Source organism: Zingiber officinale, chromosome 7B, assembly GCF_018446385.1.
Source record: "Zingiber officinale cultivar Zhangliang chromosome 7B, Zo_v1.1, whole genome shotgun sequence".
Classification (NCBI taxonomy): Eukaryota; Viridiplantae; Streptophyta; class Magnoliopsida; order Zingiberales; family Zingiberaceae; genus Zingiber; species Zingiber officinale.
In genome coordinates, this window is record NC_055999.1 from 77173996 (window position 1) to 77234943 (window position 60948).

A 60948-nucleotide genomic window follows, 5' to 3' on the forward strand; every position below is an offset into this window, starting at 1 on the left:
TACACACTTGGACTTACACCACCAAAATAAAAATGCAAACATGCATTGGAACCTATCACAAGGCTCCCCCTACACCTAAGCTCCTCATTGAGCTAGGAATTTTAACACAGGGCTATTTAAGAACCTATCACAAGGCTCCCCCTACGCAAAGGTATTTTCAGGTTTTCCCAACTAAACCTTATTTCTCCCTCTTTGACTAACATCCAAAAAGCTTTCCAACAATATCTCAATTGTTGAAAACTTATTATCCAACTGACCATAAACTCGTGTATTTATCCCCCATGGATCTTATACACCTACACGAGCTGACCCGGTCCCAAACCAATGCTGAAAACAAATTCAGACTGGCACCAGTTGACTGCACCAGTCGACTGCTCTTATCGAAACAACACACAGAACCATTCTGTGTTCGATATTCACTGTTACCAGTCGACTGGCACCCTATTTTAGTCCTTTTCAATATTTTTGACCCAATTTCAAAAATACGCCAATAATTCCACAGACATCCAAAAATCTTCAAATTTTGTAGAGAGGTCTATTTTGCACATGTCTACTTGGGAAAAATATATTACAAAATGTATCTATCACCAATCCCAAGATTTACACAAAATCCAAAACTAGCTAAATGGTTCAATTGAACCTTGACCTAAAGTCCTAACTTTGACTTCCTCTTGATGTATTTGCCCATACTAACTCACAATGTATCCCTAGCATTGGTTTATATGACATCTATACATCCAAAATCAATTATTATGTTGTATGACCCCAATGTCATATTTTTAAACATGAAACACAACCCAATTGTGTAAATTCCCTAGGTTTGAGACTCAAGTCCGTCTCCAAACTACTTGGCACATTCCATGACCCAATCTAGACTCCCAAGTAGAATCCACTTGAGATCCATTTGTCATGGGCCCTAACTTAACTCTTAGAGCTCCCCCTAGAGCTCTTAACCTTAGCCACCTCCCTAGGTGACTCATCTGTAATTGCTAGGTCACATCGGTGCACCTTTGGTGACACTTGGCGTACAAACCTAACCTTCTTAACCTTGGGCACCTTGTCCTTGGTTAATTTAGCTTTACCATTAAATGACTTTCCCTTGTCATTTATTAGTGTCTCCTTACTATAGTCATATGCAACCCTAGCATAAGACTTTCCCTTAGCATTAGAAACACTAGATTGGTATCCTAAACCCGATCTATCATTGATGGGTCTTTGGCTACCCAACACCATAACTAAACCCTTAGATCCAACATTGAATTTTTCTAGGGTTTTCTCCAACTTATCAAACTTTACCTTCAAAGCTTTATTTTCCCTTTCTAGGTTCCTAAACCTAGAATCAACATGTTCGCCATGGATATTCCTAGACCTACCCATTTTTCTAGGCATGTGTCTCCCCTTCTTGGGATTAATGCCTTGGTTCTCTATTACCTTCTTCTCCTTAGGTAATGAGAATCTAACTCTTCTAGGTCTATCATGCATAGGTACCTTAGGATTATGATCTAAATTTACCCTATTCCTATCATGATATCTAAATCTAAAGTTTTGCATGGGTAAATAATAACAATTATTCCTAGCATGCATGGAGGAATTTAAATTTGACTTCAAATTTAAACTAGGGTTTACCTTACCCTTTACCTTTGGAGCTCCCACTTGACATGAGCCTCCATTCTTCCTCCACTTCTTATCCTCCTTCTTCAAATGCGCCAACTTCTTGATCTCTTTCTTCTTTGGGCATTTGGTGTGGTAATGACCCATTTCTCCACACGTGAAGCATCTAATATGCTTCTTCTCCTTCTTCTTCCTACAACTCAAGTTAGATTCTAAAGAAATTGAATTGAGTTTAGGAGATACCTTCTTCTTACCCATTGGACACCTACTCTTGTAGTATCCCTTCTCATTGCACCCGAAGCAAGTGATTTGGTCCTTTGACTTTACTTCGATGGAGGTGCTTGCTAGGTTGACCACTTCCAAGACCTCTTCTTCATCCTCTTCACTTGTCTTGGATTCTTCTTCAATCCTTGAGGATGTGGATGATGCCTCATCTTCATTATCCATACTTGTGGATGACCTTTCTTCATCCTTTTCCTCCTCAGAATTTGAGCACTCGTCACCTTCCAGTTGCTCCTCCTCTACTTGAGCTTCTTCATCCGTTTCTTCGGATTTTCTTTCTTCTTGTGTAGGGATGAGTTCTTCCCATTGAACCTTCTTTATCTTGCTCCACAAATCGTGAGCATTCTCATACTCACCTACACACCTCATCACATTAGAAGGTAACATATCAATTAAAATTGATATTACTTTATTGTTTGCCTCCGATCTTGAGGTTTGCTGCTCCGTCCAATACCATAGTCGGAGCTTCTTCCCTTCTTGTCTTTCAGGGCTTCGAATAGTTCCTTGATCATCATCATGGTATCCCAACCCGTGTCGAAGAAGACCTCCATCTTCATCATCCAATAGGTGATGTCCCATAAGCCTCTACCTTCAAACTTCGACAGTTCAATCAAGCCGGTCATCTTCTTGTATTTGCTCTTCTCGGCGATTAGTCCAGTGAAGTGCGACCTTGGCTCTGATACCACTTGTAGGGGATCGATGGCCAGCTAGAAGGGGGGTTGGATAGACGGCGCCCCCAAATAATCGCTTTTTACATATTTGTTAGTTGCGCAAGCGGAAATACAATAATGCAAACACAAATACGAAAGCTAAATACTAAAAGAAAGAATGCAAACAAACCGACACACCGATTTACATGGTTCGGAGATAAGGCTCCTACTCCACGGTTGTCCATAAGGTGGACGATCCCTATCCGTCGGTGGATTACTCCTTGGAAGACCTCCGGCAGGCTCTCGTAGCTCCTTGTGGGTGGAGAAACCTCACCACAACTCTCACCAAGGACTCTTGAGAAGCTAGGGCACTAGTAGACTACTAATAGAGGTTAACCACCTATATTTTGTCAACCTTAACCAAGCTCCCAAGGCTTGGTTATATAGGCCATGGGTTGAAAACCCCGCCTACCAGTCGACTGCCAAAACCATCAGTCGATTGTCTTCTTATGAAAATTCGACCGTTACGTCCCAACGGCTAAATACCAGTCCACTGGTAAAAGTACCAGTCGACTGCTCCACACTGGTCGAGCGAACAAAAGTATTCTGTTTGCTCCCAGTCGACTACACCAGTTGACTGATGGAACCACCAGTCGGCTGGTACCCGAGTACACTCTCTCAACACTCGAACCCTCACCCTTACGACTCATTTGACGCTTCTTTGCAGCCTTGACCTCTTGCCTTCAAGTTTACTTCCTTTGGCTCTCGTCCCTCGGATGCATTCAAGCCCGCGGCTCGTCGGCAATGTCATCCTTCATGTATGCCTCGAAGTCGCTTCCCTCGGCCCTTGTCCTCGCTGCCTTGTCCATGGTCCCTCGGCGCTCCATCCTTCACCGGACCCGAAGCCATCAACCTAAGTCAAATGTGTATCCTGCAAACCTGCACAACTCAAATACACATATCAAATACAAGGGTGAATCTAACTTAGACCCTTTGCCCAAACACCAAAACACATGGTCGCACAGACCATTGGGATTGCTCTAACAATTACATCATTTTAGCATGCCAAATTACAACGTAGAACATACACCTATTGTGAAAGATACTATTTTGAGCAAGAGTATGTATCCCAAAACTCCAGAGGGGATAACTTAAATGAATAAAAAATCATATGTCGGTGCTATTGGTAGTTTGATGTATATTATGTTGTGTACACATCTCAATATCAACTATACTGTTGGCTTAGTCAATCGCTTCCAGTCAAATCCAGGACTAAAATACTAGAAGGTGGTAGAAAGGTATTCAGATATCTAAAGACGACAGTAGATTATTGTCTCTATTTTCAAGGATCATATATGAGTCTGAAAGGTTATTCATATGTAGATTGGGTTGGGGACCTAGATGATAGAAAATCCACATCAAGTTATGCGTTCTTATTGAATGGTGTCGCCATCTCATAGAACAGCAAGAAACAAGCTTATGTAGCTTTATCAACTATAGAAGCTGAATATGTGGCATGTTCTGTGGCTATGCAAGAAACAGTATTGTTGAGAAGATTGCTGAAGCATATGAAGATTGCTAAGGATAGTGGGAGTCAGTAACTCTCTACTGTGACAGTCAAGTTTCAATAGCTTTTTCCAATGATCACAAATATCGCAGCAAAGACAAGCGTATAGCTATAAAATATAACTTTGTGAGAGATATTGTGGCTAAAAGAAAAATAATTCTTGAGTATGTCCCTACACATGCTATGCTTGCAGATTCTTTTACTAAGTCAATGAATAGAGAGTCGTTTAAAGAATATATAAAGTCTTTGAGACTTCGTAGAATGTGTTGGTGTGGTTAGCACTAACGGTCTAACTCAAGTTTTGATGAATGACAAATCAGGTTAAGTTAGGTTTTTCGTGATCTAACACTCTGACCGAGTGTGCAGGATAAGTCCAGACAGGTCGACGGGCTTACCGGATGTCTGGCATGAAGTTCAAGCGGGTCAACGGGCTGACCGGACGCTTGGAGAGAAGTCCAGCTAGGTCGACAGGCTGACCAGATAGCTGGCGAGAAGTCCAGCTAGGTCGACGGGCTGACCGGATAGCTGGCGAGAAGTCCAGACGGGTCGAAGGGCTGACCGAACATCTGACAGGTGAGTAAAGGTAAGTCACTGGAAGGGAGTGACAGTGAGGACGCATTCCCGGGAAGGGAACATTAGGCGTCAATCCGGCTTAGATCCATTTCGGATATCTAAGTCGAGATCGTGACTAGATTCCGGTCTCGGAAAGACGGAATCTAAGTCATACTATTTTTGTCAAACTATAAACTGAACTAACACTTTGTTTTACAGGTTATAAATTATATATTTGCCTCGGACTAACCTTGTCTTGCAGGAGAATAAGCCTTCTGGAGAAAGGAGGTCTAGGCGCCCGAAGGGGATCCGAGCGCCCAGAGGTCCGGGCGCTCGAAAGGGATCCGGGCGCCCGGGAGGCAACTTTCATCCAAACGCGTCGTTGCCACGTGGAGCTCACTGGTTGGACCTGCCACGTCCCACCAGGGCGCCCGGAAGGGATCCGGGGCACCCCGAGCTTCATATAAAAGAAGGGGCAGGGGTGGAGCTTCAAAACAACTCAGAACTCTCTGCTCTACTGTGCTCCTGCGACGCCTTGAGGCTACTCTGACAAAGCGCTGTCTTCAGTTTACTTCTTTTCAGTTTATCGGTATTAATTTTTTTTATTAGCATTCCTGTAATTCTTAATTGTAACATTCTTCAAATTGCTAGTGAATTTCCCAACAAAAGCACCCTTGTGTGCTGGCCTTGGAGTAGAAGTCACCAAAGGCTCCGAACCAAGTAAAATTGGTTCTTGTGTTAGCATTGCATTGTCTTAATTTTTCCGCTGCGTTTAACTCTCTTATCGACGAACATTTTTTGATATTCACCCCCTCTATCGAACGTCTACGATCCAACAAGTGGTATCAGAGCAGGTACCGCTATGATTTGGTGCAACCACCAATCAGACAAGGGGGTGATTTGCTTTTTTTTTTTTTTTTGGATTTCAATTTTTCGTAAAGATCCAAACTGGCATTATTACCTTTTTGGAAGTTTCTTTCCGTCGTAATTAAATCTAAATTGGTGCAACACCAATTTGGTTATTCTTATTTAATTCTTCCCGCACTACTAATCCAAGACCAAGTATTGGAACCTCTCTATATTTTTTTTGTGTGCAGATTAAAAATGTCGCAGATCGAGGGCTTCAGCACAGTGCGACCTCCCCTCTTCAACAGGGATGATTTCCCGTACTTGAAGAAGAGGATGGAAGTATATCTAAAGACAGACTTCGACCAGTGGCTGAGCATCACAAGACCCTACAAAATACTAGTAGACAGTTTCGGGAATCTACTGGATCCAGAAGATTGGACAACAGACTTAAAGAAGAAGGCATCAATAGAGAACAAGGCAATCAACACATTACAGTGTGGATTAACTAGAGAAGAACTGAACCGGGTCGGACCACATAAAAACGCTAAAGAGCTGTGGGACAAACTGATCGAGCTGCATGAAAGAACGAGCGACGCTAAGGTAACAAAACGAGACTTGCTCTTAAATAGAATTTTTAACATAAAAATGCAGGAAGGAGAAACGCCCAGCCAACTCCACGCAAGAATCAAAGACATTCTCAACGGACTCCATGCAATAGGGCACCAAATGGAGAACCGGGACTTAATAAGGTATGCCCTAAATGCTTTTCCACACAACAACTTGTGGCATCTATCGTAGATGCCTACAAGATCTCTAAAAATTTATCTAAATTAAAATTAGATGAGCTTTTCTATGAATTAGAACTGCATGAGCAAACTAACGCCGGGGTCGAGAAAGGTGTAGCTTTATTTGTAGGTTCCTCAAAAGAAAAGAAGAACAAGTCTGAACCGGAAGAAGATTCTGACTAGTACTCTGAAGATGAAGAACACCTGGTGAACCTGGTGAACCTGGTAAGGAAGATGTTCACCAGGAGGAAAAGAAGCTTCAGCAAGAAGGACCTTCAAAAGATCAATTCTCCAACCGAATCGAGGAGTGTGACGTGCTTCGGATGCAACAAGAAGGGCCACTACAAGAAAGAGTGCCCTAGATTGAAGATCGACAAACCGAAGCCAACCAAAAAGAAGGCTCTCAAAGCGACGTGGGACGACTCCTCCTCCTCAGACGATTCAGAAGCAGAAGATCAGAAGCACCAGAGCCACCTCGCGCTAATGGCCCGCAAAGCAGAGTTGGAAGATGAATCGGAAGACGGGTCCGAACTCGAATCGAGCCACAAGTCCGTACTCATTTCCGAAGGTTCCGAAGAGGTATTCCTAAACTTAAACCGGAAATTTTTTAAAATTATTTCGTGCTTAAATAATAAATTAGTTAAATTAGAAAATGAAAACAAACTGCTCCTCGAGGAAAATCAAATCCTCAAGAAACAAGTTGTAAATAATAAACCAACTCAAGATCTAACACTCGAGGAGGAGAATTCATCATTAAAATTAGAAATTAATAATTTAAAAATTATGTTAGAAAAATTTACTACTAGATCAAAAAATTTAGATTTAATACTAAATAATCAAAAAGCATGCTATAATAAAACCGGACTCGGATATAAGTCGAACTCAAATAAAACATTTTCATTAATAACCCAATACAAACCAACGAATAAGGCCTGGGTTCCAAAAGCGTGTTTAACCACGCAAATAGGACCCAACCAATATTATATCCCTAAAGATAAAATATATTATATAAAATCAAATAAACCAAATCAAAAACCAGAATACAAACTTGAACAAAAAAATTTAAAATCTAAACATATTAAAACTCAACAAAATGTAAACTATCACCAAGTAAAATATAATTATAAAAGAAATAGACATAAACCGAAAACTAAAAAATTAAATTAATGGTCATTATTTCAGGGGGAGGCTCCAGAATAGCTGGCACCTCCAAAACTAACCTACTCGGCAGGGTAACTCTAACCAACCTACCCGACAGGGTAATTAGGATTAGTTAAAAAGGGTTCAAATTTAACTTGAAAAATGGTACTGGTAAAATTTTGGATGATAGTACGTTAGGGAAGCTTAGTCTATGCATGTCTAGGAAGATATGGCTTTGACCTGGTGGATTTGGCTAAGTGAAACTGACCGAAACTACCCTTTATGGATCCTAACCAGTTAGACCAAGGTTTTGTACTAAGTCCAGTGGATAGGACTATTTGAAAACCTTGAAAGCATGGTTACTTTAATGATGTCCAAGTGACTCACCATAGCCCAGAAGTTTATCCAGAGAACGCCTATTTGTTGAACCCAAAGCTAAACCTGAATCTAACACAAGTTAAAAACAAACTCTAAAATTGAATCTAATTCATCTCACAAAATTATAGGATTCCCTGATTGAAAAAAAAGATCAGGTGAGATAACTAAAGACATTAAATTAAATTAAAATTAAAATTAAAATTAAATTAAAATTAAATTAAAATTAATCGTAATTTTTTTAAATTTTATTTTAAAACTTAATTTTAACTTAAAAATTCATTTTTAAAAATTTTATTAAAACTTAATTTTTTTAAAAAAAAACTTATTTTAAAACTTTTTTTACCTAAAAATTATTTTAAAAATTAAACTTAATTTTAACTTAAAAATTCATTTTAAAAATTTTATTAAAACTTAAATTTTTTAAACTTAAAAAGTTATTTTAAAACTTATTTTTTTTACTTAAAAATTATTTTAAAAATTAAACTTAATTTTTTATCTTAAAAATTTATTTTAAAATTTAATTTTTTTTTAAACTTAAAAATTTATTTTAAAAAATTAAAACTTAATTTTTACTTAAAAATTATTTTAAAATTTTTTTCTAACTTAAATTTTTTTAAAAAAAATTAAACTTAACTTTAAAAAAAAATTATTTTAAAAATAAAATTTAAATTTTTTCTTACTTAAAAATTATTTTAAAACTTTTTTTAACTTAAAATTTTATTTTAAATTACACTTAAAATTCTTTTTACTTAAAATTTATTTTAAAAAATTAAACTCAAATTTTTTTACTTAAAAATTATTTTGAAACTTAAACTTACATATCTTTTAACTTAAAAATTATTTAAAAAATTAAACTAATTTTTTTTTACTTAAAAATCATCTTTAAAAAAAAAATCAAAATCGGAGTCAAAAACCGGGGGCGGGCGCCCCTGGTATACGAACCCGGGGCGCCCGGAAGGGATCCGGGCGCCCCGCCCCACTTGACCCCGGGCGCCCAGAACAGGTCCGGGCGCCCGGAGTCCCCTATATATAGGGGGCAGGGGCGCCCCCTACACTTGTACCTCCTCTTCCAAGCTTTCGTTCAAGTTTTTTCCAAGCTTTACTACGAAAGCATTCAAAATTAAATTTTTCCTCGTTCTACGGTTAATACGCGGTCGTGAATCAACCGAGGTCGTCAGTTCTAAAAAGATTTTAGCAATGGCTCCTCGGTAAAATTATTGCCTTCTGTTTAAAATTTTAAGAATATTATTGCATGTCTGTTTTCTTTAAATTAGTATAATTTTGTTTTATAATTTAGGAAACGTTCTAAATCTGGTGTTGGGCTCTCTACTCCTAGTGTTGACCCTAGGTTTCCCACTGATGAGCTTAGGATTAAGTTTGAGTCAACTATCTACATGGCCATTAGGACCAAATGTATAGATAGAGCATTCTTTTTACACTCTTGCGTTCCAGCTATAGAGGCTATAAACCACTATAACCTTCATAACCTTGTTGAATGTACTAGCCCAGTAAACATAAGTTTGTGTGCAGAATTTTATAACAACCTAACGAAAGTAGACGACTTTACCTATACTACTAGGGCAGCTGGGACTGATATCACGCTGTCCCCTACTGCCATCAGTGACTTTTTGGAGTTACGGTAGTCTACCTGTCCCTTTCAATGTTATCCTCCCAGGGAGCTACCATTTGGAGATCCCTACTCGCATATTTCTCTTGATACGATCTATTCGTATTTTTTTTGGGGCGAGCCAGTACCCACTGTGACCCAGTTTAGGTCAGTTATCCTTCGAGTCCAGGACTAGGCCCTTTATAGGGGGTCTTAGTCTTTTGCATTCTACCACTGAGCGCTCGTGACATCGCGATGATGCGCCCATTCCATTCTTTTCTCCTCTATGCCCTGTGTCATAGGCTAGATATTGACATTAGCCTACATATCTTTCCACCATTATTTACTCGGCCGGATACGTGACGAGTGGGCGAGTTCATATGCCCTACTGTCACATTCTGATAGCATATATGTCCTCTTTGGACATATATGTCACCAGAGGTGACCATCGCTATATGACCGAGTTTGACGTTATAGGAGCTAGGAACTTTTCCCTAGCTAGTATTCATATAGATAATGAGGGTATCATGACTTGGCAGAGGGGGGCACAGCACCAGCCTGACCCAGATGTACAGCAGGAGGAGGCAGATGAGTTTTTTCTCGCACTGTTTCCTGACGAGGCCGCTCCTGCCCCAACTCCAGCTCGAGCCCCACGTCCCGCTCCTCGCACTCTAGCCGATCGAGTATCCGGACTAGAGAGAGCTATGTCGAGCCTCCAGTAGGAGTCCTCCGAGTTTCACCGAGACATACGGCGAGAGGTCTCCGATCTCCGACGAGAGGTGCGGCAGGAGGTCTCCGATCTCCGACGAGATGTGCGGCAGGAGATCTCCGACCTGCGACGAGACCTACGAGAGGACGACCAGACTCGTCACACTGAACTATTGGCACTGCTTCGATCATTGGGTTCCGGACCACCTCCTTCATCGTCTCAATAGTCATGATTGTTACATAGCACTGTTATGACACTATTACAGCTTTTATAGTACATATTGTTCTATTGATTTTCATTTCAGATCTAATTGGTTATACTCTAATTTAATAGACTAGGACTTTTCAAAATTCAAAAACTATTTTTCAAAAATAATTGTTTTAAATTCTAGGTTAAAATTATTTTATTTTTTAAAACCTTCCTACTTTTAGAATTTCAAAACAATTTCAGCCTTAGACTAGAAAAATCCCTTTAGAAATCATGTTCCCCCAGGACTAGTATTTGAGCATCTCACCAACACCCTAGGTTTACTTTGCTTGTGATTGACATATATAGAAAGGGGTGAGATGTATAGGCAAATTGCCTGGACTTAAGATGCTTATGTCAGTGCATCAATATAAGTCTGGGCGTTAAATATCAAACATATATTAATCAAGTTAAGTTATTTAGTTTAGTCAACCGCTAACTGATTACAATAAACTTAACTTGACTAACCAAGTGAAAGCTGCTATCTTCTAATAGTCAGTAAGTACCTAATTGGTTAGACAGCTATTTTAGATGTCAGGTTTAGGGGGAGGATTAAATTAACACTTAACACCAAAAATTACTTTCTCCACCTTCAACATAATACCTTTTCTAAAATTTTTAGATTGAATTTCAGTTTTCGAATTTAAAGTTTTAACAAACGTAGTCAGTGTTGAAAAGTAGATTTTTCAAACTTAGTTTTGAAATCTTTAATTTTGAAAACTTATATTTCAAATTTTTTTATAAACCTATTTTTGAAAACTAGCTTCTATAAAACCAAATTCTTCAATTAAATCTTATAAACTAAGAGTTTGAATCTGGTGCAAACTTAGTTTTAGTCAGTTTTGAAAAGCAAATATCTTTTAAAAACTCAGCTTTGAATTTTTTTTTTTTATTTTTCATATTTGAAAAGTGTTTCAAAATTAAAACTTATGTTTGAAAATTTTCTTGATAATTCTAGTTTTGAAAACTTAACCTTAAAATTTTGATTTTGAAAACTTATGTTTGAAAAATACTTCAAATTTGAAACGTATTTTGGAAAATTTAAAACTTGATCCTAAAATTTGAAACGTATACACTTATACTGGAAACTTAACTTTTTTTCAAATTTCTGATTAGAAAAGTCTCTTTGAGTTGCAAAGTCATTTTTGGAAATTTGATTAATTTTAAAATGATCTTTAAAAATTAGATACTTTTTTTTAAAAAAAAAACTTAGCTATTTTCTAAAAACTAAAGCCAATCAAATCTTCGAAAGTTTAAACTCCCCCTAGTTAACTTGACATCATTCCTTACATTTTTTTTATGTATTCTGTATTTTTGAATGTTTAACTTATGTCCTTATTTGATAAATGCCAAAGGGGGAGGGATAGGTGGTTAAGTTAAAGAAACAAAATGTCAAAGTTAAAAGTTGACTTAAACCTCATGCTAGAACAAAATGTCTAACTTGAACATGGATAGGCGGTTAAGTTAGAGAAACAAAATGTCAAAATTAAAAACTAACTTAAACCTCATACTAGAACAAAATGTCTAACTTGAACCTCATACTGGTTTTTACTCGCATATTTTTCACTAACTTAACCAGGTTGTCATTCCATCAAAAAGGGGGAGATTGTTGGTACGGTTAGCACTAACGGTCTAACTCAAGTTTTGATGAATGATAAATCAGGTTAAGTTAGGTTTGTCGTGATCTAACACTCTGATCGAGTGTGCAGGATAAGTCCAGACAGGTCGACGGGCTGACCGGATGTCTGGCATGAAGTCCAAGCGGGTCGACGGGCTGACCGAACGCTTGGCGAGAAGTCCAGCTAGGTCGACGGGCTGATCGGATAGCTGGCGAGAAGTCCAGCTAGGTCGACGGGCTGATCGGATAGCTGGCGAGAAGTCTAGACGAGTCGAAGGGCTAACCGGACGTATGGCACGTGAGTAAAGGTAAGTCACTGGAAGGGAGTGACAGTGAGGACGCGTTCCCGGGAAGGGAACATTAGGCGTCGATCTGGCTTAGATCCATTTCGGATATCTAAGTCAAGATCATGACTAGATTCCGGTCTCGGAAAGACGGAATCTAAGTCATACTATTTTTGTCAAACTATAAACTGAACTAACACTCTGTTTTACAGGTAAAAAATTATATATTTACCTCGGACTAACCTTGTCTTGCAGGAGAAGAAGTCTTCTGGAGAAAGGAGGTCCGGGCGCCCGGAAGGGATCCGGGCGCCCGGGAGGCAACTTTCATCCAAACGCGTCATCGCCACGTGGAACTCACTGGTTGGACCTGCCACGTCCCACCAGGGCGCCCGGAAGGAATCCGAGGCACCCCGAGCTTCATATAAAAGAAGGGGCAGGGGTGGAGCTTCAAAACAACTCAGAACTCTCTGCTCTACTGTGCTCCTGTGACGCCTTGAGGCTACTCTGACAAAGCGCTGTCTTCAGTTTACTTCTTTTCAGTTTGTCGGTATTAATTTTTTTTATTAGCATTCCTGTAATTCTTAATTGTAACATTCTTCGAATTGCTGGTGAATTGCCCAACGAAAGCACCCTTGTGTGCGGGCCTTGGAGTAGGAGTCGCCAAAAGCTCCGAACCAAGTAAAATTGGTTCTTGTGTTAGCATTGCATTGTCTTAATTTTTTCGCTGCGTTTAACTCTCTTATCGACGAACATTTTTCGATATTCACCCCCCCTCTATCGAACGTCTACGATCCAACAGAATGAAACAATATTGTAATAACAATTAGATATTATGATTTGCCATAATTTATTCAGTGTACATGATTTTGTTACATTCATATAAGATCTTGAAGAGCATGTTGGCAAGTTGAGATTAGTCCACTCACATGGACAATCATCTCTATTTGTTAAGTACAAATAGAGGTAAGATCGTTACTTATGAGACAACTTTTGTAGCTGTGATTAGAGACAGATCCATAAGTTAAGGTCACTTTGATAATTGTGTCAAGATGAGATCATTTATGTTGAATAATGATTAAAGTAAATGAACCCACCATTTACTAAACCTGTTGAAAGCCATATTAAAATTCATATGTTGAATTCAGGATTAGACATTAGGTATGTCTAGATCAAAATCTGTATAATGTTAATTTTTTAAAAAAAAATATGTACTCTTTTTAGTAAAGAGAATAATATCGTAGCATGTGATTCATACCATATGTGCTATTGCGACAATAAAGGTAGTAGGAGAATGAATCTCTGTTTCTCTACTATGTGAGACCTTAAAGATTATAGGTTAATCTCAGTTTTTGTCCTTAGTGACTATTTAGCCATTTACTTGAATTTTTAATCAGTGTATGCTACTTTAGCATGTATCTTATGGCTATGGATGATTCAGTCTATGGAGCATAACTAGGAAAGTGACTGATTAAAATGAATAGATTCTAGCTAAAAAGAAATATTAAACAGATTTATATCTTTTGTTGTTATTCACTAGTCGACCCATTTCTGTTATGTATAGAAATGATTATGAATATTGAATATGGAATATGCTCTTGACATAATAGTCATTATAAGGGATTAGAGATGTTCATATTTATGTAAATAAAGATTATTTAATCTGAGTAAATAGTAAGACATGGATATCTCCAAGATAATAACAGTGTGCCACTAGGAGATTGGATGTTTCCTAGATAAACGAATATGTACCGTCAGGAAAGAGGCTATGTGACATAATAAGTATGTCTCTAATTTATTTGGAAGAGCAGCTAAGTAAAGTGTAACAACTTTGTTAGCATTTATTGCTCTGAGAGCAGCTATGTAAGGTGTACAATCTTCTTAGCATCTATCGCTTAGTGTGCTTACTGTCGCAAGAAATTATTTTCTCTAAGTATGGATTGAATGTTCTTATATAGTCTTTGTGACTAAACTCTGATATAGTCTATGTAACTTATTTAGTCTTTGTGACTAATTGATCTTAGTGACTTACCTGGATGAACTGGTCTTTGTGGCCGAACTTGGATGAGTGGGAGATATTGGTAATGGGAACGTGGGAATGTGGGCTACCCATGATACCCATGTTGTGTAGGATCGAAAAGAATTTATATATCTCTACAATTGCATGATATTGTCCACTTTGGGCCTAAGCCCTCATGGTTTTGATCATGGACTCTACCCAAAAGGCCTCATTCCAATAGAGATATCTTTTCTCTTATAAACTCATGATCATTCTCATGTGTTTTCAATGTGGGACTATGTTTACAACCTTGCAACCCCAATAATCCCCCCCTCCCCCCCCCCTCAAACAAAGGACCATACGCTTCTCACATCCGATCCTCAACCCACTAGGTCTTCCTACCCCTCAGTCCACCCTACTTACTAGGACTTCCTTGTCTAGCCGCAACTAGAACTTCCTGCCCCTCGGTCCACCCAACCTACTAGGACTTCCTTGCCTAGTCGCAACTAGGACTTTCTGCCCCTCGGTCCACCTGACCTACTAGGACTTCCTTGCCTAGCCACAACTAGGACTTCCGGCCTGGTGTCTGGTTCTCTTGATCTGAACATAGGAGCCCCCACTTTCTTTGTTCAAGGTCAATATTGTACTCACATGGCTCAATTAGAGCATAGCTCTTGTGCACAGTTGGTGGTTAAACCTTCTGGTAGTTCGGGCTCTGATACCAATTGTAGGATCGAAAAGAATTTAGATATCTCCGTAATTGCATGATATTGTCTACTTTGGGCCTAAGCCCTCATGGTTTTGATCTTGGGCTCTACCCAAAAGGTCTCATTCCAATAGAGATATCTTTTTTCTTATAAACCCATGATCTTTCCCATGTGTTTTCAATGTGGGACTATGTTTGTAACCTTGCAACCCCAATAATATTATTGTTAGATCGAGACCACGCTAGAGGGGGGGGAAATAGCGCTCATGGATTTCACACATTTCGAATTCGTAAAACGATCGAGAATTAAGCACAGTGGAAATAATAAAAGAAACAATCACACAGAAGACAAGGACACCAAGATTTACTTGGTTCGGAGCCTTGGGCGACTCCTACTCTAAGATCCACGATCGTTGATCATTTTCGGTGGGTAACAATTATAATATCGTTAAAGTGTTACAATTTAAAGTGCAATTAAATATAGTAATTAAATATACCAACGACAAGAGAAATGGCAAATTTTGAGCTCTAGATCGTCGGCGGCAAGTTGTAGCTTCGTTGGAACTTCTCATTAGTAGCTGGTTGCAGAAAGATCACTTGGAAGAAGATTGTTTGAGACGTTGTTCAAGATGTCCTTTTATTGGACGTTGAGGGCGCCTCCATGGACTCATTGAGGCGCCTCAAATGTGAAACCTTATCTCGGATCCTGCGCTGCGATAAGTCTTCGCTGCCTGCGGCTTATCCGCCTGGAGGCGCCTCCTTCACCCACTGAGGGTGCCTCCAACCAAGCATCCAGGGCGCCTCAGCTGACCTTAAAGGCGCCTCTGAGCCCATTGCGCATACAGCTTATGCCTTGCACCCGAGGCGCCTCAAGCTCTATGAGGGCGCCTCGTGTACTATTCATCTGAGGCAAATCTTGTTCTTTTGACCCTGTAAGACATATTAGTCCCAAAAACAAACACATATCCTGCAAGACAAAGGTTAGCATGATATAAATACAGTAAATGAAGTATCTGACAGTCTCCGGACTATCCGGTTCTGACTTTGGATTTCCAATCGGAAACCCTAGGTCGAACTGACGCCTACTGTTCCCTCTTCCGGGGAGCGCATCATCACCTACTCCACTCAGGAGATCATACCTGATGCTAGTCTGGTCCTCCGGACCGACTGGACTTTTCGCCTAGGGTTACCACCTCCTAGGATCTAGGGTTATCACTCCCTAGGATTTTTCTCCACCTTGGGTTACCTCCCCCTAGGACCTAAGGTTACCCCCCTAGGATTTCTCCTCCACCTAGGGTTACCACCCTCTAAAACCTAGGGTTACCACCCCCTAGGGTTTTTCTTTCACCTAGGGTTACCACCCCCTACGACCTAGGGTTACCACCCCCTAGGGTTTTCCACCTGCCTAACCGAAGTTAGGGCTTTCCTGAAAAGCTCATTCAAGCATATTAGATAAAAATTAAACTTAACTTTGAATCCCTTTTGCCATTATCAAAACTAAGGTTCGATCGTCGGATGCTTCCCGTACCAACAATCTCCCCCTTTTTGATTATGGCAACTGAAATTCAAAGTTAAGCAAAAAAATATAATAAAGAGAAGATACAAAGCATCACTAACATCAACACAAGCATAAGGATAGCGCATACAAAGCTCTCTCTTAATAACAGCTCCCCCTTTAGACTATAAAAATTTAAAAATATCAAAATTTCTTTGAATTTTCTTATACACTCCCCCTTTGTCAAATATCAAAAATAAACAAGAGAGAAAACTAGAATTGAGTATAGGCCTTAGCATGTTCTAAAAACTTACTTAGCTTTAAAAAGTTTGAAATCTTTTATATAGAGAAAAAAAAATTTAGAAGCATAAAGGTTTTAAATAAAAGTTTAAACATACTTTGATAAACACTTAGATTTAATTTCTTGTACAACTTTTAGCTAAGTGAATTATTTTGATTTTCAAACGTAACTTAGCTGGAAGTACTTTGCCAAATTTAACAAGCTTTTGAAAGACACTTAGCATGAAATTTTCCTTTTCTTTTTAGAAATCACTTTAAATGCTAAGTTTGAAACACTTTTAGCTAAGTGAATTATTTTGACTTTGAAAAGTCGCTTAGCTAATTTTTGAGATACACTAAACAAAAAAACTTAGTCAAATTTGGAAAAAAAAAACTTTAGAAAATAATACTTAAATAATTTTGAAAATTTCATAACTTGAAAAACATATAAAATTTTAACACTTTGGAGAATAAAACAAATAGAAAAATATTCCTAAAGTTCAAGCATGAGTAACTGAAAGGCAAATACTTATTTAAAAGAATTTTAAATAAGTTTTTTAAAATATTTTAAATAAGTTATTAAAAGCATTTTAAATGAGTTTTAAAATAATTGAAATAACTTTTTAAAATAGTTTTCAAGAGGTTTTTAAATAAGTTTTTAAAAGAATTTTAAATAAATTTTTTTAAATATTTTAAATAAGTTTTTAAAAGAGTTTTTAAAAGAATTTTAAATAAGTTTTTTAAAAAATTTTAAAAGAGTTTTTAAAAGAATTTTAAATAAGTTTTTAAAAAAAAATTTAAAAACTTATTTAAAAGTTTTTAAAAAACTTTTAAAAGAGTTTTAAAAGAATTTTAAATAAGTTTTTTAAAAAAAATTAAAAGAGTTTTTAAAAGAATTTTAAAAGATTTTTTAAAAGGTTTTTAAATAAGTTTTTAAAAGATTTTTAAAAGAGTTTTTAAAAGAAAAAAAGATTTTTAAAAGGTTTTTTAAATAAGTTTTTAAAAGATTTTAAATAATTTTTTTTAAAAGAATTTTAAAAGAGTTTTTTAAAAGAATTTTAAAAGAGCTTTTTAAAAGAATTTTAAAAGAGTTTTTTTAAAAGAATTTATAAAAGAGTTTTTAAAAGGGTTTTTAAAAGATTTTTAAAAAGTTTTTAAAAGAGTTTTTAAAAGATTTTAAATAAGTTTTTAAAAGAATAAGTTTTTAAAAAGATTTTTAAAAGAGTTTTTAAAAGAATTTTAAAAGAGTTTTTAAATGGTTTTTAAATTAGTTTATAAATGATTTTTAAAAAGTTTTTAAAAGATTTTTAAAAAGTTTTTAAAAGATTTAAAAGAGTTTTTTTTAAAGAATAAGTTTTTAAAAGATTTTAAATAAGTTTTTAAAAGATTTAAAAGAGTTTTTTTTAAAGAATAAGTTTTTAAAAGATTTTAAATAAGTTTTTAAAAGAATTTTAAAAGATTTTTTAAAGAGTTTTTAAAAGAATAAGTTTTTAAAAGATTTTAAATAAGTTTTTAAAAGATTTTAAATAAGTTTTTAAAAGATTTTTAAAAGAGTTTTTAAAAGGTTTTTAAATATGTTTAAAAGAATTTTACATAAGTTTTTAAAATTAATTGATTAAATGAATTAAATTTAAATTTAGCTTAGATTCATCTCACCCGATAATACGTTATCAATCAGAGAATCCTAAGTAGTTTTGTGAGATGGTTGTCTTCAATTTAAATTATTTCTAAGGATTAATTTACATTTGAGTTAAACTTAGGTTTTTCAATTGGTTAATTAAATATACATTTCAAATATCGACTCCCAGGCTGTGGCGAGGCACTAGGCCTTCTTGGGTATGGGATCATCCACCACTTCTAGACAGAGCCTTTCAAAGAAAATATATATTTAATTTTCCTTTTGAGACCCCTAGGTTTAACTAAACAAGTGTAAATTATGCCTTGATCCTTAAACTATCCTAAATCTAAACAGGTATATATTAAAAAAAAAAGAAAAAACAAATATCAAGCAAGTTTATTTAATAATGTAGATGGTTTTCCTATTGGCTCGCCCTGGATCATAGCCTCGATATGATCTATTAAGGTAATGAACTTGATCCTTGGGGACCCAATATTGACCAGGTCCAACTTGATTGACCAAGTTGGACTTAGGTATCCATGCTTGGACTACTTTTCTATTTGGTCTGTTCACTAAAGATAGATAGGGTCGATATTTCTTTTTAGTTTTAAATCCTAATCCGGATCTGTTGTAAATGACTCTTTGTTTTCCAAGATTTAGGTCAAGGTTCTTGGAGCCCAAAGAAAACCGTTCCAACATTTTCTTCAAATCCTTGACCTGAGTTTTCAGGCTGGAATTTTCTTCCTCAAGCTTTTGGACTTGAGTTGAGTTTCCAGTCTAAACTGGGTCAAGCAAGGATTCGAAGTTAGTCACTTCTTTAAGGGTTGTTACCTCCTTTAGAAGTGACTTGATCCTAATATTTAATTTTGCTAATTTTCGCATTAAATAATTTACTAAATTATGTAAACGCGGGATACTTACAGCGAGGTCAGGCCCTTCGGAAACGGATACGGATCTGTGGCTTCTCTCAGACTCAGCTTCCGATTCGTCCTCGCTTCCGGATTCGTTGATGTAGTCCCGGGCTGTCATCGCGAGAAAACCCGTCTGTTCGAGTTCTTCGTCGTCGGATTCTTCCGAGGAAGACTCGTCCCAGGTCGTCTTCAGAGCCTTCTTTTTCCGTTGCTGCTTCTTTGCATCCTTTTGATTTGGGTAGTTGGCTTTGATGTGCCCCTTCTGATTGCAACTGTAGTATGTCACTTCGAATTTTACCTTTGACTTCGGTTGAGCCTCCTTGGATTGAATTATCTTCTTGAGGTCCTTCTTGTTGAAGCCTTTCTTTTTCTTGTAGAGTTTCCTTACTAAGTTGACGAGTTCAGTCATAAGTTCGTCGTCTTCATCGTCTGAGTCAGGTTCTTCTTCTGACTCCGGTTCGGTTCTGCGCTTCGATCTCTGTTCGCGTGTTCTGCTACTACCTGCAACCAAAACTATACCCTTCTCGACTGGGCGTGCATTAGTCTACTCATGTAATTCAAATTTAGAGAAGAGTTCATCTAATTTAATTGAAGATAAGTCCTTGGATACCTTGTACGCATCTACCATGGATGCCCACAAGGTATTCCTAGGAAAGGCGTTGAGTGCATACCTTATTACGTCCCTGTTCTCCACTTTCTGTCCTATTGCGTGGAGTCCATTCAGCAAGTCTTGAATTATGGCGTGAAGCTGGCTTGCTGTCTCTCCTTCCTGCATTTTGATATTATATAATTTATTGAAAAGCAAATCTCGTTTGCTTACCTTAGTGTCTGATGTATCCTCGTGTAGTTCGATTAGCTTTTCCCACAGCTCTTTTGCACTTGAGAAGGGTCCTACTCTGTTGAGTTCCTCCTTTGTCAAACCACACTGGAGTATGCAGATTGCCTTTGCGTTCGCTTCTAGTTTCTTGATTATGTTTGCGTCCCAGTTTTCGTAAGGTACCTGTTTGCCAGCGTCGTCAAGTGGGAGTTCGAGGCCTGTCTTGGTGATCATCCAGACTTCGAACTGGGTTTGCATGTACGACTCCATTCGTCCTTTTCAATAACCGAAGTCTTCGCCGGAGAAGAGCGGGGGACGGAGTGTGTTGTAGCCTTCTTGTTGGCCCATTGAAAAACTTGCACACACAAAAATAAAAAGATCTGTTCCAAGACTTGGTCTTGGATTAGTAGTGCGGGATCTATAATAAAAAGAAAACTAACTCGAGTGGTGTTGCACCAACTTCGAGCAAAAATCGATTCAAACGAAGAAATAGATCAGAATATAGCAATTATACTAATTCCGATCGACTCCGAAAAACTAAAACTACTACGAAAAAGTGCTTGATTGGTGGTTGCACCAAATCGAAGCTACCCCGCTCTAATACCAATTGTTGGATCGAGACCACGCTAGAGGGGGGGGTGAATAGCGCTCGTGACTTTCACACGTTTCAGATTCGTAAAACGATCGAGAATTAAGCATAGCGGAAATAATAAAAGAAACAATCACACAGAAGACAAGGACACCAAGATTTACTTGGTTCGGAGCCTTGGGCAACTCCTACTCTAAGGCCCGCGATCGTTGATCACTTTCGGTGGGCAACAACTATAATATCGTTAAAGTGTTACAATTTAAAGTACAATTAAATACAATAATTAAATATACCAACGACAAGAGAAATGGAAAATTCTGAGCTCCGGATCGTCGGCGTCAAGTTGTAGCTTCGTCGGAACTTCTCGTTAGCAGCTGGTTACAGAAAGATAGCTTGGAAGAAGATTGTTAGCAGCTGGTTGCAGAAAGATCGCTTGGAAGAAGATTGTTTGAGCTTCTATTCGAGATGTCCTTTTATTGGATGTTGAGGACGCCTCTATGGACTCACTGAGGCGCCTCAAATGTGAAACCTTATCCCAGATCTTACACTGCAATAACTCTTCGCTGCCTGCGGCTTATCCGCCTGGAGGTGCCTCCTTCACCGACTGAGGGCGCCTCCAACCAAGCGTCCAGGGCGCCTCCGCTGACCTTGAAGGCACCTCCGAACCCACTGTGCATACAGCTTATGCCTTGCACCCGAGGCACCTCAAGCTCCATGAGGGTGCCTCGGGTACTGTTCATCCGAGACAAACCTGTAGGACCGTTAGATTCGATAGAGGGGGGGTGAATATCGATTCGAAAAACAAGAGTATAAATACGCAGCGGAAAAGTAAAATAGACACAGTTGTTTTTTACTTCGTTCGGAGCCTGTGACGACTCCTACTCGAAGGCCCGTGGTCCTTGACCACTTTCGTTGGGCAATCACTAGCAATTCGGAATAATGATTACAAAAGAACCGTACAGGGAATGCTAATGAAACTGAAAAACAAATACCGACAAAAAGGGAAAAGAACGGAGCGTAGTGTCGGAGCTTTGTTGGCGTCGCACTGAGCGTCGAGCAGCAAGACCAGCAGTAGAAGAGTTCTCAGCTTGATTGATTGTTCTGAAGCTCCTGTCTGGGGCTTCTTTTATATGCTGTTCCGGGCGCCTGGATTCCTTCCGGGCGCCTGGAATGTGACGTAACTGCTCAAATCGAGATGCTCCACGTGGCGACGACTTGGCTGGATAGAATTCGCCTTCCGGGCGCCCGGATCCCTTCCGGGTGCCCGGACCTCCGGGCGCCCGGACTACCTTGTTCTAGAAAACTCCCTTTTCCTGCAAAACAAAGTTAGTCCGAGGCAAATGTATATCCTGTAAAACAGATTGTCAGCACAGTTAAAGTTCAACAGATAAATAAAAAGAGTATGACTTAGATTCCGTCTTTCCGAGACCGGAATCTAGTCACGATCTCGACTTAGACATCCGAAATGGATCTAAGCCGGATCGACGCCTAATGTCCCCTTCCCGGGAACGCGTCCTCACAGTCACTCCCCTCCAGTGACTTACCTCACTTACCTGCCAGACGTCCGCCCGTCGACCTAGCTGGACTTCTTGCCAAGCGTCCGGTCAGCCCGTCGACCCGCTTGGACTTCTCGCCAGCTATCCGGTCAGCCCGTCGACCTAGCTGGACTTCTCGCCAAGCGTCCGGTCAGCCCGTCGACCCGCTTGGACTTCTTGCCAGACATCCGGTCAGCCCGTCGACCTGTCTGGACTTCTCCTGCACACTCGATCAAAGTGTCAGACAACAACAAGACTAACTTAACCTATTTGTCATTCATCAAAACCTGGGTTAAATCGTTAGTGCTAACCGCACCAACAATCTCCCCCTTTTTGATGGAATGACAACCTGGTTAAGTTAGTGAAAACATATGCAAGAAACAACATGCATTTATGTGGTTTTAAAGTTAGTTTGTGTTTTCAAATTGGTTTAGCTGACTTAACCACCTAACCCTCCTCCCCCTTTGGCATTCATCAAAAATAAGCAAAGGTAAACAATCATAGTGTTGAGTTACTGCAAAAAGTAATCAGATTTTGCAATATACTTTGTTTTAATTTTTAACACCAAAAAAATAGTCAAATTGACTTGGGGGAGACAAGTTAAATTTTGAAAAGTGTAAAGTTAATCAAGTTTCATAAGTGTGTAAAGATTTTCAAATCAGGTTTTCAAATTTACTTTGCATGTTTAAATAACATTTACGTTTCAACAAGGTAAATTTTCAACTTCAATTTTTCAAAAAAATTGAGCAAGTAAGAATAATTTTTCAAGAAGTAAAATTTTTGCCAAACTAAAAGTTTTAAGGCTAATTTGATAAAAGCTAAGTTTGAAAGTTGAATTTTCAAGCATATGTTACAAAACTGAATAAGTTTAAATTTGCAATATTCAACTTTTAAAATCAGGTTTAAAAATTAGGTGGGATTTAAACTTAGTTAAATTTAACTTTTTGAAAACTGGTATTTTAAAATAAGTTAGTTTTAACATAGATGTAAAAAAACATTTTTCAAACATACATTAATTTCTCCCCCTGAACTTGACACTTATCTTTAACCAGCTGTCTAACTAATTAGGTACTAACTAACTATCAGAAGATAGTAGCTTTCACTTGGTTAGTCAGATTAAGTTAATTATAACCAGTCAGTGTTTGACTTGACTAATGAACTTTAATCTGATTAATATCTGACTTGTATTTAACGTCCAGACTTATGCTGATGCACTGAAATAAGCATCTTAAGTCCAGACAGTTGGCCTATGCATCTCACCCCTTTCTATGTTTGTCAAACACAAGCAAGGTAAACCTAAGGTGTTGGTGAGATGCTCAAAAACTAGTCCTATGGGTACATGCTTTCTAAGGATTAAAAAACTAGTCTAAGGCCAAAACTGTTTTTGAAATCTAAAAATGGAAAGTTTTGAAAACAAACAAGTTTAACCTATAATTTGATAAAACCTATTTTGAAAGTATTTTTGAAAGATCCTAGTCTATTGAGCACATCCCTAATTTTCGTCGTAAGTTGCTAAATTCACTTTCAGGGAGTGGTTTTGTGAAAATGTCAGCTAAATTTGATTTGGACTCAATGTACTTGAGTTCAATATCGCCTTTAGTAACATGATCCCTGATGAAGTGGTGTCTAATTTCAATATGTTTGGTTCTTGAATGATGCACAAGATTCTTGGTTAAGTTAATTGAACTTATATTATCAATTAAGACTTTTACATTTGTGATATTTAAGTTGAAATCTTTTAGAGTATGCATCATCCATAATAATTGTGCAACACATTCGCCTATAGCTATGTATTCTGACTCAGTTGTAGACAGAGCAACACAATGTTGCTTTCTACTAAACCAGCTAACAAGTGATGAACCTAATAATTGGCATCCACCACTTGTGCTTTTGCGGTCTAGTTTGCATCCAGCATAATCTGAGTCAGAATATCCTATTAGTTCAAAATTATTTGTCCTAGGATACCAGATTCCTACATTTGTTGTTCCTTTAAGATATCTAAAAATTCTTTTAACCTGTGTCAAATGGGATTCCTTAGCACAAGTTTGGTATCTAGCACACATACTAACTGTAAATAAAATATTAGGTCGGCTTGCAGTTAAGTACAGTAGGCTACCTATTGCACTTCTATAATGTTTTAAATCAATTGGTTTTCCATTTGGGTCACTATCTAAGATTGTGTTTACTGCCATCGGGGTTTTTATTTCTTTTGTATTTTCCATTCCGAATTTTTTAAGTAATTCTTTGGTGTATTTATGTTGAGAAATATAGTTTCCTTCATTTGTCTGTTTGATTTGTAATCCTAAGAAATAAGTTAGTTTTCCCACTAAGCTCATTTCAAATTCTTTTTCCATTAGATTAATAAATTCTTCTAAAAATTCTGAATTTGTTGAGCCAAATATTATGTCATCCACGTATATTTGTGCAATAAATATGTTTGTATTTAATGATTTAACAAACAAGGTTGGGTCAATTTGACCTTGTTTGAATCCTTTAGATGTTAGGTAAGATGTTAGCCTCTCATAACACGCCCTGGGTGCTTGTTTAAGTCCATATAGGGCTTTCTTTAATTTAAACACATAATCAGGGTGTTCTAGACTTTCAAACCCAAGAGACTGACCTACATAAACTTCTTCTTTGATTAGTCCATTAAGAAAGGCAGACTTAACATCCATTTGGTATAGTTTGAATCCCTTATGGGCTGCATAACTTAGTAACATTCTAATGGATTCTAATCTGGCTACTGGGGCATATGTTTCATCATAGTCAAGTCCTTCAACTTGACTAAATCCTTTGGCAACCAGCCTAGCCTTATTTCTAGTAATTTCCCCAGTTTCACTTAGTTTGTTTCTGAATACCCATTTTGTTTCTATTATTTTCTTATTCTTAGGTGGTGGGACTAGGTCCCAGACCTCATTACGCTCAAATTGGGCTAGTTCTTCTTGCATAGCTATAATCCAATCTGGGTCTAGTAGGGATTCTTCCACAGTTTTGGGTTCAATTTTTGAAATTAATGAAATTTGACTTAGGTTTCTAAAAGATGATCTGGTTTGAACTCTTAAGTCTGGGTCACCAATTATTTGATTAGTTGGATGGTTTGGGTTTACCCTTATTGTTTTAGGAGGTTGATTCTCTTGATGTTGTTCCTCGTCTTCATGACTTAGAGTTTGGTTGGTTTCTGGAACAAACTCAGTTGGTTGTGTAGGTTCTATATCTTGTGTAGTTTCTTTAAATTTTACATTAGTAGTTTCTTCAATTTTTAAGGTAACCTTATTATAAATTCTGTAGCCTCTACTATTTAAGGAATATCCTAAAAAAATTCCATTTTCAATTTTAGAGGTGAATTTTCCTAAGTGTTCTCTTGTATTTAAGATAAAAACTGGGCACCCAAATACCTTAAAGTATTTTATGTTTGGTTGTTTATTATAGAACATTTCGAAGAAGGTTTTGTTATGAGTTTTGTACATAGCAGGCTGTACTAACGGCTTCTGCCCAAAAGTATTTAGGTAGGTTATACTCATTTAACATTGTCCAAGAAGCTTCAAGTAAGGTTCTATTTTTTCTTTCTACAATTCCATTTTGTTGGGGGGTTTTAGGACATAAGAACTCATGATGGTAACCATTTTCTAGACAAAAACTGTTAAAGTTGTGATTTTTAAACTCTCCCCCATTGTCACTCCTAATTCTTTTAATTTTAATATCTTTTTCGTTTTCAATCTGTTTGCAAAAATTTGTAAAAATTTCAAAAGTTTCATCTTTATGTTTTAAGAATTTTACCCAAGTAAACCTAGAATAATCGTCTATAATTACTAAACAATATAAGTTTCCATTTATGGATTTGACTCCATGGGAGTCAAACAGGTCTAAATGTAGAAGTTCTAAGATTGAGTTAGTTTGTGGTTGATTTGTTTGTTTGTGGGTTGATTTAGTTTGTTTGCCTTGTTGACAAGCATTACATATGGTTGAATCTAAGTTAGGTAACTTTGGTAAGCCTTTTACAAGTTCATTTAGTTTACTTATATTTCTAAAGTTGGTGTGAGACATCCTCCTATGCCATAACCAAGTTCTTTTTGTGTTAAATAACACTTAATGGAAGAAATGGTTAAGTTGATGACATAGATGTTGTCTTTTCTAAAACCTTTTAGGCTTATGGTAGGATTATCTAGATGTTTGATTAAACATTCTGTAGATAGAAATTTGACCTTATACCTAGTATCACACAATTGACTTATACTTAGAAGATTATATTTAAAGTTTTCAACAAGTAAGACATTTGTAATTATAAAGTCTAATTTTAACTCAATATTACCTATACCAATTACCTTGAGTTTGCCGTTGTTTCCAAAGGCAATTGTTCCTAGGCTTTTGTAAGTGAGTTGAGTGAACTTGGTGTGATCTCCAGTCATATGTTTGGAGCAACCACTGTCCAAAATCCACTTGGTTTCCTACAGTAAGTAGGATTTAAAGTTAGTCTTTTGAGCATGCATTATTTAAGTTTAAAATTAGCTTTAAGTTTAAAGTTTTGAAAAAAAATTTTTAAGTTTAAAAATCTTGAAAATAATTTTTTAAGTTAAAAATTTTGAAATTAATTTTTAAGTTAAAATTTAAATTTTGAAATTAATTTTTAAGTTTAAAATTAAAATTTTGAAATTAATTTTTAAGTTTAAAATTAGAATTTTGAAATTAATTTTTAAGTTTAAAATTAAAATTTTGAAAATAATTTTTAAGTTTTAAAATTAAAATTTTGAAAATAATTTTTAAGTTTAAAATTAAAATTTTGAAATTAATTTTTAAGTTTTAAAATTAAAATTTTGAAATTAATTTTTAAGTTTTAAAATTAAAATTTTGAAATTAATTTTTAAGTTTAAAATTAAAATTTTGAAATTAATTTTTAAGTTTAAAATTAAAATTTTGAAATTAATTTTTAAGTTTAAAATTAAAATTTTGAAATTAATTTTTAAGTTTTAAAATTAATTTTTAAGTTTTAAAATTAAAATTTTGAAATTAATTTTTAAGTTTAAAATTAAAATTTTGAAATTAATTTTTTTTTTTTTTAAAGTTTAAAATTAAAATTTTGAAAATAATTTTTAAGTTTAAAATTAAAATTTTGAAATTAAATTTTTTTTTTTTTTAAGTTTAAAATTAAAATTTTGAAATTAATTTTTAAGTTTTAAAATTAAAATTTTGAAATTAATTTTTAAGTTTTAAAATTAAAATTTTGAAATTAATTTTTAAAATTAAAATTTTGAAACCTTATTCATCTCACCCGATCTATATTTTCAATCAGGGAATCCTATGATTTTGTGAGATGAAATTGGATTTTTAATTATGGAGTTTTGGTTTAACGTGTGTTAGATTCAGATTTAGTTTTGGTTTCCACAAATAGGCATTCTTAGGATAAACTTCTAAGCTTGGTGAGTCACATGGACATCATTAGAAGTAACCAACCTTTCGAGGTTTTCCGAATAGTCCTATCCACGGAACTTAGAACTAAATCTTGGTCTAACTAGTTAGGATTCATTTAAGGATAGCTTCGGTCAGTTCCACTTGGCCAAATGCACCAGATCGAAGCCATATCTTTCTAGACATGCGATGCCCAAGCTTCCCTAACGTACTATCATCCAAAAATTTCACCAGTACCATGATTCAAGTTAAACTTGGTCTCTTTTTAACTAATCCTAATTACCCTGCCGGGTTAGTTTGTTTTGGGTTACCCTGTCGGGTAGGTTAGTTTTGGAGGTGCCAGCTATTCTGGAGCCTCCCCCTGAATTATTGGCCATTAATTTAGATTTTGGTTTTAGGCTTGTGTCGATTCTTTTTATAGTTATAGTTAACTTGGTGATAATTTTGTTGATTTTTAAACTGTTTAGATTTTGAATTTGATTTAGGTTTGTATTTTGGATTTTGGTTTGGTTTATACACTTTTATATAATGTATTTTTTCTTTAGGTATATAATATTGATTAAGTCCTACTTGCGTGGTCAGACACGCTTTCGGAACCCAAGCTAGATTGGTTGACTTGTATTGGGTTATTAATGATTTGAAGGTTTTATTTGAATTCGACTTATATCCTAGTCCGGTTTTATTATAACATGCTTTTTGATTATTTAGGATTAGGTCTAAATTTTTTGATCTTGTTGTGAATTTTTCTAACATCTCCTTTAAATTGTTTATTTCATTTTTTAATGATAAATTCTCCTCCTCAAGTGTTAGATCTTGAGTTGGATTCGAATTTTTTAATTGTTCCTTGAGGTTCTGATTTTCCTCAAGAAGTAATTTGTTCTCATTTTCTACTTTGGTTAATTTACTATTTAAACAAGAAATGATTCTAAAAAATTTTTTGTTTAAATTAAAATATACCTCATTCGAGCCTTCGGAAACGAGTACGGACTCGTGGCTTGTTTCGGGTTCGGACCCGTCTTCATCTTCCGACTCATTTTCAGTTTCGGCTTTGCGGGCCATCAGTGCGAGGTGGCTCTGATGTTTCTGCTCTTCTTCCTCCGATTCGTCCGAGGAGTCGTCCCACGTTGCTTTGAGTGCTTTCTTTTTTGTTGGCTTTGGTTTGTCGAACTTCAGTTTTGGACATTCGTTCTTGTAATGTCCCTTTTTGTTGCAACCGTAGCAAGTCACGTTCTTTTGTTCTGAGGGAGAGCTGATCTTTTGAAGGTCCTTTTTGCTGAAGCTCCTCTTTCTCCTGGTGAACATTTTTCTTACCAAGTTCACCAGGTGTTCTTCGTCTTCGGAGTCTTGGTCAGATTCTTCTTCAAATTCAGGCTTGCTTTTCTTTTCTTTGGAGGAACCTGCAAATAGAGCTATACCTTTCTCGACTCCAGCATTAGTTTGTTCGTGTAATTCTAATTCACAGAAAAACTCATCTAATTTTAAGTTAGAAAGATCCTTAGAAATTTTGTAGGCATCCACTATTGATGCCCACAAACTATTACGTGGAAAGGCGTTTAATGCGTACCTTATTAAGTCTCTGTTCTCCATTTGGTGGCCTATCGCATGAAGCCCGTTGAGGATGTCCTTGATCCTCGCGTGTAGTTGATTCGCTGTTTCTCCTTCCTGCATTTTTATATTAAAAATCTTATTTAGAAGCAGGTCTCGTTTTGTTACCTTAGCGTTGCTCGTTCCCTCGTGCAGTTCGATCAGCTTGTCCCATAGCTCTTTAGCATTTTTGTGTGGACCGACTCTGTTCAGTTCTTCTCTTGTCAATCCGCACTGTAGAGTGTTGATCGCTTTATTTTCTGTTGATGCTTTTTTCTTGAGATCTGCTGTCCAGTCTTCAGGATCCACTAGATTCCCGGCATTGTCCACTAGAATTTTGTAGGGTCTCGTAATGCACATCCACTGGTCAAAGTCGGTTTTGAGGTAGACCTCCATGCGCTTCTTCCAGTATGGAAAGTCGTCCCCGTTGAAGAGTGGAGGTCGTACTGTGCTGAATCCTTCTTGTTGAGACATTCTGTGCACAGGTAAATAACCAAAAAAAATATCCCAAGACTTGGTCTTGGATTAGTAGTGCGGGAAGAGAAAAATAGGAAAAATAAATCTAGATTCGTGTTGCACTAATATAAATTGATTAAGTTAACGAAACACCAGTTTTAAAATTAATATAAAAAAAGAAAATTCACCCCCTGTCTGATTGGTGGTTGCACCAAATCAGAGCGGTACCTGCTCTGATACCACTTGTAGGACCGTTAGATTCGATAGAGGGGGGTGAATATCGATTCGAAAAACAAGAGTATAAATACGCAGCGGAAAAGTAAAATAGACACAGTTGTTTTTTACTTCGTTCGGAGCCTGTGACGACTCCTACTCGAAGGCACGTGGTCCTTGACCACTTTCGTTGGGCAATCACTAGCAATTCGGAATAATAATTACAAAAGAACCGTACAGGGAATGCTAATGAAACTGAAAAACAAATACCGACAAAAAAGGGAAAAGAACGGAGCGTAGTGTCGGAGCTTTGTTAGCGTCGCACTGAGCGTCGAGCAGCAAGACCAGCAGTAGAAGAGTTCTCAGCTTGATTGATTGTTCTGAAGCTCCTGTCTGGGGCTTCTTTTATATGCTGTTCCGGGCGCCTGGATTCCTTTCGGGCGCCTGGAATGTAACGTAACTGCTCAAATCGAGATGCTTCACGTGGCGACGACTTGGCTGGATAGAATTCGCCTTCCGGGCGCCCGGACCTCCGGGCGCCCGGACTACCTTGTTCCAGAAAACTCCCTTTTCCTGCAAAACAAAGTTAGTCCGAGGCAAATGTATATCCTGTAAAACAGATTGTCAGCACAGTTAAAGTTCAACAGATAAATAAAAAGAGTATGACTTAGATTCCGTCTTTCCGAGACCGGAATCTAGTCACGATCTCGACTTAGACATCCGAAATGGATCTAAGCCGGATCGACGCCTAATGTCCCCTTCCTGGGAACGCGTCCTCACAGTCACTCCCCTCCAGTGACTTACCTCACTTACCTGCCAGACGTCCGGTCAGCCCGTCGACCCGTCTGGACTTCTTGCCAAGCGTCCGGTCAGCCCGTCGACCCGCTTGGACTTCTCGCCAGCTATCCGGTCAGCCCGTCGACCTAGCTGGACTTCTCGCCAAGCGTCCGGTCAACCCGTCGACCCGCTTGGACTTCTTACCAGACATCCGGTCAGCCCGTCGACCTGTCTGGACTTCTCCTGCACACTCGATCAAAGTGTCAGACAACAACAAAACTAACTTAACCTATTTGTCATTCATCAAAACCTGGGTTAAATCGTTAGTGCTAACCGCACCAACAAAACCTTGTTCTTTTGACCCTGTAAGACATGTTAGTCCCAAAAACAAACACATATCCTGCAAGACAAAGGTTAGCACGATATAAATACAGTAAATGAAGTATCTGACAGTCTCCGGACTGTCCCGTTCTGACTTCGGATTTCCAATCAGAAACCCTAGGTCGAACCGACGCCTACTGTTCCCTCTTCCGGGGAACGTGTCCTCACCTACTCCACTCAGGAGATCATACCTGATGTCAGTCCGGTCCTCCGGACCAACTGGACTTTTCACCTAGGATTACCACCCCCTAGGACCTAAGGTTACCACCCCCTAGGACCTAGGGTTACCACCCCTTAGGGTTTTTCTCCACCTAGGATTATCTATCCCTAGGACCTAAGGTTACCCCCTCCCCCCTTAGGATTTCTCCTCCACATAGGGTTACGACCCTCTAGGACCTAGGGTTACCACCCCCTAGGATTTTTCTTTCACCTAGGGTTACCACCCCCTAGGGTTTTCCACCTGCCTAACCGCAATTAGAACTTTCCTTAAAAGCTCATTCAAGCATATTAGATAACAATTAAACTTAACTTTGAATCCCTTTTGCCATTATCAAAACTAAGGTTCGATCGTCGGATGCTTCCCACACCAACACGTTGCCCATATTTTCATGAGGCAATTTACTGATATACCCCTTGATATTCCCATTATATAAGGCGTCCAAGTCTTTCATCGAGAAGGGGAAGAAAAAGAAAAGAGAGAAGAAGAACATCATTAAGTGACGAGATTCGATTTGTGGAATCGTCAAGAAGCGTTCGTCACTGTAAACTTCTCGCAGCCGTTAAGAGACGAATTCCTCCATCTAGCGTTTTTTCTCCTCCTTCGAATTTTATCACAACAAGGTATGATTTATTATTTTATACAGTAAATTTGAATTATAATTCCTTCATTATTATTCAACTAATCAAGGAGGTGATCGATCCAATCTCACAAAAGTTTTTCCCACCAACTATCAAGATAAATTGAAAAATGCAGATGGATTATGACAAACGATCTAACATCATAAGTGTTTTCAAACTCACTAGATATAGTAAGTGTTTGGGAGAGCTTTTGTTTATTTAAAAGTGATTCTTATAGAGATTATTTTGAAGTTAATAAGAAACTAAAATATGAAGTGTCTGGAAATTGAAGCCAAAAACTAATACAGATAAAGTTTGAGTATTTGATGAATAATTACTTCCAAACTTAATTTTTAATTAAATGATAATAATATCCTTAAACTATATAAATTAATCCTGTTTAATTATCTAAATATAATTTTTATATACCATAAATATTATTTAAAAAATAAATACTTATAATAAAATTTGATTGAAATTTTATAAATGATTTGGGAAGTGGCGTGAACAAGGGGAGAAATTAGATCAAAAGTATGATGATAATTATGTAAAATGATAAATTTATTAAGGACATAGATGAACCCTTGCTTCTAGCTTTTGAGTAAAAGTTATAAAAGCTGAAATAGAATTTGACATTCATAAATATTCAAAAGTACTTATATATAGCTAGAATCTAAGAAAAGCTTAGTAAAAGCTCTACCAAACACTTTCATAATGTATCTTAAGTGAAATTTGAACACTTATTACTTAAGGAGTCCATCTCGTTTCTTACCACCAGACTCATCCATAGCCCAGAGGTTATAATTGATTCTTAGAAATTATAGGTGTAGTTGCTACAATTTAATTATTATTTTAATATTGAAATAAAAAATTTATAATCAATGCTTTTGATACCTTAAAAAAATCTTTTATAATAATAAAGATGGGTGTTGACTGATGGCTCAACCTCATAAAATTTTTAAAACTTTTTAGATGTAATATGTTCTCAGTCAAATTTAAACCTTTGTTCCTTAAAGAATCTATTGTATTTTTTACCATTACACTTATAATTCCTTATGAGGAGTTATGGCATGGCCGGCTTTAGACATAGGCCATTAAGGCCTATGCCTAGAGCCCTAATTTTTATTGAGGTCTATTATTTTTAATGTATTAAATATATTTTTATATATTTTTTAAAGATAATGAAAAAATAGGGTTCACATGATAAAAAATTATACCATCTTATTCTCTAAATTTTTTTAAAAATTGAGATCATTATTTTTAATATATTAAATATATTTTTATGTATATTTTTTTTAAGAGAATGGAAAAGAATAGAGCCCACGTAATTAAATATTTACATGATCTCAATCTATCAAAACTTTGGATTTTACAAAGAGCTCATTAGAGTTCCAATGGATAGAGTCATGAAGAAACTCTTTTTTTTAACAAATTAAAATTATTTTTAATTATGGATGTTATTTTATAAAATCTAATCTACTAGTCTTCAATATCTCTCAATCATAACTTACTCTAGTTACATTTATCATTCGTTAGTGATGCTTTCTCTTTTGATCAATAAAAATATGAATTAGAAATTTTTTATCTTATCCATACAATGCAAAATAAAAAATACTAATTTTTTTAAGTTTATTCTCTTCCCCTTTTCCAACTCCCCCTCTCTGTGTTTCTCTTACTCATTGAGATTGGAGAAGAGAAACCGCACCGAACACTAACACGTTGATGCGGTCAGTTCTACGATGCTTGTTGCTTGATTAAATTCAAATGGTCATACATTCATCCATATTGTGTCTCATCAAAATGGAAGATTTTATTATTTTTTTAGCAATAATGAGTTAGATACCTCTATCATGTCGCTTCCTTGATAGACATTAAGTTTAACTTTTATTTAAATATATTTACAGTCATAAATTGTTCGATTTCCCATTTGTCTCCATTCTACCATTTACAATTGTTATGATTTAGATAATGAAAAATATGATTTTTTTTTTTTGCTTTGTGCCTAAAAAGGATTCCAGTTAGTTCTTGATAAATGATAATGACTGATTTGATCTTATTATGATATTTATTTTCTAAGAATTGTATTTAATTTTATCATTTTATACATTATTTTTTATTTATTTATTTTTTGTGTTTCATCAATAATGATAAATTGATCATAAGAGCATTTTTTTTATATCGTTATCATATTTTATTGTTCTTATTTCCTCAATTTTGTTCCTTCTTGTAAGAGTTGTAATCTCCATCTTTCATTTAAATACACTTATTTTTATTTAAGTGAATTATAAATTTATTATCTACTTAAAATGTATTATTATATCTAATAATAATACTCTATTTAATATAATAAAATTTATATTTCTCTCAATTATGTTATCAAAATTTGAATATAAAAATTTAATTACTAATTTTACATCTGAAAAGTGAGAAAATTAAATTGTATAAAAATATTTTTTAAAAATTAATATTTAATTTGTTAAAAAAAGTATATCATCATTTTCGATGTAAATCTAAATGAAAAAAGGTGAGAATTTTTTTTTTAAAACAATGTCAAATATTTAAAAAAAAAATTCGCCTAACTTTCAAATAGGCTTGAGCCGGCCCCTGAGTTATGAGTGTAGTTTCTACAATTTAATTATTATAATAGTATGGAAATAAAAAAATTATAATGAGTGCTTTTGATACCTTAAAAAAAACTTTTTACGATAATAAATATAAAATGGCCCCCTCTGTTTTAATTTAATACAAATACAAACCTTATTAATGAATCAGGACAATTTTACAAATAAATAAATATATCTATAAAAGCAGAAAACGACGATCGTTCCATTCTCTCGTTTCGAATCGCTGTATCATTTGCCGTTGCCGAGTTGCCGGTGGATCCCTAAACCCTAGCTCCGATGCCGATCTCGCTCAATGCTCGGGCTTAATTGGGGCAGAGGTTCTCGTGTTTGCTGTCCGAGATGGTGGCGCTCCGCCGGCCATGGCGTAAGGTCGTCATCTACGCCTTCCTTGTCGTCTCGTTCATCGCCCCGCTTGTCCTCTTCTTCAGCGTCCCCGCCGCCGATAACTCCCCCTTCCATGGTCTCACTTTTTTTAATACGTCACTGCTTTGATTTGTTTAACTCGCACTGGATTCTCGTTTGCATTCTGTTGATCTTGGTTGGTAATTGTGTGATTTATTTCGGTACAGAAAAGAAGAACTTTCTCAATATCAGCTCTGGTATCCTGAATAGTTTCTCCCCCGTATGTTAATTCATTTGGATCTTCTCATTTCTTTGTTATCTCCAAGTATGTCCCTTTTTTAATTTTTTTTTTTTTTTGACATGTACGAAATTGCAGGGGCGTACTTCTAATGCTATGCAACTCAATTCGATGGAGCAGGTAAAGGGGTTAACATTATTTCTCATTCTCAGTCTATCAATTGATTAATCAATCTAGCGTGCTGGTTAATTGATAATTCTATTGTTAATTTGAGCTGGCGCTCCTACTGTTGGTTAGTGACAATTTTTTTGGGGTTCAGGAAGTTAGTGAGGACCCGCAGCTGAAAGGAGTTATCTATAAAGATGATAATTTGAAGAATGTTCAGATTAAATACAATCAAAATGTTACAATTTCTGGAGCAACCAACGGCAGTTATTTACCTTTTTTGTATTTTATTTGCTTCTACATTGCACTGTTGTGTTTAATCTCCTGCCCGATTCATTTGATGAATGTTTTATTTCCTTCCTCTTTGTTTTCTTGTGCACCACAGACTCCAGCTCAAGGCTTAGTGGGAATGGAGACAATCAACCTTATCACGTACCAAATTCTGCTGGTGGAGAGGTCATTTTACATGGAATACTTGTACGCTTTTGTTTCTGCTATCTAGCTGTTGTTGTTTGTTCATTTAGTCTATTTGATGGTATTTTACAATAGAATTTAAGATAAGAAAGTAACCTATACCTGGAAGAGCTCGAAAATACTTACTTTATTATCCTTAAAGCATTGCATTAGTTTCATGCTTTTTATATTCAAACAGGATAAGAAGCAGGAATCTTCTGACAAAAAAACTGGTGTTTTGACCATTCGAAAGTCCCCCTCTAGACCATCAACTGCCAAAATATGGGAAATGGAGGACCAGTTAGTAATGGCAAAGGCTTACGTGCACTTTTCTTCTTCAAATACTAACTTTCACTTGTTACGAGAGTTAAAGCTTAGGATTAAAGAGATAGATAGGGTTCTTAGCCGTTCCAACAAAGATGCAGATTTATTTACAAGGTACCTTATTTTTCTGGCAAATTGCAAATTAGAGAAAGTTGATTGAGTGCAATCTTATCTTTTAAATCACTACCATGGCCAAACAACTTTTGTATGCCCAATGGGTGTTCTCATGCATAGAATTGCCCATTATTTTTTGATTGAGAAAAGAGCTTGTTCAGTGACTTGCAGAAAATGAAAAACATGGAAGCAACTTTGTCAAAAGCCAGAAAATCTCATCCGGAGTGCTCCGCAATGGCATCAAAATTACGTGCCCAATTATTCAATGCTGAAGAACAACTCAGGGCTCAACAGAACCAAGCTTCATATCTTGTTCGTCTTACTGGCAGGACCTTCCCAAGGGGTTTTCACTGCCTATCTATGCGTCTCACTACTGAATATTTCGCATTGCACCCCGATTTGCGAAAATTGCCCAACAGTCATAATTTTGATAATCCAGATCTTTATCATTATGCTATTTTCTCTGATAATGTGCTGGCATGTTTGGTGGTTGTGAAGTCAACAGTAAATTCATCACTGGTAAGAATTACATATGTTGTTTATGCTTATTGGTGTCGTGTTTTCTGACATAACATTCTTGAGAAACTAAGAGTATTACTTGCACTGCTTCGGCTATCCTAGAAATTTATTTGAAGAAGTTTTTGATGCCATTGTCTATGGCCTTTATCTTTGTGATATATTGTTGCTATTGATATTGTAAAACAAGAATAATAAGTTGTCCTAACTATTTGGGACCAATTAGATGGACCTTATCTATACATAACCATATTGTTTGTAATACCCAGGTCACTTGTGTTAATGGTTAGAATTCGTACTATGAAGCTGTTAAAGTTGATGCGCATGCAGGATTCAACTGATGCAATCTCGTTTTTAGCATGCTTACGTCTCACTTGTTTGTATAAACTATAAACTGTGTGATAACCACCGCTTTCCTTCTACCATTTGAGTAGACACAAGTGTTTCCTATTTACCATCCTATCATTTTGTTAGCCGTGCCTTATACTTTACAGGATAATCAATGAAAAATCAACAAAAAGAACATGTGGTAGCTGTATATTGGAACAACTGATTTCAGAACCAATTATTTCTTCTCCTCTTTCCTCCTAGTTCCATCCAAGACAACATAGGTTTTCATATTCTCCTATCAATTAGTGTCATGATGACCATTATTTCTAATTGGAAAATGCATGGATTCTCTGTCAACTAGCCATGTTGGTGATTCTTATGTTTGGTAGGAATGTGGGATGCTTTACATATCTTGTATAAGTGGCCAAACAATATTTAATTGCCTGTCATCTATCCATTGAAGATGAAGGATTTATATGTCGAGCAGACTAATTGTTTATGCATTTCAAATGCTTTTTCTTCAAGTTTTTTACTTCTGGTTCTTTTTCAGGAGCCTGAGAAAATTGTCTTTCATGTGGTAACTGATTCCTTCAATTTTCCAGCAATGCTAATGTGGTTTTTGTTGAATCCACCTGGAAAGGCAACTATTCAGATACAGAGTTTGGATGATTTTGTATTCTTACCTACTGGCTTTAATTCAATGTTCAGGCAGTCAGCTAAAGCTGATCCAAGATATGCTTCTCCACTCAATCACCTTCGATTTTACTTACCAGAGGTCTTCCCCTCCCTTAATAAGATTTTGCTTTTGGACCACGATACAGTGGTGCAGAAAGATTTACGAGAACTGTGGAATTTAGATATGAAAGGTAATGTAAATGGAGCAGTGGAAATGTGCAAGGACAATGTAACATCACAGAAATTGGAAATGCTTGTGAATGTTGCAAATCCAGCATTCGCTAATAGTTTTGATGGCAAGGCATGTTTATGGGCATTTGGCATGAATATATTTGACCTGCAGGAGTGGAGAACACGAGGTCTGGCTGCAACTTATCATAAATGGAATGAAATTGTAAGTAATTCTGTGTCTTCTGAATCATTTTGGTTCCTTTGATTTTGTTGTTAGCATGTATAAGTATAGTCGCCAGAAGTTCAGACCTGCCTATTCAGTTTGATGGAGTTCTTAGTTTTATTTGTCATTTGTTACTTCAGAGGCTTCTGTAGTTGAAATTCTTGGATAAAATGTTTATTTTGATAACTGTGCGAAGTATTTAGTTGCTTGAAGTTGTGGTGTAGGTAAATTTCCCTGTAATTTCAGTCAATTTGATGGAGTTCTTAGTTTTATTTGTCATATGTTACTTCACAGGCTTCTGTAGTTGAAATTCTTGGATAAAATGTTTATTTTGCTAACTGTGCGAGGTATTTTGTTGCTTGAAGTTGTGGTGTAGTAGGTAAATTGCTCAGTAATTTCAGTCAATTTGTTGTTTTTTCAGATGCTAGAAACTTCTGGTGAGCCTTAATGCTTAATCACCCTATTTTTTTTAAAAAAAATGAATCACTATCATATTTTAATAATTAAATTGTAGACATGGTGGCAATTAAATTGTAGACATGGTCCATGAGATGGAGTTCTTAAATTTATACATTTTCCATGTTCTCCTGATTACTTTTCAGTTGTGATCACAGAAATCTAAGATTTGTCTCTCGTCTGTTCCTAATCACATTTCCGCTGCAGGGGAGTAAGCATCTGTGGAATGCAGGAAGTCTTCCACTGGGTCAGTTGCTTTTCTACAACCACACTATGACCTTGGACAGACGGTGGCATGTTTTTGGGCTCGGTTCTGATTTGAGAGTTGGAGTGACAGAGATTGAGAAGGCAGCAGTGATCCATTACGACGGAAACATGAAACCATGGTTAGATACTGCCATTACAAAATATAGAGGTTACTGGACCAGATTCCTTGACTATAGCAATCCTTACTTCCGACAATGCAACATCCATGGATAATTAACTGCAGGCTAGCACTCTTCTCTTTGTCTAATGGTCCGTATTCTTTGGTTCTTGACGATATCGTAGACCTGTTTTTTTTTTCCAACTATTTTCCCCCCTAACCATTGATGTAAATCCAACATTTTTTTCTAGTTTCTAACACAGCCATTGACTTGGCAACAGCTACTTTTTGTTGCTGAATAATATGAAATATACAGTTTTTTCCCCCAATGGATATGAGCCGGAAAATTATGTTATTTTACCAAATACTGGTGTTAATAATCTATGCTGAGCCTGCTAATTGTAGTTTACTGCTGATCTGTAGTACTGGAATCTCTAGGTATCAGTATCATCTGAAATTCACTACTTATGTTCTTCATCATTCTTCCAGCCTTTAGTAAAGCCAATGCTTCTGGCATGAAATGATAGTAATTGTAGATCCAGCAGTAACGCCATGAATCAAAACTGTTGGCGAAGAGGAGCATTGCAGCATCGACCAGAGTGATTAGAGCAGAGCAAAGCGAGGTGATGAGTTTTCAGTCCTCAAAATACTCCTTTTTAGCTTCAATTCTTGTCAGATTCACCTCTAGTTATTTTTCTCCTCTTTTTCATTTCTTCTAGATTTATTATGAAATATTTCCTTTAATATCTTATTGAATATGCTTTTTCTTTTTTGGTTATATTACTGAACTTGCAAAATCATGTCACCATTTAAACATACTAACATTGCAATTCATCACTATATATCAGATATAATTTTATTTGTCTCACAAGTTCTGCCAGTTGCAATTTGGTCTTAAAACAATTCGAGCAATTATCAAATAGTTATTAAGAAGAGGAGTTTGGAAGCAATGGTCAAGTTATTGCTATGTCATCTTAATTCAAGTTGCAGAAATACATGCATCGGACTGTCCTTCAAGATTTACTCATAAAAGGATAAACAGAAAGTGGAGTTTTGTGTATAGAAATTTTCAAGTATTTGATTTTTGTACGAACTATATATGTTTTTACATAAATTTTAAAGCAAAAGAAACTTGAAGGTAATATTAATAAGAAAAAATATATTAATTTAAAAATATTATTCAATCTGGTTATTATTCCTTTTCAATGACCAACCTCAAACTTTGGCGAGCGGTGAATAAAAAACAAGGTCGATGTCTAGTCGGGATATAATCAAGTAACAAAAGGTTTCAAAAAAACTGTGAGGAAAAAGGAGGACTACTAAGACTTTCTTCTTCTTCTTTATTTTTCGGTCTTCCAATTCATTAATAGCTTTGAGACGATCATGTGTTCTATGATCTTTGATCTCTTATTATTATAGTATTATCTCAATTAGTAGATGTTTAATATTGTTTTTTTTTTTGAAAAATTCATTCGTCTCCTTCGAGCTTAGCCAAATTTGAAATTCGAACATAATTTTAAATTTGTTAAAAAAATACCCATAGCGTATTAAAAGTCATGGTTTTATCTCGACTGTAGGAAAAGAACTAAAAGAAGAAAACCTCTCATACAATACTCTTAGAGGGTTTTTAATCTTTCCTACCGACACAATCTAATTAGTACTTAGATGATAAATTGTCATATAAGAATAGGGATCGAATCTTAAGAAATAATCTTTTGGTAAATAAAATTCTTTTCATTTAGAGAGGTTATTTGATCATCATGATTTACTCCCTTCATCTCGTTGTAGGACTAATGATGAGAGACATCTGGAGTGAGCAAGTTATCTTTTACCATCTAATTTTTAATCTCGTTAATAAATTTACAAATGATTAAGATTAAATCGGTAGAGGACTCATGTGAATCACTCCTTTAAGTTAGTTTCATTCACATCCTTTAAGTTAGTTTCATTCTATTGGAGTAAAAAAATGATGACAGTCCTGCAGCCCAATATGTCGGCCCTTAGGTTAGATAAAGATTGATAAATTATGAGAGTATTTTATCCTAACACAATAACCTTTAATGTTGAGGAAGTCAAACACCCAACAGTGAAAGCTTCATTCTAAATATCAAAGAGCACATTTGAAACAACAAAATTATTAATAGTTTGTGGGATATTTTGACAAACTTGAAACAATGAGGTTATTTTGAACAAGCAAACTATTATTGGGGTAAAATATAAAAATTCTAGTCAACGTTTTTTCCGACAAATTACTATTTTAATGTATTTGATCGTTATTTGAATTCAAATCATTTTGCAGCGGTTTATTCCATCGATTGAACAGGTTCTTCTCCAATTTGATACCGAGAACTCATCATTGGATCCGAGGTCCTAAGCTGATTGAGCGAAATTAACGGCCATGGGTGTTGGAATCGCTTGTGGCGACAACGCTCTGCCATTTATCCTCGTCGTCATCGTGATCCTGCTTGCCGTCGACGGTATGTCCTACGCTGCGACAAGGTTCACCTGCCTCTACAACCTCCTGCGTCCTTGCCCCTTCTGCTCCGGCTCAAGTACTGCGGCCACAAGCTCGGCGTCCCTGTCCTCGTCTACAGACATATCTATCGCCAACTTGCCGATTCCTGAGCAGGGCCCTCTCAAGATTCTCCCAAATCCTAGGCAATAATCATAATAATAATAATAATAATAATGATAATAACTTTTTAATATATTTTTAAATTTTTTGCTCAAGTTTTTTTCATTTGAATTTGAGATTAAGAATAATTGTTTTAAAAAAAATTTGATTTATTTTTTTAAAAACAAAATATTATTTTTATATAAAATTTAATTTTCTCGTTAATATTTAGATAATTTTTTTAACATTGTTAAATTACTTAATCTTTTTGAGACATTGTTGAATGTAAATAAAATTTTATTAATTTTAATTTTAAATTTTATTTCTAAGGAAGCATTTTACTTTAAGTTGTTTAGATAAAAAAAATCTATAAAATCTTGGCTAAGTGTAATGAGGAAATAAGATTAAATAAAATAAAATCTTAGCTAATTTTAATGATGATGAAATAAAAATACATGTAAGGTATAAATAGGAATAATGAATTAATTGATAAGATGCAATTAATGAGTTACCATGATATTTATTAATGTGTATGCTATCATTAATTAATATTAATGATCTAATTTAATTTTTTTTAATGTCTATTTAATTATTTAATCAATGGGCTCCAGTAATATTGGGACCCTAGGAATAGGCCTTAATGACCTATGCCTTGAGTTGGGCATGTTCCTGAGACATGTGCGAGGCCTACTTCCTACCAACCGATATTCATTTGGTAGTATGATATTCGACCTAACTAGAGGTGCAAAACAAATCTGAGCTGGTTGAAGCCTATTCGATTCAAATAATATTTGATTTGTATTCAAATCTATGACAATATTTTGTTCGAGTGTGCCTGAGTCACACAAGAGCTTTTGTTTAATTTTATTATATATTTATTATTTTATATTTTTAAAAATTAATACCAATATTGTTGATTTTTGAAATGTAACATCATGTACTCAGATACACTACACTAAAGTGGACGATCAAACAAAGCCAGCAATAACAAAGAGTACAAGGAACACGTGGGAAATTTGATTTTAGCTCGAACAAGAAGTTAGTTTGTCCCAAAGGCCAATGTTACATTGTTGGTTAGAAATGGGAATGAAAAATAGATAGAGTGGATGAAGAATGCTTCACTGTAAATGAGTTTTTAATCTCATATTGAGTCTCATGTCTCTATTATTTGTTTATATTGTAGCATTGTAGATAAAAATATGAGAAAAAGCTCTCTCTCACGCGTCGATACATGAGTGCCAATCCAAAACTTGAATTGCACTTAATCAAATTAACTCATGTGTGAACACAATCTATAAGCGTTGAATGTTGAACCGATCAAGATAAAATTTGCCCAAACGAATGAACTCACATTTTACCATTCGAATCCACGACCTACGACAACCTCGAAATACAATCAAAAGTAGAACAAATTTATTTTAACACTACATCATACACAGATCTCAACATCATTTCTTTCTGATTCAGACAATCGAGCGATCTCATTCCCCACTTAGCATCTACTCAGGTAACTTCCATTCCCCACTTAGCATCTACTCGGATAACTTCCATCCCAACTCGACATCCACTCAAACGACTTCCGTCCCAACTAAAGTCCCAACTCAACATCCACTCAAGCGACTTCCATCCTGACTTAAGCTTACTCAACCTTGAGATTATCAACTCAGGTCACTCAACAAATAAGTTTAATTTAATTTGTAATTTCAATTCAGACATTCCTTGTATCTCCAAAACCCGCCCAATATATAAGTTTAATTTGATTTATAATTTCAAATCAGAACACACTCCTAGTATCTCCAGCAACTAAGATTGTCCAACGTTACCGAACACAGAAAAATGAAAGAAGAAAAAAAATGAAGGAAATATGTAACACTGGACTATGCAAGTTACAGCAAAAACTATTTGATAACTGCATGAATCAACTGATACAAAAAAAAGGACAATAAATTACACCAATTCTACGGTATCAAGTACACATTTCCGAAGGATTTGAGCACTTTACTTGATACTCAAAAACCCATATGAAGAACATTTTCAGATAACTAATGAACCATAAATACATATAATAACAGCGAGAGATGGGGCCATTGTGAAAGTGCAAGTTGAGAACTTTCAAAAGAATTACCTGCCACGGTTGGGGCAGGCATTTGCAAAATGGGAAGGGTCACCGCATACAAAGCAGCTACCCGATATTGGTTCTCCAGTTGCTGATACAAATGTGCTGCTGCTAGTACGCCCACCTCTCTGACCCCGGGCATTACCACCTCTCCTTGAGGTGGAAGACGACCGGCTGGCACCCCCACGGGATCCACCACGTCCTTGAATGCCACCATTTTCCAAACTGTCTGCCCATCTGCATCACAAAATAAAGATACATTATGACAAATCTCATTTTATTGCATTGACTAGATTCAATTCTTATTTTAGTTCCGCCTAGATTCAATTCTAACACTTGCCTAGATTGAATTCCGACAAATTTATTTTCATCATTTATTTAAAATATCAATTACCTAAACTCCAAAACCTAAACCTTCAAACTTAAAAACATTAAAACCCACAAACCCTAGACCCTAAGACCCTAAATCCAAAAAACCAAACCCTAAACCTGAAATCCCAAATTCCAAACCATAAACCCCGAATCTCCAACCCCCCCAATCCCCTAAACCACAAACCCCAAACCTCTAAATCCTACAACCCTAAGCCGTAAAACCATGGATCATCATTTGTTTGATCCATCTAGAGAGGTGTCTCCACTGGCATTGTCGTACTTGATTTGGACAATCTTATATCCCCACTTGACACAGTCGGGTTGATTGTGGTGAGGGTGAAAAATACAGAAAGGGGAACAATTTAAAGAACAACTTGCGTCTAATTGAATTTTAGCTTTCATTTATAGTGTTTGGTAAATTGTTGTATGACTTAGTCATTTAAGAATGTCATGTTTGTCCTTGGTAATTAATTAAAGGGATAATGTGTTCTCAATTATAATGTAGCATATTCTTTGATTTGGTTATTTGTTTCCTAGTTTTCATTAGAATGGAGATTATAAAAGGTAGGCAAGAATCCATATGATTTCCATCTTTCAATAAAGGAGTTTCACTTTATTTTCTCCATCTAAGAGTTTTCCTCTTAGTGAGGTTGGTTCATTTTGTTTGTTTTCCATGTTGCGCAACAAAGAACATTTGATGGATACATAAAATTACTCATCAGGATAAGGGAAATTATTAGACATGGGAACAAGCAACAATAAAAAAAAGGGAAGATAAAATTGGTCATCCCACATGATGGGAATTGGCAGAGGAGATAGATATACATACACAAAAAAGTGGCATCCCCGTGATTGACATGTATAGAACTGTCTTCCCTGATTACTTTCTGTATTAGCAGTTCGCAATGCGCATGCTTTTCCACAAGAGTCACAGGTAACTTGACCTGGATAACACATTCCGTCAAAAATGTTACTAAGTGAGAATAAAATAATAAAAATTTGATATCTTAATAAACTAGAAGCATTACAAAGAGAAGCCGATTTCCTGTCAACTATATGGCCACAATCAAGTCTGTTTTGAATTTATGATTCCATGGTTTCAATCACCATTCATCTCTCACGCTTTTTTAGTTTGTTGTACACAGTTTGGTTTAAGTTTTTGGCTATTTTTGTTTCTTGTGGTGTATTACATGGAACTTAAAAGCTAGGGAGCTGCGCAATGATTAGATTCAATTTATTTAAGTGCAATGGAAATTCAGTAATAAGAAATGGAAAAAGGCCAAAAGTAAATCTACATATTCAAATTTGTCAAGGTACCGTCCAATGATTAGGTATTTGAGTTGCTAAATAATTTTTCTAACTAAAACATTTTGCCAATGTTGATGCAAACTCAATGACAGTTAATCACCTGAATCACTTCTTGTATTCTGGGATCGGAGAGATCGAGCAGACGGTTGGCGGGAAACTTGGGAGGGGCAATCATTCATAGAATGCCCTGATTGTTGGCAATACCTGCAGAAGTCCTGCCTGGTATTGTTTCGATGTGAAGTATACGGAGGATGTGAGTCTTGCTGACCTCTTGCTGTTAGAAACAGGAAAATCAAAGTCTGGTTCTAATTCAAGTCACCAACAAAAATATAAAACTCAAATATTAGACGTCTCAAAATTACTAAATAGGTTATCAACCATTGGTTCTTCTAGTTTTTTTTTAATCTAGGAAGTCATGCTCAAGTGAAATAGACTGCCATGCGTTGAAAGGGAGTCTTATATAAATAGTAAGCAACGGCAACGATATTGTGAAACAAATGCAGGATATCTATTTAAATTTACATTGAACTATTTTTGATAACACTGTAACACTAATCTGTAAATCTCCAAGACTTCAGTATTACCAAGCAAGAATTCTTATGTGGTTCAAGTGTAAAAGGCTTAAATGACAAAAGTAAATCACATTTTGCCAACCAATCATTTGCTCACATTTTCCAGATTCAGTATACGACAACAACATGCAAGCCTTTATTCCATTAAGTGGAAACAACTATGTGGATCCTCCAATGCTAGCTCGATCCCCTATTATATCCTCATTTATATTCAAATAAATTTTATCATTGTTACTCAAGTCTTCTTTGGTCTCCCTCTTTATCAATTAATGTGCGTATTTATCATCTTTCACATCGCCTAACTGGGACATTTATTGATTGTCTAAGTATATATCTATACTATTTTAAACGTGTTTCTTAGACTTTTCCCTAAATAAGGGCAACCCTAACCTTCTCATTAATAGTCTTGTTTCTTATTATGTTCATCCCAGCGTTTAAAATTCCGTTCCGCGCCGGGTGTAACGGCCGAAACTTACCGTTCCGCCCGCGCATCGAAATCGGCACCAGGCCAACGAAGGTTTCGTCGCGTCATCACATGCGCCTAGGAGAATCGCGCGTGCGCGAGACAGCATGGGTAGCGTTGCCGGAAGTGTCGCGACGAGCCTAAAGCGTCGCGACGTTTCTAGCGGCGCCGGAAGCGTCCCTCCGAAACGTTGCGGGCGTCGAACGCCTCACGCACAGTCGAAGGCATCCGCGGGATCATGGTCGTGGTCCGTCACGGGCGCGTCGCGGTCGCGCCACGAGCGCGTCGCGGTCGCGTCACGAGCGCTTCGTCGGTCGCGTCACGGGCGCGTCGCGGTCACGTCACGGGCGCGTCGCGGTCACGTCACGGGCGCGTGTTCCGGCGTCGGAAGCGTCGCCGGACACCTCCAGCGCAGTCGGAGGCATCCGAGGGTCGTGAGCGCGTCGTAGTCGCTAGCGCGGGCGCGCATGTCCAGGCTTATTGTACAAAATTAACCCTAATTAAATCAAACAATTCCCACGTGACAGTGATATTTTAAAGAGGTTTTCATAAACCCTAATTAAATTATCCTAATAAAATATAAAAATTATATTTAAAATTTTAAAAAAATTAATAAATTTTATTAAATAATATTCTGAAATTATTTTAGTGTTTTAAATTTTATTTAAAAATTATAAAAATTTATAAATATTCTAATAAATCAAATTTATATTCTTATATATTTTAATTATTTTATTTTTTTTACTATTTTAAATATATATTATTTAAATTATTAATTAAATAAATAACTATTTAATTTATATGATTATTATATATAAAATAGTATTTTATATTAATTTATATAATTATAATTATTTAATCTGGATATTGGAGAACTATAAAGATTATTTAAGCAAAATATTACAAGAACCCTTCAATTTGATTTGCGTCAGTCCTTTTAGTATTAGTATTGTAACATATTATGATATTATGATATATCAATTTTAATTTGTGTTATTAATAGATCAATTTTTTAAAAATATATATATATATTTAATTATTTTTTCTAACAATATTAAGTTGTTTAATAATGGAGAACTCATATGAAATCAATATATAACTTATTTTTAAATTACACACAATAAATATATTTATCTAAAATTATTGTATATAAATAAAAAATATCGAAACCGTATCGGCACGAGACGATACGATATCGAAACTGTATCGTTCCGGTCTGAGACCGAAACCTCGACACGAGTCGAGATTTTAAACCTTGGTTCATCCTTATATATATACATATTCACTTTAACATCCTCATCTGTGACTTTCATATTCTGCTCTATTCATTTCATAATCTAACATTCAACTCCATATAACATAGCAATTCTAATTATCATTTTGTAAAACTTTCCTTTAAACTTTATGGGTACCTCGAACACAAAGAACACCTGACGCTCTCTTCTATTTCAACCATCCTCTTACATCCTATGTAAAACATCTTTATCATCTCCTCCGTCCTTTTTACAAAAACAACCCTAGACACTTAAAACTTAAGTCATATGTAACTCTCATCTCTTATCTTAACAATTACCTTGTGCTGCTACTAAACTTAAATTCCATATATTTTGCCTTTACTCTAAAACTTTTTACTTCTAGTATTTTCTATCAAGATTTAAGCTTAACATTTTCTCTTTCACATGCTTCACCAACTAAAACAATATCATATGCAAACAACATGCACGAAATTACTAATGTTGTATAATAATATCATACCTCATTAAAGATAACCAACACATGTAGCAATAAAGTATACAAAAAAATTCAACTGATACTATGTATAAGGAAAAAAGGAGCATAGATCTCCTGGACCACTTTTTTGTGATCCAGGGGATGTGCCACTCGTATTTGCGGTCGGATCGTGCCCACGATCCGGCCGCAAATTGTTGCGATCCCTTCCTGAATTCACCGTCCCCACCAGGTTATAGTTTTTGTTCGGAGCGGACTGCCGAAGGCGGCCCGGAGGACACTCTCGCTCGACGCCCAGTAACTTGGCCACTTATCCACCACCGGAGGCCTCCGGGCAGCCTCCGGCTGCCCGCTCCGAACAAAAACTATAACCTGGTGGGGACGGTGAACCCAAGAAGGGATCGCAACAATTTGCGGTCGGATCGCGGCCATGATCCGGCCGTAAATACGAGTGGCACATCCCCTGGACCACAAAAAAGTGGTCCAGGAGATCTGTGCTCAAGAAAAAAAATCATGAAGAACAAGAATTATACTAGTGAAGGAAATTTTAATTGTGATAAAGACTCGATCCCTCGTTGATCATGAAACTCACGAGATCTTTATAAATCATCTCCTCATCTTAGTGATGAGTAAGATCCTCGAAGTCACAATTAATGTGAAATCTCTATGAGATCTTCCTCTCATCTTAGACGAGTTTTCCCTCAACTGTTTGGATCAACCAATTGTCGATAGGCATAACTCAATTTCAAAGTTGAATAGTTGACGTCGACCTCCAAAGTGCATCGTAAATCTGAACCATTACAAGACACTCAAGTGCCAATAATTTTAAGACGACATTTCACACTCAAAGTCGTGGATATTATCTAAGAAATAAAATCTTTAAGATAACTAAAGGGATTGTCTTAACACGGTCTTACTAGATTGCAACAATATTAACAAGGTATAAAACATACAACGACCCTAACATTAAAAATCTAGTAGACCTTTATAACTTGGGAAGAATACCGATGAACCTATCTCTCAATTGAATATGCTAGAATCATAAGTAATATGATGTATATGATAAACTGCACTTAAATTGGTAGTAATCACACTAGAGACACTAATTATGGTACTAAGGTATCTCAAGTATATTGCAAATTATGGATTATTTTACAATGGATATCCAGTAGTTTTGTAAGGGTACAATGACGAAATTGGATATGAGATACGAAATACTCCAAGTGTAGACGTGGGTACATGTGCACTATGGGTGGAAGTATACAAAACAAATATGTATAACTTAGTCAAATATGGAATTAGAATTCACAGTATGGGACAAAGCAAGATAAGTGGAATAGCTCCACAATTGATCATTCCATGTTGGGCAAGATCTATATTGGTAATTATAATACATTATAATAGCTAAACAATAGAAGGAAAAGCTATCAAAGGTACTTCGGTGCCAACAAGTAATTTTGTCCTAATTCCCTGTGAAGTGGATCTAAAATCTAGACCAAGTCAAGATACTTCGGCGTAAACAAATAAATGAATAAGAGAACTAATAAACACACAATGTAGATATAATTTATGCCTAAAAATTGCTAAGTGTCTCATTCTTTCATCTATAATTTTATCATATGTCAATTCTCCAACTCTCCAGTTTGAAAGGGCTGTCTTTGGACATTGAGATGAATTTGGAGGAGAATTATGATCTAGAAAATTTGAAATCAGACAGTTATAGATGATAATAATTTATTAAATTTGTACACCAAAATTCTACATGCGGAAATTTTTGATAATGTGAAATGAAGCTAATAATTTCCGCAATCCAAATGCATAAATTGCCGAAGGTATAACAGATAGGACATAACAAGTTTTAAAAACATATATGTTATTGAAAACATTATAACAGATAGGACATCGCAGCTTTTGAAAAAAATATCATGGATTTATTTTCTTCTTTATACAATTATTTTAGGTGTTTCTTATTAGAAATGGAAAAGTGGGCCCTAAAATTTAGTCCCCACAAGGCTACAACATAATAAGATTGATTTTAATTGAGGCCCCAGAAAGAATATCTGAACACATAACACATCATACATCAATCCGGAAGAGATAAACAATTCAAAGTTGTGTTGCATACATAAACCCAAAAAAAAATTCAATATGTCTGCTTTAAGAAAAAAGCAATTCAAATACCATAGATTCTAGGACGAACCTGACATGCCAGAAGGATGGCGAGACCCAGTTCCACAAATCTCAATTAATTCTCTGAGTATCACATCACAGCCGCCAATACAACCTGAAATAAATGATCCAAGCTAAGTTAATAAAAAAGTTAAAATCAACAGAGGTTAATGTACACTTCATATCATCATATTCACATTTCTGATCAACTTTGACAAGATATACACTAGAAATATGTTAAATTTGAACAAGATTGCATGGCTGACAGTGAAATATCAAGAAAAAGATACTAATGGAAAAAAGTGTATCCATGTTATTTCCTAGATGAGAATCTGTCATACCCTTTACCTTTTTCATTCCCAATTTTTTAGTTACTACCATTTTTTTATTTTTTAAAAGATACTCCTATTAACCTAGTTGCAAATTTCAGCCCATTTATCATAAATTTCAATTCATCTACAAGATGCTAAACAAAGATTGAGTTTGGAAAGTAACAACTATTTCAGTTTAGATTGTTAGTCAGTTTCTTGCATTTTGTTATTTAGAATATGAAGTCTGAAATAGAATATGCTGAATATTTTGACCTAAATATCTTCTCTGATTTTTTTTCTTGTTCAAATCCAAATTTACTAGTACAAAAACTATGAGAGACATGCAGACTGTTTAGTCTTCAAGATAAATTTTGTTTGTGAAGAAGGGTTTCCAATGCTATGGGGTTTCCAACAAATCAATGAGGTCCAAAAATAGTAGAGAACTCAAAAATACTAAAGCTCCAAACAAAGAAGTTATTTCTATAATTCAAATCCGGCTCATTAAGGTAAAAAAAGGAGCTACTTTGATCATGACATCAGTTTAGCTGGGGCGAGAATCCAAAATGTACAGCATTGTAGAGATGGTTAAAAATGATCATATGAAAGTTGACAAGAGAGCGAGGAAAAATGGCTATAGTTTGTTGTGCAGATGCAGATAATTTAGCACCTTTAAGATTGATGCATTTCTTAGCTACCATAGGAAATCAAAAAACTATACCTGAATGAACTCCATTGCTGACAGACAATAAAACTTACCCAAATGATCAGCATCATAATTTGGAGGAATCTCCAATCTTCGGAACTTAAACAGAACTTTGTGAATAGGACCTGTATGCATACTAATTTACCAACACATACATAACAAATTACGAAAATGAATAACCTAGCATAGGTATTGCAGTTTAGCAATAACTGTAGATGCCAAACACACCTGGGGTACAATTGGGACAAATTTGGTCAGTGACAGATGCCTCCGATATTGACCCTGGAAGCCATACAACATTTCTGCACTGAAATATATTAGATAATTAATATGACACCACAATATTGCAAAAACATTGGCATGAACAGCAATCAATGAAGCAACACTCCAACACCATGTACATGGCCCTTGAGCACTTCAAAGTTGTTGGGATTGTGATCTTAGGAATGGTAAGCAGGTATTAGATCAGATTATAGGTTCATATGATCTTAGTCAAATTTAGGACTGTAACCTCGCTTGACATTCCAAAAACAAGGTGAACTGCTCATGAATTTGGGCCTACTCTTGACCATTCATAGAATTGGGTTGGGGAAGTGGCCAGTTGGAACTGCTAAGCTGAACAAGAGACTAAACATGATGGACCTCAGGTGAAGGAATTTACAGTGTGTTCAGCAGGACAGAGCCAAGCGCCTAGCAGATTTAGGCCAAGCAAAACTCTCCACCAGATTTAGGTGCTAGGGGGTGTCATTGTCATTTCAAAGTAGAAGGTTGCTGCTCGAATAGAGGCATAAGATCTATAGCTTTACCAGCTTGATCAGGACTCCTATTCCAGCCTCTGATTGGCTGCAAAAAGACTTTCACATTTTTTCAATCTTGATGGGGAGAGATAGGATAGAGCAAAGACTTTCACGACCAAGGAAGTAAACTCACCTATTACTAGAGAAGGACAGCAGGAAGACTTGCAGCTGTGATTTGAGCAACAAGTAATTGAGCGGAAAGAGAGTTGTTGGATCTAAAGTACAACTCAGAGTTGTGGATCTCATGAGCTATGAAGAGGGAATGGAGGTGGCGTTGCTTATTGTCGAAGCAAGGCAAGGTGCAAATATAAATGAAGAGTAGCCTAAGGAGGGGATGATGTTTTGCTTGTCCTTGAGGTGGCACTAGAAGGGTAAAGACAGAGGTCAAAGAGGATGGCGGCTTCACATCTAAAGAAGATCTTCTTGTGACATCACGAGATCTAGTGGAGGGAAGCTCACAACCTGGTTGTGACAAGGGCAACCAAATGATGATCTTGAAAGAAAAGAGAAGCGAATGATGACCGATGATCAGGAAGTTCTTGAAAAAATGTGAAACCACCACATTAGTGGCCCCCCTACAACGGTCCTATGTCATATGGAGGGAGGTTTAACGAGAGCACAGATGGCAAACGCATGGCAGGGCCTCTGTTGGCGTTGAAACCCTAGGATCGACCCTATCCGATCTAGACAGAATACCATGCGCTTACCATCTGTGCTATAAGTCGGGCATTTGGAAATTCTTCAAGCTCTGATGCTATGTTTGAACAGGGAAAATTTTTCCGCATAGTACTCTAGATAGCACCTTATCGACCTATATATGCATTATTAATCAATATTTTACATATGCACCCTTACATAAATGTATATTTACAAACTGGTCCACAACAGATCTTTTTGGAGATTTAAGATTTGATTAGTTTCTCAGATTTATCTTGGTCAGTGTTTGTATCAGGATTTCTGATGGAGTTATGTTGCAAATAAATGTTGGGCGATTAGATCTAAGGGCTTTAGTCAATGAACAGTGCTAAAAGGTAGAAATTCTAACTATTAGGCTCTGAACCAGACAACAATGTCACTGATATCATCAGGTTACTGAAAAATATGGTCTTAGACTGTCCGAAACTAGGTAGTAAGCATACCTGCATTCATCAGACCTACAGACAGCACTTTACAAAATTATGAACCACATCAAAAACCATTTATCAGATATCAGGCATTTCAATCACTCATTGTCCATCTACCCATAAACAGTACAAAAAGGTTCCTCCTAATTTATAACTTTTGCATTGCTATTTTCAACTAATTTTGTCAAATTAAGTTTTAGGACAAAAGCATATGATATTTATAACAAAATCAAAAATTCTGCTGATTTTGATTAAATGAACAGCATGCCCAACAAAAATTTTTTGACACAATGGCAAGTGAGCAAGTGCAACAATTGTGTGAAGCAGAAGAATAAGGGAAGAAGTTTCTGATATAATACAATAAATTATTAGAACATAAATTATCTCACAGTATCAACTTACAAGCGGGAACCGCAAACATCCCACCATAAAGTTACCATTCTGGAGAAAGCAAAAACTAATGTTAATATTGCAAAAGAAAACAAAATACAAATTAGGAGGAAATTCATAACAATGAACTAGAAGACAACAATTACAGGTTTTCTCTTTAGCACCATATTGGATTCATTACACAAACTACATGGCCTTACAACCTCTCCAACATTATGTCCATCCCCAGAAGATCTATTAGATTAGAAAAATACATTATAAGAATCCTAGATTCAAGAAAGCAGGAACAAAGAATAATAAATAATACTATGATTACCTTTCAAAAAACACATCCATAGCTCCTAGAAGTTTCACTTTGTTGTGCCTTGCCTATAGAGAGCTTAATGAAGAAGCATTATAAAGTATAAAAAGAACACAACTCAATCAATAAGGGAAAAACATATACTTATGAACATGCAGGAAGGCCATAAGCAACAAATGCAAATTATTTCCAATTATTTAAATTGTAGCCAGGATAGAAGAAGAAGAATCGTGAGGGTAGGAAGACGAGCATTTAACAAATCATACATTTTAAGACACTACAAGGTTTGAAGTAGGAGAAAGGTTTTTGTGATACATCTGAATTTCATAGTCGAAGCTTAATGAGTCAGGGGAAAACTCAATATGGAGATTAATAATATAACATCAGCATCTCAAGCTCAAGTAAAACTAATGTAGAGTCATGCACATAGAGCTATAGAAGTGAAAACAAATGATCCACAGGACAACAGTAAAATTTAAAAATAAAACCAAGATGGAAGATTAGAAAAGTAGTTGCAGGAAAAATAATAGATGATGGGCCAAAATTCTAATTAATAAATTCTGATTCAGTTAAATGCCATCAATTTGAATGGTTAATAACTAATCCACAAACTTAAGTTGTTAAGCGACTGCCTAACTATTAGATTTATGCTTGACAAGTATGATAGCATTACTTTTATCATACTAGGTGACATGACCGAACCCAGTACCAAATCAGAAACAATAGGTTAAACCTCAAAACCACACAGGGCAAAATACTTAGTTCACATTAACATTAGTAATCCAATAAGAAAATTAACCTCACCAAAGTGAGATTCAGCGGGAGGTGCTCATAGTTCCACGTAAGGCTTAAATTCAATGAGTTCGTCGTCAAAGTGTAAAATCCAAGTCATCACCAGAATTCATGGCTGGCTAAGGATATAGGAGTTTTGATCAAATGGTGGCTTTACATTCCCAATTAGACTTTGCTATTGGATGCTCAGCAAGTCTAAACTCAACTTATATACCATGCAGTCTAAAGTGGTTAGTCCTAAGTTAATAGAATTGGACAAATTTAGACATAAAACTCAACATAATTAACTTGACACTTAAATCATTGGAGTAAAAAGAAGTGGATGAAATGTAGTGAAAAAAATTAGGGCAAAATCAAATGGGCGCCCATCATTTGCGTTTTCTTCATATGGGCATTTGATGTGGATGCCGAGGTGGACACCTTTGTTGAACATCGCTATAGTTGGAAGCAAATTAATTACTACCTAATTAGCTATTAGAAATAAATTAGCTATTGCCTAATTAGTAGAAAATAAATAATGGCCTAACTTAACTACTGCTATAGTAGAAAACAAATAATGGCCTAATTAGCTTTTCTATTTTTGATTCCTTGCTTTCCTTTATGGTTCGTCTTTCCTAATCTTGTCATGTTTGACTCCTTATATAAGGAGTGTCATTATTAATAAAGGAAGGAAGAAAAATTGAGCAATTAGGACTCTGTCTAGGACAAGTCTTCCCCCTTGAGTGATTTGGACTCTGTTTAGGACGAGTCTTTTTCTTCCTCCCTTCCCCCTTTACGAGTCTTTTTCTTCCTCCCTTCCCCCTTTACGTGTTGCATGACCAAGTACGGATCCAGATCTCGACTTGTGACTCGATCCTATACTCGGGACCATATCAACTTGGTATCAGAGCCGGTCATGGGTGACACGGATCCTATCACATCCAAACTCGAGGCCTTCATGGAAAGATTGATGTCACAACAACAAGTTTTCATGGAGCAGATCACTTCCCGCCAGCAAGGACTAGAGGAGTAGATTGCCGAGATTTCCCGTACTGTTCAAGATGCTAGACGACGACCTTTGCACACTGCAGACGGCCCTACCAGCACAAAGTATGGCCCTTCTAGAGGCTCAGAGGTCAGACCTGAACTGCCAACCAGCGGCACCATGGCTCCGCGATACTCAAAGATGAAGTTCCCCACCTAGTCTGGAGAAGGGGATCCACTGAGCTGGGTTAAAAGGTGCGAAAAATTCTTTACCAACCAAAGGACCACAGAGGCTGACAAGGTTGGCCTTTGCTGCCTTCCACTTGGTAGGAGAAGCCCAACTTTGGTTTGATCAGGTAGAACAAGAAGAGCCAGAGATAACTTAGAAGCAGTTCAGAGACCACTGTCATATCCACTTTGACCCGCCCCTAAGCAACAACCCTTTGGGAGAGCTAGCAAATCTGAAGCGCTCTGTAGAAGACTACCAGCGCCAATTTCAATCTCACCTCACTCGGACCTCGGACCTCTGACCACAACAACAAGTTGACTTATTCACTACAGGGCTAGTCAAAGGTCACTGTATCGACATCAAACTGCAAAAGCCTAAAATCCTAGGCATTGCAATGAATATGGCCAAGGCACTAGAACGGAAGCAGTGCTTCCATCAAGGTGGAGGGTTGCTGTGCACGAATTGGGGTGGGACCACAACCAAGCTCAACACCAGCAGTGGAGGCCCTCCTTTGGCGAAGACCAGGACCCCGGACATCAGCAAGGAGACTCCACCTATTTCATTTTCAAGCGTCTGACTCGCGCCGAGATGGCAGAACGGAGAGTCAAGGGCCTTTGTTTAACTGTGATGAATTCTACTCCACGGGTCACAAGTGTAAACGCCTGTTTTGGATTGAAGTGTCTGATGATGACAAGGAAGGTGAGGAAGAGGGGGAAGTGAATTCAGAAATTTCCCTTCATGCTATTAGTGGCGTTATATCCCGCTTTCGAGCTTGAGGACAAGCTCAGTATCGAGGAGGGGAGTGATGATGTGGACGCCGAGGTGGACACCTTTGTTGAACATCGTTATAGTTGGAAGCAAATTAATTACTACCTAATTAGCTATTAGAAATAAATTAGCTATTGCCTAATTAGTAGAAAATAAATAATAGCCTAATTTAACTACTGCTATAGTAGAAAACAAATAATGGCCTAATTAGCTTTTCTATTTTTGATTCCTTGTTTTCCTTTATGGTTGGTCTTTCCTAATCTTGTCATGTTTGACTTCTTATATAAGGAGTGTCATTATTAATAAAGGAAGGAAGAAAAATTGAGCAATTAGGACTCTGTCTAGGACGAGTCTTTCCCCTTGAGTGATTTGGACTTTGTCTAGGACGAGTCTTTTTCCTCCTCCCTTCCCCCTTACGTGTTGCATGACCAAGTACGGATCCGGATCTCGACCTGTGACTCGATCCTATACTCGGGACCATATCAGCATTCCATTTATGATTAAAGTCAAATGAGTGTCTCTCTACGCCCCTTTTAAAATGACCTACCCAAAATACTCTTGCATTAGCTGATCATTCAGCCGTATAGAAGCTAGTGACTAACTTCTACAATTGTAAAAGCTAGCAACTAGATTCGACAATATTCGCTGTATAGAAGCTAGCAACTAGCTTGTACAATTGTAGAAGCTAGATGCTAGCTTCTACAACATGTAGAAGCTAGTTGCTAACTTCTACAACAGTGATTTTATATCATTTTGATTTTGCTTATTTGAGTGATAACCTAATTAAGACAACATTTCAACCAGCAAAATAAATGATTGAGACTCTATGACACTCATTACATTTCGAATGAATATTATCTAATCACGATCGACTGTGTAGAAACTAGAATTTAGCTTCTACAACATGCAGGAACTAGTTGCTAGCTTCTACAACGGTGACTTTATATCATTTTGATTTTGTTTTTTTGAGTAATAGCCTAATTAAAACAACATTTTAACAAGCAAACCAAACGATGAAGACTTCATGACACTCATTACATTTCAAATAAACATAATCTAATCATACTTGAGCGTGTAGAAGTTAACATTTAACTTTTACAACATGTAGCAGCTATCTGCTAGCTTCTATACGTTGTAGAAGCTAGCAGATAGCGTGTAGAAGCTAGCCGGTAGCTTCTACACCAACACTGAATCTAGGGGTATTTTCAGGATAAAATCATGAGAGTGACGGTGAGTGAGGGGCACTCATTTGACTTTTTTGTCATTGTAGGGCACCATTTTGATTTTTGCCAAAAAAATGTAATTGCATAATACAAGGACCAATATTTATAGGTTTATATAAGCTGAGACACATAAAAAAATAACTGATGTTACATGAGAAACAAATAGAAAAGTTTTATGACATGTTACTTGGCAGAATTAGGAGGGGAAAGAAAGGTCAAAATGGAGTCCAATGGAATTTAAATCCATCCAATTCTTTATTTATTTCGATCCAAACAAGATATAAGTAGAGGAAAAATGAATTTTGAGCCTCGATAAACACAAGATTAAAAAGTGATAAAAATTCCTTCCATTCAATTTCAACCAAACAAAATGAATGGCATAGAACAAAAATAAGAAAATTTAATTTAATTCTTTTAGTTTCACTCATTTAAACTACTTACAATCCTATTTCCTTCTCTCCAAGTAAATAGAACATGAAGATCCTCAAGTATGTCATTAAGTAATGCTTTGATTGTGGCTGTCCTACATTCCTATGAGGTCAATATGAAATAGTTGAAAAGTTCAGTTAATATTGTTAGGAACCTTCCATCAACTAAAACCGTTCTTGTATGGTCTCTTGTTTCTCAGATGTGATTCTTAACCATCTTATGAGTCAAAACTACCTTAAAGAATCTTGGATTACAAAACATCCCATTAGCATAATCTGTTTTGCATGGTTCGTTGACATCATATATGAATCTTAAATACCAATGCAATCATTTTGATTCCAATAAGGAATAATGTTCTACAATGCATAAAGACTCAATTTAGGTAAGTTATGGTCCTTTAAAAGATATTTATGATTTATCTGTATAAAATCTTCTAAATAGTTCAATTGAATATGGGATGCCTTTTCAGAAAAGCAAACACAAAAACAAAATATTTAGGGAAAGTGTCACCCACAATAGCAACTTGTTGAGATTTTTTTTATAAAGTTGACTAGAAGAATAACAGTATACAAATAAACATGGTGAAATATTTTAACACAAGTTCAATGATCTCCTGAATATAATGGTATATCCTACTGTAGAATAATGTAATTAGAAAGCATTAAGATAAGATGTGACAAGTAGCCAGACGCACATCTATAAAGCAAGCTTTCATCTGTTGTAAGCAGCTCTCTAAAACCTCAGATTTCCTCTTTGTACCTATGCTTACTGCTTTCATATCACATTCCATCATTGCTCTGAGATAGGGTTTCCAAAGTTCATATCTGAATGCCATGAACAAAAGCAAGTAATTAGGACTGTCAATTAAAAACTAAAACTAGTTTACACAGCTACAAATGGAAAACTATCATGGTTAATTACCCACTAGGTAGTCCCTTTTACCTATGTTATTCATCATTGAACCTTGTAACATATTTTATTTACAATTGGGCTCCTAATTCAGGTCAGAATACCCTTTTAATAACATCAGATTTGATTGATCAAATAAATTAGAAGAAAAACAGGACCCAATCACATCATCTATTATCAATATAAGGTTGCAGATACACTTGGATGAATGGATCAATTTGTTGCAAACTTGATACAGCCACGGTGAATAAAGATTAGCTACAAATGCAGTTTCGGAGCTACGTAGAGTTCTTACCACCTAATTGCTGATATGATCATGCAGCTTGTATCGTAACTCTCCTCAATGAGCAACAACATATCAGAAATTGTTCAAATTCTTTAACATCAGGGAATGGAGTGCATCTGGATGTCCATTTTGCTGCTACGGTCAGGGATCATTGACAGAATTTATAGGTTATGCAAAGCCTTTGTCTGGACCTCCAAGTAGCCTCTGATCTCATGGGCAAATGTTTGGAAATCAAGAGATGAGGAAGGATATGTGCTACGAGATATGAAAGCCTAGAACAAGCCTTGCTAGCAAAAGTGTCATGACATAAGACAAGCAGGACTCCTTATGGATCAGATGGATACATCACACCTACTTGAGCAAAGCAGATTTTTGGACATGGCAAGTGAAGCATGAGGATTCCTCGCTCATAAAGAAATTATTGCAAATCAAGGATGAGTTATTAAGATCAGAGGGGTCAGCCACAACATCAGCTAAATTGACAGGTTGGTTTACACAGGAGGGGAAAGGAGTAGATACAAGACTTATACCTTTTGCGTAGCGGCAAAGAAGACGCAGGAACATATCTTCTTCGAGTGCACCACCACCAAGGCACTTTGGAGGAGGATCAAAGACTGACTAGACATGAGGTAGGAGATGCCACGCACATAAGGATGTTCTGAGTCTTCAAGAGGGAATTCTATGGCACCTGACTTTTGAAAAAGGCCTAACACCTAGTCATGTCGTGCATGGTTCAATACACATAGATAGCCAGGAACTGGTGTCTTTTTGAGTGGGGGAGTATGAATGTAGAGAGTATCTATAGGAGGATACATGTATATTTGTATAGGACTTTGGACATCTACTTAGATCTGATACTTTGTCAAATGTGATACATTGTCCAAGGACAGTCTTGTGCATCTTTTTGGAGACTAATATACACATTTACTTATCCTAGAAATATATATATATATATATATATATATATATATATATATATGGTTTCAAGAATGACCTAGTTCACTAATTATCCGTTAGTGATATAAAAAAAAACCATGGACTTCAAATGTGAAGCACTGATAGTCTGATAAAAAAAAAAAAGAAAACTCAACACCTATCTAGAATATGAGTTGTAGGTAAAAAAATGAATGAAACTTATAAGCATTTGTATTTGTCATTCCTAAAGTATACAAGCATTGATTTCATGCTAAATAACTCATGTCACTAAACATAAGATAACAATCATTTGCATACCCCATCTCATCATAGCCCATCACTAATGCTTCGCCCTGTCATTAACAAATCATGTGTTCAGCCAACAATTTATCAAATTTAAGAATTCTTTGATATGGTAAATAAATAAACCTCATTTTGAAATAGTTTGCATTATCTGAATAAGAAGGAAGAAGCAAGATCAAACTAGTCAAAGCATAGAACAAAAAAAAATGACCAACATTAAAGATGGTGCAGATTAAAAAGAGCAGCCCAGTGCAAGAAGCTCCCGCTATGCGGGGTCCTAGGGAATGGTCCATT

The 60948-nt window shown here is 36.2% G+C and overlaps 2 protein-coding genes across 5 annotated transcripts; one reads left to right on the top strand and one right to left on the bottom strand.

Moving 5' to 3' along the window:
• Nucleotides 1–34695: 34695 nt before the first annotated feature.
• On the top strand, nucleotides 34696–39647 carry LOC122006057 (probable galacturonosyltransferase 6). 4 transcript variants are annotated; one of them, XM_042561386.1, is made up of 10 exons: nucleotides 34696–34958; nucleotides 35068–35120; nucleotides 35217–35258; nucleotides 35398–35509; nucleotides 35629–35720; nucleotides 35896–36134; nucleotides 36296–36653; nucleotides 37531–38049; nucleotides 38713–39021; nucleotides 39359–39647. In XM_042561386.1, exons 1-9 carry the CDS (start codon nucleotides 34838–34840, stop codon nucleotides 38983–38985), a joined length of 1809 nt encoding a protein of 602 aa, XP_042417320.1. In that variant the 5' UTR covers nucleotides 34696–34837; the 3' UTR covers nucleotides 38986–39021; nucleotides 39359–39647. The 4 variants fall into 4 exon arrangements, with proteins under 4 accessions (XP_042417320.1, XP_042417319.1, XP_042417322.1 ...); XM_042561385.1 differs by having other exon boundaries at nucleotides 38713–38995; XM_042561388.1 differs by lacking the exon at nucleotides 39359–39647 and having other exon boundaries at nucleotides 35629–35699; nucleotides 38713–39339.
• A 3737-nt stretch (nucleotides 39648–43384) lies between these two features.
• Nucleotides 43385–60702, bottom strand: LOC122006061 (DNA topoisomerase 3-alpha-like). Its single transcript, XM_042561390.1, has 11 exons — nucleotides 60670–60702; nucleotides 58936–59065; nucleotides 53853–53905; nucleotides 53683–53770; nucleotides 53549–53587; nucleotides 51454–51532; nucleotides 51279–51350; nucleotides 50243–50326; nucleotides 45380–45553; nucleotides 44801–44915; nucleotides 43385–43836 (listed from the first exon to the last, which is right to left on the bottom strand). Exons 1-11 carry the CDS (start codon nucleotides 60687–60689, stop codon nucleotides 43605–43607), a joined length of 1086 nt encoding a protein of 361 aa, XP_042417324.1. The 5' UTR covers nucleotides 60690–60702; the 3' UTR covers nucleotides 43385–43604.
• Between the last annotated feature and the right edge of the window lie 246 nt (nucleotides 60703–60948).

What these genes read in the sequence shown, in the direction of transcription:
- LOC122006061 (XM_042561390.1), bottom strand. Translation starts at nt 60,689, where the DNA reads ATGGGCTATGATGAGATGGG. An exon ending in ATGGGCTATGATGAGATGGG is followed by an intron (nt 59,066 to 60,669) that starts GTATGCAAATGA and finishes CATGGCATTCAG; the next exon opens with ATATGAACTTTGGAAACCCT. An exon ending in TGAAAGCTTGCTTTATAGAT is followed by an intron (nt 53,906 to 58,935) that starts GTGCGTCTGGCT and finishes AGCTCTCTATAG; the next exon opens with GCAAGGCACAACAAAGTGAA.
- LOC122006057 (XM_042561386.1), top strand. Translation starts at nt 34,838, where the DNA reads ATGGTGGCGCTCCGCCGGCCATGGCGTAAGGTCGTCATCTACGCCTTC. An exon ending in CGATAACTCCCCCTTCCATG is followed by an intron (nt 34,959 to 35,067) that starts GTCTCACTTTTT and finishes ATTTCGGTACAG; the next exon opens with AAAAGAAGAACTTTCTCAAT. An exon ending in ATCATAAATGGAATGAAATT is followed by an intron (nt 38,050 to 38,712) that starts GTAAGTAATTCT and finishes TTTCCGCTGCAG; the next exon opens with GGGAGTAAGCATCTGTGGAA.